Source organism: Juglans microcarpa x Juglans regia, chromosome 6D (genome assembly GCF_004785595.1).
Source record: "Juglans microcarpa x Juglans regia isolate MS1-56 chromosome 6D, Jm3101_v1.0, whole genome shotgun sequence".
Classification (NCBI taxonomy): Eukaryota; Viridiplantae; Streptophyta; class Magnoliopsida; order Fagales; family Juglandaceae; genus Juglans; species Juglans microcarpa x Juglans regia.
Window position 1 is genome coordinate 30,279,157 of NC_054604.1, and position 72,089 is coordinate 30,351,245.

Here is a 72,089-nt window from a genome sequence, read left to right on the forward strand (position 1 = left end):
CCATGTGTGTACAAGAAGAAGAGAGATTGAAACATAAAAATATTGAGAATGTTCATTTTGTTACTCAAAGGAAGGGACAATGGAAGAACGGCAAAAGTGTCGGCATTAATAAGTGGAAGAATGATGGGCACAAAAAGAAAGATTGCATAAAGTATAAATCATGGCTTGAGAAGAAATGTAATCTCAATTCTAGTGTGGTATGAGTCCAATTTTTTAGACTCTCATCATAATACATAGTGGGTTGATTTGGGTACCTCAATTCATGTTGTCAATTTTATGGAGGGGTTTCTCAGCCTAAGGAAATCGAAGGGAAGTGAACAAAGCGTCTACTCAGGAAATTGGATGCATGCGCACGTCGAGGCTGTAGGAACTTTTAGATTTATTTTACATAATGGTTATAGTTTAGATCTTGAAAACACATTTTATGTATCTTCATTTTCTAGAAACTTGGTCTCTATATCTAGATTAGTACCTTTGGGATTTGAATTTAATTTTGTGAATTCAAATGCTTATGTATTTAAAAAGTCCACATGTGTAGGCTATGGGACCTTGATTAATGGTTTGTACTTCATATAAATTAAATTTAGATTCTATTTTTTAAAATAATCTATTAACTTTGCATGATGATATTGGTACTAAAGACAATATTATTGATGAGCCATCCTTTATATTATGGTAAGGAGACATATCTCCATAGAGAGAATTAAAAGATTAGTCAATGATGGAGTCTTCCAAACTTTAAACTTCTCAGATTTTGATATTTGTTTAGATTGCATAAAGGGTAAGCAAACCAACAAAATCAATAAAGGTATCAAGAGGAGTGAGGAAATTCTTGGAATCATACACACTGATATCTGTGGACCATTTGTACCTCCTATTTGAATAGTCAAAAATATTTTATCTCATTTATTGATGGCTATTCGTGATTTATGTATAGAAAAAAACCAAGATATGTGTCCCATGGGCCATGTGAATTGTGAGACCAGTTGAAGTCTTGAAGAAGAAGACAAAAAAGAAAGAAAAAAAATCAAGGATGTTTTAGACGATTCACGCGGATGTTTTGTTGCCACAAAACTTCACTGCATGTATGAAACAAAAACTTCATGTATATACAAACTGCGCATTAGACTTTTCGAGCTTTGCAAAATTTACATTCTTTTACAATTGTTAACGTCTCTTTTTTTATACAGCGTGGAGTTAAGAATTTTTTTTTTTAATTTTAAAGTTAATATCTCTTTGTTTAGTTTAGATAATTTAATTTTTTTAAACTTTTTTTATTAATTATCCTTTTAGTCTTTTTTGGGCCTTCTTCCACTACCGGACTTTAGGTAACCGCCTAACTCGTCTTGTAGAAGAGCCGCTCTGAGTAAAACTAAGCTAGAAACAATCAGTTGCAAGAACAATAAAAAGCATCCATTAAATTACTAGTAACATGTCATAATTTGATTTGTAAAAAAAATATAAAATTAAATATTTTTATAAAAAATCACATTTGACGTCCTCCACATTGTTTATATATGTGTACATGACATGTGCGTGCGTGGGCTGTAACTATCATGAGAAGCAATGGACAAAACAATGGGATGGTTTTATGTGGAAGGGGAAGGGAAGACCTACTGCTGGGGTCACTTGCGTTATAGTAATAGAGTCGACTAGTGTTAAATAATCTTTTTTAAAAAGAGTGAAATTTATTATTATAAAATTAATTTTTTTTATGTAAATTTTATATTTTTTTTAAAGAATTATGCAATACTTATCTATTTTATAATTGTAAATATTATTTTTTTATATGTAAAAAAAATAATAATAATAATAATAATAATGTTTTGACTTGTAAAGTTAATTTATGTCAGCCGGCACCCTACGTACCACGTCAGCACTCTCTCTCTGTGCAAATAATGCTCTTATGCTTCGTTTGGATGATTAACTCATCTCAACTTATTATTATAATTTTTTTAATTTTAATATAAAATATAATAAATAATTTAACTTTTTTAAATCTCAAAATAATAATATTATTAAAAAATAATATTCTAATAATATTTTATTATCTCAACTCAACTCAACTCAACTCTTCTCAACTCATTTTAATATTTAAACGCAAACTTAATTTCCGAGAAAGTTGCAGATCAAAGGCAGCAGCTTGGAATCTAGTTCTTTCAAAGAATTATGGCGTTGCGATTATTAATATCGGAGAAATTTTCCTAAATTATACATAGTTCTCGTTAAGAAGTCAAGCAAATATTAGACAATTAAAAGCGTGCATCAATTACATCATGAGTGCTGTTAATCAATCCCATCATTTTGACTCTTCGAAGTTGCATTTAGTTTAAATTAGTTTTTTGTGTATTTTTTATTTTTAATTTTTAAAATATTAAATAAAAATACACAAATGTACTAGCTAGCTACAACACTTTTAACAATTTAAAAAAAAAAAAATCAAATACACGAATGGTAACTTTGAGATCAGGACAAATTGACGAGACTAACATACATTATTCTTACACTATCTATATATATACATATGTATATATAAAGCTACTTACAACCGATTTGGAGAACCGGCGTGTAACCATGCCCTACGTGATACAAAACGATGTCGTTTGCATTTTGAATTAGTTAACCCGTTTTCTTGCATATTTCGTATTTTCACATTTCCCTCCTTCACTTTCTCCCACTCGATCCAGACCCTTCTCCCCATTTCCATCCTCCCCATTCCCATCTTCTTCCTCCACTTTGCTTCGGTTAGCGTCAAAATGAGTAAGTCGTTTCTTCGCTTTACTTCGGTCAGCATCGAAACGAGTAAGCCAGTTCCGAATTTCACTTTCCCCCGCTCGATCCAGACCCTGCCCTCTTCTCCCCATTCACATCGTCTTGGTCTTCCCCACCAGAGCCACGAAGCCGGTTCGACTTCTCCCTCATATCGGAAATTCGTAGCCTATAGAGCAGGTCGGCACTTCTACTCCTATTCTCCTCGAATCCTCTTTTCCGAAGCCCTGTCGTCTTCAAACACCAGATCTGAAATGTGAAGCCCACAGAGCATCGAAACCCTAACCCGAAACCTAACCCTAACCCTAACCCTAACCCGAAACCCTAATCCTAACCCTAACCCTAACCCTAACCTCAAAAAATTTGTCCATCCTCTGCCCATATAGGAACTAGCCCGAATATTATTGATCTAGTGCAATTGATTGAATGGATATTTATTACCCACCCTAGGATTTAGTGTCTTGGTATCAATGCTTTGATTTTAATTGATTTGTACATTAATGTTGATCTTCAGGTGGTGAACGCTGGAAAATAGTCCTTACAATGGGGTAAGCGTGCACATGCTTGATCATGCATATAACTTCTTACTTATTTGGATGAGTTTGTTGTATTGGAAAAACTGCTAGTGGATGTGTTGCATACTAATTATAAGCATATATTGATCACTTTAGTTTTGTTTAAGAAACCATTGCATGTATAGATGCCTATGCATGTGATATGGGGGAAGAAAAATGGGTTTTTCTTCTAAGACTACTAAAGGCTTTAGTTTCCATTGTTGGTGGCGGTTTCTAGAGCTTTGATTTGATTCTTACCCAGTTCTGCAATGAGGGGTCACGTAGAATGGCTTTAGTTTTATGAAAGTGATAAAGAATCCACCTCTTACTGAATTTCATAATCTAAAACATTGAGAGTCAAAATTGATGCAATCTCTGTCTTAACTAGCTTTCGGACTCTCTTTAGTATTGTTTTCTTATTAGTCTCGTTTCATCAAATGTTACTCATTCTCTAACAAAGAATTTTTATTTTAATTACAGTTTCATACAATAATTTGAGATTTTTGAAACTGAAACATATTCCAACCTAGATCAATATTAAATGAAGTTGAGATCATAGGATATCAAGCTTATTATGAGTTTGATATAATGATAAAAGAAGTTGGGAGGTGGGGCACACAAAATGCTTTTTTGACCTCAAACTTATTGCTGAGGAAACCATGGGTAAAAGGAAGAGAAGTAAATTTTGAGGTTTTTTTTTTCCCCAAATTCTGTTGCTTCCTTTAATTTATGAGATTGACATCATAGGATATACTTTATCATGTTAATTGGGAGTTTATACTGTGTGCAGGGAGATGCAAGGTATGAATTCTTTGCATGGGCGGATATACTACAGTTGCTAGAGGAGAACATTTTATTAAGAGAGACTAAGGCTAAGAAGACGTGGGATGATGCATTACAGCGTGAGTATGCCGTTCGGAAAAGGGAAGATAAAGTGAGAGAGATGGCGACGAAACTAAAAAAGGAAAATCAAAAGTTATTTTATTTGTATTGGATTGTCACCTTTGTTATTTTGTTTGTTTGGTTTGGATAAATTCCATGTAAAAAGTCATTAGGTTCATTTTGGCTGGTTTAAGTAACCATCTACCTTTTAAGGTGGTTCGTGCATACGGTATTTGTGTATATTTTGTTTTTCTATTTTGGGCTCTGTTAAGAAATTTTGTTTTGAATCCTGTGGAGAATTATATGAAAATTAAAAGTAGTGGAATGAATTTCCATTTGTTGAGCATTGGATTATGAGTTACTAAAATTCAGAAATGTGTTGTACTGCTTTTATGTGGTGTAAATGTGAACTGTAACTGCTAGGTGTTGGAATTGATTCTCTTTCTTCCAAGGGTTGGAACGCAAACTTGTAACCATGTTGGTACTGGTACTGGTACTCAAATGCTTGGAATTGATTCAATTTTCTTGAAAGCAAAATCTACCTTGCACTTTTTCTAATTTTTCCCCCAGTATTATTTTTTCCCTGAAGTTATAATTGTATCATGTGCAAGCATTTAGTGAAAGTTGTTGTGAAGTGAATGAGGATGCCCAAAATTCCAAGACTATCGTAAGTCTAAAGTAAAAATGAATAGCCGGTCATATACATATACGTAGCCATAATTCTAAGACTGCCATAATTCAATCCTCCTCCAATCAAGACCACCCGTATATAGCTTCATGTGCTCAAGAAAAAAAAAAAACATCTAGCAGCTTTCATACACAGCAGCACAATATTCTTGTGTAAACTCTCTTGCAAATTAAGCAACTCAAGCACTTGAACCCAAAACTAATTTCATTTGCTAGGGACGCTCTCTGTCTCTCTCTTGGTAACATCAATGCAGCTGCCAAAGGCTATTGAACACTCTGCTTTTTAGCTGAAACCTAAAGGAGCCACCCACTTAAAAATAAAAAATAAAAATTTGAGTATTGTCTAAACAAAAAACACCTCCTTCTATGCATGAGTCATCCAGCTAAATTCAAACATGAAATTACACATTTACAAAGAAATATTTACAATAATTTATAGTTTTATGTTTGGTGACACACAAAAAATGTTTTTCACAATTGTTGAGCTCTCCAACCAACTGCAAAATTCTCATCATTGTCGTCATCACCATAAAAAAACCTAGCAACCTGCATTTCCAATTTCTTCTTCCTCAGCATTTCAACTTTCTCTCTATAGGCCCTGCAAGTAATGGAATGAAATCATTAAGCATAAAAAGGCTGGACCAATAGCAAATAAATTTGTGAAGAGATCTCCTGCAGATTAGAAGGCTAGCAATTATAATTTATAACCCTCACCTCCTCTTCTTCCAAAAGGTCATCCATCTCCTGCAAGTCTTCTTGGATCAACTTTTCAAATTCTATGTACTCATCTCTAAAAACAATCAAATAATCTGTTCCACTTTAAAAAAAATATATAAGAACTTTCAAATGAGATTATTCCTTGCACTTCTTAAATTCCTTGTAGGACTGGTAGGACTGTCATCAAACTAGTTAAAAAACCAGAGAATTGATTGGAATCCAAGATGACTTGGGAAGTTTGGTAAAGAGAAGTGATATAAAAAAAAATTATAATAAACAAAAAGGTAGAAACAAAGAAGCAGGCTTTGAAAAGCAAAATCATAAGGCTTGTTTAAAGTAAAGCTAAACTTGTTTACTTGAAAGCAAATTCAAGTATTGAGCACAATGAAGTCACAGTTCTTGTAATATGAACAAATGGATAAATGGAGTGAGCCTAATGTCTGCTTGTTTTAGCTTTACAAAAAGGTCACAATTTATTTGATCAAGCATACATTAGCCACACCAAGTTTGATTGAAACTCATGGGTGAACCAAAGATCATTATCTATATACTTTGCTTGGAAACCGATTAATGATATCATCAAGGAAAACACAAAAAATGGTGAGCATCAGATACAAACTACATGTGAGTCCATTTTCTATATACATTGCTCCAAAACAGAATATTAGTTAATTACTTGTTACATTAAATATGGAATCTGTGCAGTGATTTCACCCCCACCTTCTGTAAAAATTTGGCTATTCATTTCAAACTCGTTTGCCTAACAATTTCTTTCTCTTACAAAAATATTTTTCAAGTTGAACAAAGAAAGACGCGGTATTTATTGCTATCTGTACAAATATTTAGTGTAACATTAAATAAACATTCATGTAGAACCAATTTTCTAGTTCTCCTATATTCTGCACTAGATATGATCTTCTTCTCTGCAAGTGCAATCTAATCGTTGATACCCACATGTTAACCTCTCTTCTTCATTTTGGGTTTCATATGTTCTGAACTTTGTATCATAGTTATTGTTTTCTTTTGGTTTTCTTTGAGAACCATAATATCAGTAGCAACAGCAACACTGACTGCTGCTACTATTGTTGTGTTCTCCTATATTCAACACTATATATATATATATATAATTAATTAGATGATCGAAAATGGGTTAACTTTTCTTCGCATGTGATAAAAATGGGTTGTAAGTAGACTTTTTGTAGACAAAATAGTGTTTTCCAGCTCTGAAATTTGCTTGCCAAAAAGAAGTCTCATTTCGCCTTTTCAACTCGTTTTGCTGAGAACAACTTAAAGAATAACAGAAAATCAAGTCCAAAAGAAGTTCAAGGAATATTAGAAGAACCTGTTTGCGACTACTCAGATATGAAAAATCCAACCCACGTCGACGGCAGCTCAGATCTAGAATATGTGACGAATGACGACGACGACAACCGATTCGGTCCACGGCGGCGACCACAGACGGTTCTTGGTTCAGATGAAAAGAATCGAAGGTTCAGCCGAGCTCTATCAAATGTTTTCTTCTTTTTACTTTCCTTCCATTTTTCCTGTATATTTCACTCACTCGATTTTTTTTTTAATATTAAATTGGCAGCTGAAGTGGCAATACCACGTCAACCGGTTCCGCGCCGATTCCGCGCTGGCGGTAGCATTTAGTTTAAATTAGTTTTTTTGTGTATTTTTTATTTTTATTTTTTAAAATATTAAAGAAAAATACATAAATGTACTAGCTAGCTACAACACTTTTAACAATTTAAAAAAAAAAAATCAAATACACGAATGGTAACTTTGAGATAAGGACAAATTGACGAGACTAACATACATTATTCTTACACTATCTATATATATACATATATATATATATATATTAGTGACCTGACATTAAATAATTCTTAAATATTAGTTTATTTCTTAAATGTGCTCTAATAGTAGTCATTTATTATTATATATATGAGAAATGCTATAGACAAATTTTACACCATACATTTACATCTAATCAATATGTAATTTATCACTTTTGTCATTCTATATTTAATTTAAACACACATATTTAAACACTAAGATAGAAAAAAATGACAAATCAGATATTGATTAGATGAAGATAAATCGTGTAAGGGGTTTTTCTTCCTCTGTTTTAGTGGGTCTGAGAAAGGCAACTAAGGGAATAAAAAATGAAAGCCCAGCCTGGAAAATATAAACTCTTCGGCTCGGCCCATGGGTATGCCCATTGGATGCAACCTCCATAAGGGAGCCTATTGCAGAAGGATGAGACTCGACATCTCGAAAAGTGTCCAGCCATTGAGTACCTGTTAGCGTAACGAGTTGAAAGTAAGTGAGACCCTCGATCATCTGACAGGAAGACATCGACGGGCCACTAATGATACTAACATGGTAAGGCAAATCGGGGAACCACACTACATTAATGACACCACTACCAAAGCTACACGCCACATTAATGACTCTGTCACAGATGCACGTCACATTAAAAGACTAACAAAAGAAATAGTAAAAGGACACGATCTGTCCTCCAGATTCCTGGTATAAATAGCAACTCACAGGTATGAGAAAGAGTCTCTGATCCCTAAACTCTTTTATTATTTACAAATTTTAAAAAGACAATACTAATTTTGGCATCGAAAACTCTCCAACTCCAAGGTCAGTCTCTCTCAATTGTCTTCTTATCTATTTTATCTTAATTAAGACATATGAAACATGCACGATGTTAATAGTATAAAACATCTATATTAAATTTGTCTTATAATATTGCAAGATCATTTTTCTATGTGATCCTAGCATTATTAAATGTAGTGATTGCGTTTAGATGTTGAACTGAGTTGAATTAAGTTGTGATAAAAGATAAAAGTTAAATAAAATATTATTAGAATATTATTATTATTTTGAGATTTGAAAAAATTAAATTGTTTATTATATTTTGTATTGAAATTTAAAAAAATTATAATAATTAAATAATATGAATTGAGATGAATTAAAATAAATTTTAAATCCAAATTGGCATTATTAAATGACTTCTCTCACACGGAGGGATCCACCAGCACGCGTTTAGTGTTGACTAATCAATAAATCTACGAAACGACAATTTTTTTTTTTTTTTGTCTCGGGATGAATTCTACACCGCATGGGTTGAACGTCCTTTCTTCTCTGGCCATTTCGTAGCTTAAGTATTGGGTCACATGCATCGACTGGGAAATCATCTGGAATTTGTCGAGAATTTTCGGCACCCGAAATTGAATAAATAAATATACATTATTCAGCAATAAATAAATAAATAAATAAATAAATAAAGTTCGGCTATAAAAGTAAGCCTATAAGCAAGCAGTTCGTTCTACGTACAGACTACAATTCTCATTGTGTCTGTGTGTGAATTATTCTGCAAAAAGAATTAGCCAGATCTCGCTTTAGATCGGTACTAAATGATATGAGTAATCAAGCCACCCTTCATGCAGATCAGGTCCAAATGACTGATCAGACGCGACTCCTTAACCGACCAAAAACAGAAGCACCAGGGCCAGACCAGAAGATCAGTCCTGAGGTCCAAAAGGACATAGATGATCTCGATGATATTAACCAGAAACAAGAAGAGCGAATCCATAAAGTAGAAGCAAGAGCTCTTCAGCTCATCAACTTATATTTCGTGTTTCAAGGAGTCATCCTCTCTTCAATCTCCATTCCCAAACCTGTCAAATGTCATAACTGGTATGTACCCTTTATCCTCTCCTTCATCGGCGCCCTCTTCAACGTGGTTTCCCTTTTGGGCACCCTCAGCAAGTTTTTGAAGTATAGCGAAGAATTGGACCAAAATCAAGAAGACATTAGCGTGATGAAACAGCTTCGTGTAACGAGAGCTGAAGTCAATGAAATTGAGCCCGGAGGCCAAAAAGAATTTAAAGGACAAGATGGCCTGAAAACCTTCACAATTAAGAGACAAAAGCCAGACCTTTACAAACAGATGAAGCGCTGGGTTGTTTCTTATGTAGGCATCGTCTTTTTCGTAATCTTCAGTGGCGTTATACTCTACGGATGCAAAGCACTTCTCTGTAACTCTGACCAGCAATAATATGTTTTGTTTCGAAGAAGGAATGAGATACAAAATTTTTGCTTTATCGTTATAATTTTTTTAAATTTTTTTATAAAATATAATAAATAATTTAATTTTTTAAAATTTCAATTCAATTTTTTTAAATTATAAAATAATAATAATATTAAAAAAATTATTTTAAACTTTAATCTAAAGTAAAAAGTTCTCATATTACTGTCCAAAACATTATTATCTACCAAAACATGAATCATGTTTTGTACTAAATATATAGATATATATGCTATTGATGATCATTTCAAATGCAATAGATCAGATGAAGTTTATTCAATTAATCACTACACAGTATTTATATATTATATATATATATATATATATAAACACGCAGGTCCATTAATTAATGTAGCAATTAATTAAGCTTGTATTCTTTACACATTTGGTGAGTACTCGAATCTCTGGCAAGCAAAACGCAGGACCATTCACCGGCTACCATGCATGCATTAATATCTTTTCATAATTAATGTCCTTTGGACGTAGTTATAATTAATTAGAAGATCTTTAATTGCCTGTCATGTTGTCGGATTTTGTGACGCGAGTACTACTGCTCGAGATCTGAATTTTTTACTGTCAACGTGATCATTTTCTTCCAACCGAGATCTAGTGATCATCTAATTTCTCTTTTATCCGAATTAAACATCCATTAAAAAAGCGGATTTTGATGTGTATTTTTCTTTAAACCTGACCATTCAATTTAAAGATCGTTTTAATTAAAGTTTCAACTTATGTTTCTTTTTGACTGATTGTAGTTTCACCAATTGATAGTCATGACATCGTGATAATGTGATGGGCTCGCTAGCTGGAAGTACAGTACTCTCCTCAACACTACTACAAAACTAATTAATAATTAATTCTTCATAATTTAGTTCTGCGTCCTAAAGTCAGTTTTGACCGGCGCGCGACTACTCAACGATAACAAAATACATGAAACCGACCTCGATAGGGATCGATTCACGTGTTAAATCCTCGATTTCAATTCGGCCGAATTGCAACCACATGACCTTGCGCCAAGACCAGAACCCCTGTCCCACGTCAAGAAAACAACGTTGTTTATGATTTTAAGGAGCCAAACAATTCGTATACCACAAACGTGCACTACAATAAAAACCATCATTTGTAATTGATTATTTGAGACTATAATAACTATTTACAATGAAAATGAAAAGAATTTGAAGAAAACAATATGGTTGATGATCATACCATATGATCAGTTCATATATATAAGATTACAATACAAGAGTTAATTTGTGGGTATGGCACCCGTCCCTACAAAAAAGAAAATTCAGTAATGGTATGGATAGCTTTTATCAGTGCCTTGAGTGTTGATGATCAAGTTCGTAAGTTTGGTATACCTATTGTTTCCGGATATAATTGTTGTGATATAGGGGGTACGAAGACTTGAACCATGTTTTGGCTGAAGGGGATTTTGCAGAAGAGATGTGGAGTGGGCTTCTTTTTCATTTGGTATGACATCCATGCGAGGTAGTGGGTGGCAGATTTGAGTAGAGAGCTGGTTTCTTAAGGCTATAAAAAATTCACAACTAGGGTCTCTTTTTGGTATTATTCCTTGTATCTTGATTTGGTGCTTATGGAATAGGAGATGCAAAGCAATGATGGAAGATAAGGAAGAGTCGGTGCTGTCGACATGGGCGAAAATAAAATATTGGGTTGGTTGGTCGGGGGAAAGTTGAAGGGTGTGCTGGTTTGCGTGGTTCAGTTGAAGAAATTTTATCGGCTTTCCGTTTGCCGATTAAACAGGTTAAACGTAAAACTCCTAAGTTCGTTCGGAGGATGCCTCCTGATGTAGGTAGATTTAAACTCAATATTGAAGGTAACTGTATTGGCCATTTAGGAACGATGGGGGCTGGTGGAGTTATTCGAAATTCACATAGTAAATTGCAGCTGGCTTATGCGGTTAATCTTGGCAAAGGAACAAATAATAAAGCCATGCTTATGGGTCTTTTACATGGTTTACGACTTACAAAATCTTTGGTTTTTATTGTATTGACATAGAAATGGATTCGTTGTTGGTTATAAATTGGTTACGGAATAAACGTTGTGCAGTTTGGTACCTAGAAGATTTTTGGGAGGAGGTTCAATTGCTGCTGGAAAATTTGGATGTTAACGTTAATCATGTTTATTGCGAAGGAAATTCGTCGACATATTTTCTTGCTAAGTTAGGGGCAGAGGGGTGTATGACTACTTGGGAGAACGTTGTCGATCTACCAAGGTCTCTCAAAGGGTCTTTGAAACTGGAGAATTTGGATTTGCCAAATGTTCGGCTTTAGTTGGTTGGTTAGTTTTTTTTTATGTCTTTATGGATTTATTTGTTATTTTTTTAGTACTGTTTTGATGTTTTCATAGTATTCTTCCGTCAAAAGCTAATAAAGTTTTGAAAGCGCCGTCCTCCTTTAAAAAAAATAAAAGTACAATTGTTTGTGATAAGATACAATACATAGAAACTTTAAATAGAGGAATTCAAAATACAACAGAAAACTACAGGTTATTATCTTCTCATCTGATCTTATCTTTGACTTGGTCCTTTACATTATTTGTGATATCTAAATTATCAGATAAAGCTGGTGTGGTAGTTGTAGGGATGTGGAATCTATTCTTAACATCCTCCCTCAAACTAATGGGTAGAGAATTCACCATAAGTTTGGATCTTAAGTATGAGAACTGAGCTGACGAAATACCTTTGGTGAAAAGGTTTGCTACTTGATCATATGTAGAAATGAACTTAAGTGAGATGTCTCGATTAAGTACTTTTTCTCGAATAAAATGGAATTCAACTTCAATGTGCTTTGTACGAGCATGGAATATCATATTGGCACCTAAAGCAAGGGCAGAAACATTGTCACACCAAAGTACAGGAGCAAAGGGAATAGGGACCTGAACTTCTTTGAACAGCATACGTAGCCAATAGAGTTTAGTTCTTGCAATGACCAAGGATTTATATTCAACTTCTGTGGAGGATCTAGAAACAACACATTGTTTCTTGGAACTCCAAGAAATGAGAGAATTACCAATAAACACAACAAATCTAGATGTGGATCTTCTATCATCAGGGTTACTTGCCTAATTCGAATCACAAAATGCTGACAACTGGCAAGTTCCCTTAGTGTAGAGAAGGTCATGTTCAACTGAACCTTTGAGGTATCTTAAAACCCTTTTTGCAACAAAAGAATGAGGAAAAGTTGGGTTATGCATGTGCTTGCACAATTGGTTGACAAAAAAGCCAATCTCTGAGTATTGTAAGTGTGCAATACTGAAGTGCTCCAACTACATGTCTATACTCAATTGGATCTGATATAGGAATACCTTCAAATCGTGATAATTTAGATCTTGAAGAGCAAGGAGATGTGGCTGGTTTAGCAGTGGTCATGTTAACTTTATTAAGCAGGTCAAGAATGTACTTGGCTTGACGTAAGTGAAGAAAAGAAGCATTTCTTGTGGCCTGTATACCAAGAAAGAAACCAAGAGGACCAAGGTCTCGAAGTGGGAATTCCTATTGAAGGTGTTTAATGTGATTTGCATGTGTGCCAGTGATAAGTATATCATCAACATATATTAGTATGAAGATTTTGATACTGCTAGAGGTGTAAAGAAACATTGAGGTGTCCACAAGTGATGCTGTGAAACCAAGATCAAGAAGAAAATTAGAGAGCCTAGTAAACTAGGCTCTCGAAGCTTGTTTGAGCCCATATATAACTTTATGCAACCTGCACACAAAATCAGTGTGTTTGATCTATAAATCCTTGAGGTTGTTCCATAAACACCTATTCCCCAAGATAGCCATGAAGAAAGGCATTGGAGATGTCCAATTGCCTAATGCTCTAATCAAAATTTACAGCCAAACTAAAAAGAACCCTTAGGGTGGATGGCTTTATTATTAGGCTGAAAGTTTTAGTATAGTCAATGCCACATTGTTGTTGAAACCCTTTAGTCACTAACCGTCCCTTAAATCATTTTATAGACCCATCTGGTTTCTGTATAATCTTATAAACCCATTTGATGCGAATCACACTATGAATGGAAGGTTTAGGACATAAGGACCAAGTTCCATTAGACAAAAGAGCTGAAAATTCTGAAGTCATAGCTTCCTTCCAGTGTGGATTAGAAGCAGCCTTTGAATAGGAGGTAGGTTCAATTTCCTAGACAACAGCATGAAACAATTTGATGGGATAACGAATGGATGAATACAACTGAAAATCTAGGAAGGATTTTGGTCTAGAGAAACCAGTCTTAGATCATGTCAACATAGGGTGAGCAGAGCTGGAACAAGTGCAGCAGTAGATTCCGTAGAAGAAGGTACAACAACACTTGAGGAGAGTGTAGGTAAGGGATTAAAGGTTGGTGAATCAAGAGTAGTTGAATGAGAAGGAGAGCTAGGAGCCTAGGATCAACATGCATATGTTGAGGAGAATCTGTAGAGAGAGAACCATGAGATTGAGACAAGGATTCAGAAGTGACATTATAAAAGGAAATAATAGGTTGAGAAGAGGATGGAAAGAAGGTATTTACAGTAAGGTGAAATGGTGGATCATTCAAAGCATTAATCTTGGACAATGTTAGTGCAAAAGTCTCACCCTTGGCTGGAAAAGTGTTCTCATAAAAAAGATAAAATGTTGTGAGAGGTAAACCTTGTTAGTCAAAAGATCTAGGCACTTATAACCAGCATGGTGGTAGCCTAGAAATATGCATGGTTTGGATCTATATTCAAATTTATGAAGTCCATATGGGCGAAGAAGAGGATAATATTGACAACCAAATGTCCTAAGAAGCTGGTAATCTAGTGCTTTAGCATAAAGCTTAGAGAAGGTTGACTCATGATCAAGAACTGGTGTTGGTAGTCTGTTAATAAAGTGAACAACCATTAGGAAAGCATCAGACCAATATTTATTAGACAATTTAGAATGTGCAAGCAAGGTCAAGTCAGTGTCAAGGATGTGCCTAAGTTTCCTCTCAGTCAATCCATTTTGTTGAGAGGTATATGGACAAGATTTTCGATGAAGAATACCATTTAATTTTATTGAGAAATGTTTGAAAATGAAGAGAGCTATATTTCCCACCACCATCAAATTGTATTTGTTTGATAATGGTAGAGAATTGATTATCAAAAACTTTAGATTTAGTTCTAAATTGTTAAAGACAGGTGTAGGGTGAGTAGTCGTCAATGAAAATCACATGATATTTATAACCACTCACAGATTGGACAAGTGAAGTCCAAACATATGTGTGAACAAGTTGGAAAGGTTGAGTAGAGATTCTAATGGAGTGACCAAATGAAAATTGTTTACATTTACTCAATTGACAAGAAGAACAAACAAAACTTTTATTAAAATCATTAATAGGCAATGGAAAATGAAATTTTTTAATAACTTTAGAAACTACATCAAAAGAAGAATGTCCTAATCTAGATTGTCATCTCAAGAGGAGGTCTTTATTCCAAGCAAAGTAGTAAAAGCACGTTTTCCCTTTTGAGAACTCTTCTGGAACCGAAGAAGGTATATACCATTTTCACTTTTGCTCTCCAGAAATATTGTGTGTCTAAAGATCATTCACAAGAAAATAAGAATCAATCAAGACAAAGCAACAATAATTATCATGACAGAATTGTGGAATAGATAACAACTTTTCTGAAGCTTTAGGACAATGCAAGATATTTTTAAAATGAAATGAAGAATTAGAGGAGTGTAAGATTGTTGAACTAGCGTTTTCTATGTTGAGGTCATCCCCATTACTAACTGCAACTGTATCACTAGGCTAAAATGGTTGTTGTATGGTCAGATTTTCAAGCTCCTTTGTAATATGGGCATTGGCCCCACTATCCGCAAACCATTGATCATCATAAACAACATTGGTTTGAGCCACCATAGCAGCCAATTAAGGAGGTGGATGTCTATCTTGGTAGGAGTAATCCATTTGATGAAAGCAATCGAGGGCTTAGTGGTTAGTTCTTCCACATATTTGACAAGGAACTTTAGGAGTTGAACTGAAGGATGTAGGAGTCTATTTAGGAACATTTTGTCCAGAAGCAGAAGGCTTGGGATTTTAAGGCCTAAAGGAGAACTTCATAGGATAGGTGGTCTGTGTTTGGAGTTCTGTTAAAAGGGAGTGCTTGGTTTTTGGGCAATAAGTGCAATGGCAGTAGTATCTATGGCAGCAGATTGTTGGTTTAAAAGCATATCATGACTTAGTAATTCATCTTGAAAATCATTGAAAGTTAAGGGATTCTCACAAGTGGCAAATGATAAAGAAGTTATGAATGCATTGAAATAATAGTTTAAGCCACTCACTATGAAAGAAATCAAGTCTTCATCATCAATAAGCTTGCTAATAGTGACTAACTGGTCAGCCCAAGCTTTGGCAGATTGTAAGTACTCAGAACATGTCTTCGACCCTTGGTGAAGATTTTGGAGTTGCCTTTTCTAATGTGCAACTCAAGATCGTGATTGTGACGCAAAACGGTTTGCCAAAGCAGTCCATACTTACTTGGAGGTGTTGAGTCCATAGACAGCGGATAACATACTCTTAGACAAAGTGGCATTATTAGCTAAGGATACATTGATCCTTTTTGTTCCATAGGATGTAAGTAGGATTAGTGATGGTCTTATCTTGGTCATCAAGTAAGAATTTGGGAGGGCACGACTTAGAGCCATCAACAATGCCTGTGAGATTGTTAGACCGCAACATAGGAAGAAACTGAGAGAGCCAAAAAAGATAATTTTGACTATCAAGTTTTAGGGAAATGGGTTGCGAACAATTGGGTATTGAAAATGTAGGACATGTAGTGGAGTTGGAGGAAGATGCGGAAGCCATAGATAAATGATTAGCGCGAGCTAGGGGCTCTGGTACCATGACAGGAATTTGAGTGAAATAGTATGGCTGATGATCCATACCATACGGTCAGTTCATACTTATAGGAGTACAATATAAGAGTTTGTGATAAGATACAATACATAGAAACTGTAAACAAATGAATTCAAAATACAAACAGGAAACTACATGTTATTATCTTCTTATCTCTTCTGTCGTATCTTTGACATGGTCCTTTACATTATCTATGATATTTGAATTATCATATAGAGCTGGTGTGGTAGTTGTAGGGACTTGGACTCTATCTTTAACAGAAAATAGATTTATTTTAATAAGAAATAATTATTTTTTGCAAAAATGACTGATCACATGATATTGTCAGAGCCAAATTGACGACGGTGGAGACTAAGGAAAAGGATATATAATTGGTTGGAATGAACCCGTGTTTTAATCTAAATAGCCGAACTAAAAATTTTAATTTTTCTATTAGCATTAAATAGGATGTAAATGGATCGAGTTTGAGTGAGTGGTGGATGATCAAATCTTATTCAAGTACAAGGTCATTCGAGCTTATTATATTCACAAATAGCTCGTTTAATATTTGAGCAAATTCAAAATTAATGTTCATTACTTCATTTTAACAAAATATAGGAGAATATTAAAAAAATAACAAGTTACTCAAGTTTATATAATTTCAATCCAATCTTATACACAGTGGCGGACCCACCTTGTGCTTAGGGGCCAACGTGTCACGAAATCATCTAGATTTTCTATGAAATTTGATAAATTATCTTACATACTAGAATAAAATATGACCTTTTAAAAAATCACTTGATAATTTTTATTGAGAAAATAAATTCAAATATTTCATTACAAAAATAATAATAAAATTAGGAATATTATTCCATAAAATATTATCGTCAAAAATCTTAAACATCTATTAAGTTGTATTTTTAGAATTTTATTTCTGTGTATATAACAAATTATCGAGATCTAATTTTATACATAATTATGTTTTATGAAATTCTTAATCTTTTTATATTTTACATAAATAAATCGCATGGTAAAAAAATTGTTGGATCCACCTCTACTTATACAAGTTATATCTTTTAATACAAGTTGTATCTTTTAATAATGAATCTTAATTTTGCATTCACGAACAACTCATTTAATAAACAAATCAAGCTTGATTTCGAGCTTCACTGAGCCGATCTCCAACGATTTGTGAAATAGTACTCTTATTTATTTACAACCCTAGCCTTGAACTCTCGAGAAAATCAATTGCTGAAATATGCAATTTTAACTAATTATATTTACTTTTTTTTTTCTGCTATAAGTGTAGTGGTAGAGTTATTACCCTCTTACTACCCATTTACTACTTATAGTATATTTGAAATTTTTTATTTTTTTATCATTTTCGTTTAAGTATTTTTTTAATATTTTTAATCATTAAGAAAAAATTTAAAAAATATATAATTTTACTAATAGTAACTTCTTTAACCATTAAATAAAATTAAAAAATAAAAAAAATCAAATGCAAAAAGAATAATAAATAAGTAGTAGAAATGTAGTAACCCTGTCCTATTTCATAACGAATTATGATCTTCTGGCCACTTTTTTTCTCTCTCTTATATTAATTTGAAGAAGAAACACCACCTGATTTGAAGGTGATAATCATTAGTTTCTTAGCAAGTGCCAAGAGCTACTGAGAACTGAAGGATATGCGCTTATATAAATGCACAAAACAAGGTCCAGGAATCGCACTCCCCAGGAAATCACGATGCCAAAACAAATAACCACTTTATGAGTTTATATTCGTTCCAGATTGGTGGATCACTTGACATCAACAAACAATTCAGATTTTACATAAAACATGGTCAAGAATACAGAAACAAGAATGGAAACGGCATTGGCATTCCTTTATTTCCATCTTTTCCTTTTCCTCATGGGCACACGAGTTCTGGAATTCATGTAATTTGCTGACACATTCCGGCATCTAGCCAGTCGAGCAAACCACCTAAATTGAACAGCGAAATCATTCCCAGAGTGAAGGCAATCTTTGCCCATTTCTTCCGGTAAAGAGCCGACAGACAATCCACAACCATGTTCAGACGGCAAGGACTGTCTTGTAATCTGAGGTAGCTATATTGAGATTGAACACATGACAGGGATATGAACTCCACCCATGTTGAGATTAACAAACGCCGCTAGTGGTTGAACAACTGAAATATGCTAATTGTGCTGACCTCATTTGCGCCGTCGGTTTGTGATCAAATCTGGATTGCCTTTCCTCATCATGGTAACAAACTCATCATAATTAATCCTTCCATCCTGTGAAACAATTTGGGATTCGTGAAGAATCAGTCACCAAGAAATATGGACTTCTATGTTTTGTTGGGACAGAATACATAGTCAAGAAGGGAGTGTGCTGACAAATGGTGTGCTGTTATGAAACGAAATGGGTCTGGAGAGTCAGAAATCTTGTTTTTGAAAAAAGAAAAACTAACCTTCTTGTGCTTCAAAGTTTGTGAATATCCTTTCATGCATTACTTATCAAACAAGAATAATGATTAATGTAACCATTCATGTGTTTTCTGGGCTAAAATTAAAAGCAACGATTACATGCTGGGATTGAGGTATGCAACTTATTTTATGAGCAAAATAATTACATTACTAAATAAAAGATAAATACATCAAGATTGAGGTATATGACTTTGCTTCGGCAATGTTCGGCCACATCTTTATTTTCACTCATGTGCATGTACTAGTACTTGGAAAAGATCGATGAAGAAGGGAGAATGAAGAAACATACGTTGTCTGTGTCAACTTCTGCAATGATCTCTTTAATTGTTTTTTCATCTCCCATATTATACTTCTTAAAGGCATGCTCCAACTCCTCCATCGTAATGTACCTAAAATGGGAAGAAAAAAACATGAACCAAGATAAAATACCAAATAATAATAACTTTAATAATTACAGATAAGAAACATAGGGTGACTACCCGCTCTTGTCCTTGTCAAAATATTCAAAAGCTTTGTATAAGTGGTCCTCTCTTTCCATTCTATTCATGTGCATGGTAGCTGTTATAAACTCAATGTAATCAATAGTCCCATTTCCATCAACATCAGCCTGAAAAAGCACAAAAGTATGTTATATTAGTAGAGCCAGAAACCCATTCATCAAAATGAGCACCTGTGTCTATTATAATAATGAAGACAAAAGAAAAGAAAAAAACAGCTATGAAAATAGAACAAACATCAATATATATTTATATTTCCTGTTTATAGGTTTGGAAATCGTCACAATTGAGGGATACATTTGACCAACCGCTCATTTTTCTCTCAATTGGTCACGAGTCTTGCCTTTACGTTTTAAATCTCAAATTTGTGTTTTAAATTTAGCATATGATTTTTAAAGTGAGCCGAGTACTTTAAAATCCTCGAAATATTTTAAATGTCCAAAATTATTTTAAATGGGATAATTTTTAGTATTATTGAACCAAGCCTAATTTTCATGTAAGCCTCTTTATATTTTGGAATCCTGAAAATAATATAGTTTTAGAAAATCATTTTATTTAAATTTTTTTTTTTAATAGGTAAAAGTAAGTTTTATTGAAATAAGAATAGAAACAAAGTACCCAGGAGTATACAAACAGATCATGAAACCTAAATACATCTAGGTACTAGTGAGAGATACAAGCAGGTCATGGAAAGTATCCGTATTACAAATAATGGCCGAAGCCCAAGAAAATAAAGTATTGTAAAAGAATCGCTTCAGCTCCTCCAAAGAATGTTCCATGTCTTCAAAGCACCTCTTATTTCTCTCTAGCCACAAGCACCACATAATGCAATGAGGAATCATTCTCCACACAGCAGCTATACGTGAATTCCCCCTAATTCCTGTCCAGCACCCCAGAATATCTCTAACTGTTCTGGGCATAACCCAAGTCACCCATGTCCTATTAAGGATCTCATTCCTTAAACACCTTGCCACCTCACAATGTAACACAAGATGATCCACTGATTCCCCATCACACTTGCACAAGAAGCACCAATCTACTATGATAAGACCACATCTTCTCAAATTATCTGACGTGAGGATCCGCCCAAGAGATGTAGTCCATACAAAGAAAACGATCTTAGACGGTACTTTACATTGCCAAATGGCCTTCCAAGGAAAGTTATGATCATTAGAAACTCCCAAGACGGCCTTGTAGAAAGAGCACACCAAAAATTTGTTATTGCCATTCAAAATCCAGATCAGATTATCCTCCAACTCACTGCCCATCGCTATTGCATATAGCGAGTCAAAAAATTCAGCAAGCATATCCAGCTCCCAATCATGAACAGCTCTCGACAAGCTTACATCCCAATGGACAGCACCATCATAAATTACCACTAAGTCAGCCACGACAGCCTCTTTGTCACTAGAAATCTGATAAAGCGTGGGAAACACCTGCTTTAGGACCCATTCACCACACCAATCATTGTGCCAAAAGAAAACTCTATCACCTCTTCCAATTGCAAATCTAAAATACTTGGAGAATTTATCCCATCCCGCTCTAATATTTTTCCACAGTCCCACCCCATGTGTTCCCCTAGCTTCCTTAGAACCCCCCCCCCCCCTCTCTCTCCCCTCTACTCCCATATTTAGCATCTATGACTTCTCGCCAAAAACCCTCCCTTCCTTATGGTATCTCCACAACTATTTCTCCAATAGTGCTTTATTGAAAGCCCTCATGTTACACACCCCCAACCCACCACATTGAATGAGTAAGCAGAAGGTTGCAAAAGATCATACAAGAGGCCACACTTGCCGGTAATGGAAAAAGGGATAAGAAATAAGTAGGGAGATTAGAAAGAGTGCTCTTGATAAGAGTCAAACGACCACCTTTGGACAAATATATCCATTTCCACCCAGCCAATCGTCTTTCAATTCTTTCTAACACACCATCCCAGATGGTTTTTGTCTTGAAAGCAGCCCCCAACGGTAAGCCAAGATATGTCAAGGGCAGCGAGGCAACCTTGCAACCCAAAATGTTCGCCAAACCTTGGATATTATGTACACTACCCACGGGAACCATTTCAAACTTTGATAGGTTTACCTTCAAGCCTAAAACCGCTTCGAAACAAAGTAGTACAGCCCTCAAATACTGCAAATTATCAATGTTCGGCTCACAAAACAATAGTTTGTCATCAACAAATAAAAGATGAGACATGGAAACCCCACCCACAGAAAATCCAGCAAAAAAGCCTCCATTCAAAGCCGCACACAACATTCGACTTAGTGCTTCCATAACAACCACAAAAAGCAAAGGGGGGAGAGTGGGTCCCCTTGCCGGAGGCCCCTAGAGCTGTTAAAAAATCCTTCTGGTACTCCATTTACCAAAACCGAGAATCGAGCCGTAGATATGCGCCTAATCCATGTAATCTATCTATCCCCAAAACCACACCTCCCAAGTAAATAACACAAAAAGTCCCAATTAACATGGTCATAAGCCTTCTCAATGTCTAACTTGCACAAGAGTCTAGGTAAGCCCTCCTTGATTCTACAATACAAGCATTCATTAGCTATCAATACCGAATCCAAAATTTGTCTCCCCTTCACAAAAATATTTTGAGATTTAGAAATAATGCTACTCATAACTGTGTTCATGCGATTAGTGAGCACCTTTGAGATGATTTTATAAACTCCATTTATAAGACTAATAGGCTGAAAGTCCTTCACATCCACCGTACCAACTTTCTTAGGGATAAGAGCAATAAAAGACACATTAATGCTTTTTTCGGATTCCCCAAAAGTGTATAGTTCCTGAAAAACCTGCATAATATCACCACCCACTACCTCCCAACAATCATGATAAAAAGCCATCGAAAACCCATCTGGACCAGGGGCTTTATCCTTGGCCATCCCACGAATCACTTAAAAAACCTCCTCCGACTCAAATGGCCTCTCCAACCATGTAGAGCTTAGCTTGTCAATAGTCTCGAAAGGCATACCATCAAGTTTAAATGATTTTTAGTTCTTTAAGAGTATTATTTAATATTCATTATTTTATTTTATGCTAAAAACTCTATTTATTTAGATGTTTTTATTTCTCTTAATAAATATTTATGAAAAAACTCATCATTTTATTTTATGATGAAAAGAACTATTTTTTTATCAATACAACCAAGTCGTATTTTTACATTTAGTCTAATTCCATTTCCTTTCTATTTTCTGTCTTTTCTCCTATTTCTAAGTGTTTAATCTTTTCACTGTTGGATCTAGGTTAGGAACCCCAAGATGTAGGGCCTAGATTAATTGCCCTAAAACCCTAATTCCCCCCCCCCCCCATCTTTTCCTCTCTTCTCTCTCTCTCCCCTTCCCCACACCGTCACACCCCCCCTGGTGACTCTCTTCTCCCTCGCCTCACTGCACACCAGCCACCGCTGCCGTTGATGGCATAACCTCGGATGTCCACCCTCATGCCTTCGCTAGCGACTAGCCCCTCATCCATTAGCCTCACCCTCATCCCTTAGATCTCCCTCCCTCCTCCCTGAATCCCACTCCCTCTCTTCGTCACTCTCTTTCAGTAGACCACCCAAAGACGCCGCGCACCGCCACCGTGAGCAGTCCCACGAGTCTCGCCGCAACCACCCCTCATCCCTCACAGCCTTCCCTCACCCGAGGATCTCTCTCTCTCTCTCTGCCCCTCTCTGGATTTGGGCATAGCCACCTCCATACTCCACAGCACGGCACCGTGGGTCAGTTGCCCCTCCACCTCCCTCTCACACACTTTTATCCATGCCAAGCAACCTAGCCCTTTACTAGCCGACGACCCAACTCCTCTGTGCCTAGACCAAAACCCCTCTTTGTCCACCGTGCACGGCAAGCCCAGTTGCCGTCCATGGTAGCCTATCCATAACAGAAGCCCTCATAGCATGACCACCAATAAGGGATGAGCCTCCATCATACCTATACCACGAAGCCCCACAGCCGCAAGCCAAAATCCCCACGCCCAAACCTACAGTCACCACTGCTCAGCCCACCTCAAACCACTTCAGCCGTGAGCCAACCCACTTTTGCCACACACTTCCCTCGCTGCTCAGCCCCTCACGTTGTGGTATAAATTCTATCTCTATGCCTCAAAGAGTATTATGTTATGTAATTTGTATGGATGTTGCCGGTGTTGTGTTTGAATATTGGCAAATCTATAATTATATATATTGATTGTATTGGTTGTGATAGAATGAGAAGAAGTAGGGTGTGGTTAGGATTGAAATGAAGTATTAAGTGAAGTATGGAGATTTTGACTTATGGGGATTGTGTTGGTTGTTCTAGGTGGAGTTAGTTGGACTTTGGATTGAGTATATGTGTTGTATGTATTGTTAAGAAGCTTATTGGTTGAATTTTTTAATTGTGAAGGTTGGGTTTGTGTGGAGCCATGAATGAAGCTTATTAATTGTTGTATATTGTAATTTTGTTGGGTTGACATACATGTGTAGAAAATTTGTTAATATGTGTTATGATTTGAGTTGGGTGTATGGAAGGATGGAATAGAATGATATGAATGTGGTACTAAATATTGAAGTGATATTTTGCTAACTAGTTGTGGGTGTGTATGAAGCTTAGTTAAATATGATTTTAATTGTGATGGTGTATGTTGAGTTAAATATGCAAGAGTTTATGTTATGAACGGATTGCATTCGAATTGGTTTTCTTGCATTTTGTGTGTGAGATATATATGATGTATAGTTGTAACTTGTAAGATGGTGGAGATGTATGAATGCTATTAAGTTGCATAGAATTTTATAAGGATACTTTTGGAAGAATTGGACAGATTTGCACATATTAAATGTATTATGTATGGATGGTGTTTGTAAGAACAAGTGGATACTTAAATGGATTATATGTTGACTTTAGGTGATAAAGGGGTATGACGCATGTATGTTGGTGGATTGTATATGTATGTTTGGTTTGGATTGTGTAATATGTTTGTAGGTGAGGGAAGTGAATGGGAACTTAAGTTGATGTTGGATTGGATTGTTGTGTGGAGGATGGGTATTGTAATTGTAGTTGGGATCTAATGGTTAAGTGGGACTAATTTGTAAAACTTGTTGAGTGATGGTTTGAAGGTTAAAGTGAAGCTTGTGAACTCACTTTATTAGTTAGAAAATGAAGTTAGGCTTTTAGATTCCTAGTTGACTTAGGATTTATGAAAATGGTTATACTTCAAGGATTGGATTATGACATGTGTAAGTGAAATGAATTGGATATTATGAATACCTAGAGGTGTAAGTTTGTACAATTAGGAACATTATGAAGAAGTATGCAAGTAAATAGATGATGGAGGTTATTTGGACAATGACTAGTCTAAGTGGAGGAAGTTTAAGTAAAAAACCAATTGGGGGTTAAGGTCATGTGGAAGAGAGTGCACTAAGAGTTAGGAGTAGTTTTATTATGCAAGTTCTAAGTTTAAGTTTCATATGTAAATGAAAAAGGAAATGACGTAAAGTTATGTATGCATATAGGTTGTCATCAGACACGCACATGAATGAACTGCATGAAATGTAAATAGCATGGAATCCAGGTAAGTATTATGTTTATACTCTTCTAAAGTTTTCTAAAATATATGAAATGAAAGAGAAATGTTTTATTTATGGAAAGGAAATAAAATGTTTTTATGAGAAAAATGTTCTTTTATGAAATGAAAGGAAATGAAATGTTTTCTTAGAATGAAAGTGCTTTGTGAATCTATGCTAAGGTATTAATGTTTAAGTATATGTATGTAATGGCCTTCTTTGACAGCCCTTTTTATGCACCTAAAAAATAGTTGTATGCATGTGAATGGATTTTATATGTAGTATGTACTGTATTTATGTTCCATGAAATGAAATGATGAGATGTTATGCTTTATGAAATGATGTTTTATGAAATGAAATGGACTAATGAATGAAAAGAATAAAAATGAAAGGAATGAATGAAAGGAAAGGAAATGACTGAAAAGAAATGAATGTTTTAATGTATGAAGCTACGTAACGACCATGACTAAATGATGAATGATGGTACCAATGGATTGGGCAGATTGCAATGCCGGGTAAGAAGTACTAATAGTGCACTCAGTGCTGCCTCCTGACTGAGAGATTCCCAACCCGCAGCCACAGACGGAATCAGGTCCAAAAGACCGCTAACCCCAACAAACGGGGCGTAACAGTGTACCGGCCAGAGGAAAAGTGATAAGAATAATTGGATATATGAAATGCTCTAGTTTAATAAAGGAATGTACAAGGTGGGAAATGTTTCCAGGAATGAAAATCTTTTTAAAAGAAAAACCTCACCTTGTAATGTTTTTAAAGAAAAGAAAACGTTTTATATAAAGTATGTACATGAATGAGAAATGCATGAATGGAATTTATGTTAGTATATTTTTACAGTATTAAGTAATGCTTACTGAGTATTCGACTTATTTTGTTTTTATGTGTGCCCCACTCAGGAATGAAATAAGGACGACGCGTCAAGACAGACATGGCCCAAGAAAGAGGTGACAAAAGCCTAGGTCTTTTATGTAATATATTTAATCCTATTTTGTAAAAGGACTTGTATTTTAGTTTAATGAATTCCCCTGCAAAACTCTCTTAAATTTGTAAATGCAAGTTTTAAATTTTAACTGTAGAATATTTTATATCCTAGGAAGAGAAAATCAACTTGCCGCAAGAGTTGGTGGGTAAAAGATGCCCACCGTATTATGAACAGTATTTAAATATAAATACTAACCACTCTTTTTTAATCGTGACAAGGTAGATCGCCGTAAATATTTTTACGATGTCTTTCGACAAGTCATAATCCTCATAAATATTTAAGTTGGTGGTTTTGAGTGAAGATTAATTGCGACCATTAACCAACACTGATATTAAGAAAAAAATTATTCACATCTAAGCCCAAAATTTGGAGTCAAGCTTTTCAATCAAGGAGAGGCTTTCAAATCAAGGTTGATAACACAAAGAGACCCTTTGAACATGAGTTTCATTTCTTGCTTGTTCTCGCGAGGTCTTCGGCATCAACTCGATGGAGAGCCCATGTAGGCATAACCCAAGCTGATCGTTGAACTTACCCTATTCTGAGGGTTCTTGTTGCCTTCCTCTAGGTTTGTCTCATGAGTCATTTTTTCTTTTTCTTTTTCTTTAAATGATCTCTCTCTTTTCGTTTACATATGTTTTATATGACTTTAGGGCTGACAATCAAAGGATCCATGATTTAACCATTTTAGCCATTATAGCACTTGCTTCATCAATGTTGGAGTCTGAGCTATCTTTTGTTTTGTCAAAAAGTTAACTAATGATGATGTTTCAAACACTTATGTCTTGGGCAACTTAGTATATGAAGACTAATTTTTTTGGCTTCACACCTGGTGTAATACTTGGCATATTTGGCTTGATATGAGAACAACTGGCTTCTTTTTTTTTTTATAAGTAAACGGTAGTATAAATAAGAATAGGCAAAGCCCAGGTATACAAGGTGGTATACAAGAGATAAAACCTATCTAGTTGCTAAAAAAGAAAGAAGAAAATCATGTATATTTAGACCATTAAAATCTATAGCAATAGCCCAAAGAAGTAAGGAACGGAAAAATAAAATTCTAAGATCCTCTATTGTCAGCTCCTTATCTTCAAATGTCCTCTCATTACGCTCCCGCCATATACACTACATAATACAAATAGGAACCATTTTCCACACAGCTTTGATTTGTGGAGCACCACCCAACAATACCCAACTAGCCAATAACTCTACCACTGTAGCAGGCATCACCCAATTTAACCCTAATCAAATGAACACATCGCTCTATAGTGCTCTAGCTATCTCACAATGTAGCTAAAGATGATCCACTGTCTCGCCAGCTTTCTTGCATATACAACACCATTATAGAATAATTACCCAAGTTGTATCTCCAAAGCCATTTCCCAAGCAATGCCCGATTAAAAGTTCTCAAATTCTTTATCCCCAACCCACCTGAAGGAATTGGTCTGCACACCTTATCCCAACTGACTAAGTGAAACTTGAATTCATCTCCCATCTCACTCCATAAGAAATACCAATAAAGTTTTTCGATTCGCGCCGCCACACTAGCTGGAATTGGAAATAAAGATAGAAAGTAAGTTGGCAAGTTAGAGAGAGTACTCTTGATAAGAGCCACCCGTCCTCCTTTCGACAAATACAGTCTCTTCCACCCAACCAATCTTCGTTCTATTTTCTCAATAACTGTGTTCCAAATAGTCAAAGCCCGTGAAGCAGCCCCCAATGGTAACTCCAAATATGTCATAGGGAGAGAAGTGACCTTACACCCAAGAGTGTTCGCCAACTGCCGGGAGATGTTGACGTTCCCAACAGGCACTAACTCTGATTTATCGAAGTTAACTCTCAAACCTGAAACTACTTCGAAACAAAAAAGAAGCGCCTTCAATGCCCTAAGTTGGTCTTGCTCTGCATCACAGAAAATTAAAGTGTCATCTGCAAATAATAAGTGGGAGACCGAGGTAAGCCCCCTCTGTGGATCACCCACTGAAAAACCAGCCATAAAACCATGACTAACCACAGCCGATAACATCCTCCTCAAAGCCTCCATGACGAAAACGAAAAGCAGAGGGGACAAGGGATCACCCTGTCTTAAGCCTCGAGAGCTATTGAAAAAACCCTCTGGGTTACCAATGATCAAGACTGAAAATTTTGCCGTTGAGATGCACCATATGATCCACATACACTACCTTTCCCCAAAGCCACATCTCTTCAGTAAGTACAAGAGGAATTCCCAGTACTTTTTCCATATCTAATTTACAAATAATACTTGGAGTGCCAGACTTTAATCTACTATCCAGACATTCATTTGCAATTAAGACCGAGTCCAGAATCTGACGACCCCCTTACAAAAGCATTTTGTGACTTTGAGATTATTTTATCAATTGCCACCCCTAACTTGTTAGCTAGCACCTTTGCAATGATTTTGTATATCCTATTAATGAGGCTAATGGGCCTAAAGTCCTTCAACTTCACTGCTCTGGATTTCTTCGGAATCAAAGCAATAAAAGTAGCATTCAGGCTTTTCTTGAATTTCCCAGCCAAGAAAAACTCCTGAAACACCTTCTTAATGTCATCTTTTACCACCTCCCAACATGTTTGGAAAAACCCCATCGTAAAGCCATCCGGACCTGGCGCTTTATCCTTTACCATCTTTCGAACCACGTCCAATACCTCCACCTCCTCAAAAGATCTTTCCAACCAGGATGTTGTATGTGGTTCTATGGACTCAAAACCAAGTCCATCTAGTTTGGGCCTCCAGCCCTCATTTTTTGTAAATAGATGGTCATAGAAATTCACCACATGTTCCCGGATCACAGGGGCCTTTGTGCAATCACTACCATTGATATTCAGCATCTCAATAGAGTTAGTTCTCCGATGAGAGTTAGCCACTTTATGGAAGAATTTTGTGCTTCGATCCCCTTCCTTCAACCAAAGAGCTCTTAACTTCTGTCGCCAAGAGATCTCTTCTAAAGTTAAAACTTTTTCCAACTCTGATGCCAACGCTGTCTTACGTGAAACTTCCTCTGGGGTAAGAGCCCAATCCTCAATAATCTTTTCAAGATTCTGTAAATCCTCCATTAGAGTTTTCTTTTGCTCCCTAATATTTCCAAACGATTGGAAATTCCAAAACTTTAAATCTTCCTTTAACGCTTTCAGTTTGCCTGCAAGAATATAAGAGGGGGTACCATAAAACTGATAAGAAGACCACCAATGCCTTACCATATCCACGAAGCCATCGCTTTTAAGCCACATGTTTTCGAACTTGAAATAACGATGACCTCCTTAAATACCACCTCCATCTAATAATATGGGAAAATGATTCGAGCATAGGCGCGGCAGTCGCTTCTGACATACCTTTGGATAATGGCTTTCCCGATCCAACGATATTAAGAATCTATCCAGTAGGGACCAAGTTTGATTGTTAGACCATGTGAAGAGACCGCCAACTAGAGGGAGTTCAACAAGATTCAGGTCAAAAATGCATTCTGAGAATTCAGCCATGGCTGGATGTAACCAATTGCTTCCAGATCTTTCACTAGGGAACCTTACTACATTAAAATCTCCTCCTATGCAACAAGGAAGTTCCCACCCGCTATAAATAACAGTCAGTTCATCCCACAAACGACTTCTAATACTGTTAGCATTCGGTCCATAAACACCTGCAAAAGCCCACAAGAAATTATCCTCTACCATCTTAAAAGAACAAGCCACTGTAAATTCCCCTACAAACTCCTCCATCTTCTCCACGACCCTTTTATCCCACATCACCAAAATACCGCCCGATGCCCCTCCGAAGCTAGATAGGCCCAATCTGCATATAGGCAACCCCACACATTTCTCACGAGTTCTCTATTTACCGATTTCAGTTTGGTTTCTTGTAAACATACGATATCCGCCCTCCAATCCCAAAGAAGATTTTTTATGCGTAAAAGTTTTGTAGCCTCGTTCAACCCGCAAACATTCCAAGACACAATTTTTGGCTTCATAAAGACACAACCGACTCCTTCCCTTTGGACCTAAAACGACTTGAGCTACCCTCATTCAGCGACCAATTAAGCCTATTAAGCTCCCTTTGCTTCTTAGAATCAGCTTTCTTGCCTCAATGGACGTGGGAGGGCCATAAACTATTCTTCATATCCCACACATTTCAAACCACAATCTATTGGATGTCCTTTACCGTTTGGAATACCTACTAAGAGAACTCAAAGTCATTCGGTAACGAACAGTACAATGGAAAAGGCTCCCTTACTTCTACGTCTCCCTCCCCCCCAAATAGATTGTTACCTTTCCATTCTACTACAGTGCCCACTTTATCCACTGCAACAGAATTCGAGAAGTCCACATTAACCTCCAAGAGTCCCTTCGATAACCCCCCAACTGTGTCTTCCAAGAAAACCCCCATCCTTATTTCCCCTTCTTCCGATAATACCTCCAGATGATCATCGTAAGTAGAGCAAAGACCCAACTGAAGAAATGAGGATTCTAAGAAATGAATCGGCGATTTCTGGGAATCAATTTCTGGAAAACTTCAGAACATAGACGGAATCTACGTTATCTCCACCTCGCGCGAAGATAAGATTTGATCTACCACCCTCGCCGGCGTTGCCTGGGTCAAGACCGTGTCGGCGACCACCTGAGGTCCCGTCGGCGAAATTGCAGTCGCCGATGGAACGACAGCCTGCGGCGAGACCATTCGAGGTCCCATCGAGCTTGTCTGTAAGGGTCCCTCAGCCAAAGGAGGAAGATCTCCCTCGATATGGCTTCACGGTAGACCCTCCCGATCTAGAATAGGTCCCGTTGGCGTAAATGCTGTCGCCGATGGAACGACGGTCTGCGGCAAGATCATCGGCGCGAACACATGCGGCGAGACCACCTGAGGCCTCATCAGCGACATTGGTTTAGTCCCACGAACCAAAGGGCCAGCAACGGCCTTTGGTGGCTTTCTCCCAACAAAGTCCACTGCTGGGTCGAGTATGTCCTTGGGCTGAGGCCCATCAACTAGGCCCAAGGCCTGCCCCTTTCCTAAGCCCCTGTGAAGTTCCACATCCTGCCCCAAAACATTGTGTTTCATCCAACCAACTATATCATTTAGTTCTCTCAAACGCATTTCGATAACAGCTAAGGCCTCTACAAATGTTTCCTTATACGGACCAACACCAACCCTGCCATTACCGTCACTGCACTGACCCCTCTCCAAAGGTGGAACTCCACAAGACCTAGGCAAACCTGTCATCTCTGTCCCCTTCACAACACCAGGCCCCTCATGCCAACCTACTAGCACCTCCCTGAATGACGACAAACGAGCTCCATACGACGATTTTGTAGGTGCAGTCAAAACAAAGACATCTCCTATAACAACTTCCTGCAACACCACCATTAAGTTCCTCCATCCCATACCACCTCTGCCTTCAGGTATAAAAATGAAACTCCTTCTCCCACCACCACCATACTCCACCAGAACCATGTAGGTCCCTCGAGCATTGGAACAGCTTTGTGCAATATAGCCTCTGTCCCCATCCCTATGAGCAGAGTAGAAGCCCCTATCTGCAGCCTTCAGACCACCCTCCAGAGCTCTACAAAACCACCTAGCAGTCCCCACCCCCACTCATATTTTTCACCCCTTTCCGCCCTTTCTCGCTCAAAAATACATTTCGCCCATCCCTACCCACCTCAAAAAGCTTAGACTCAATCACAACACGTTTCATGAAGGGCATTAACTAGTGTAACAAAACACTATCAAACACCCAAAACCACCAATATTCTTATGCCATTAACAGAACACTATCTACGAAGAAAGGCCAACAACGTGATATTTCGCATGTGATATTTCAAGCATTCTAATGCTATTTAGAACAACCGGCTTCTAATCTCACTTTACACATACTTGGGAATACTTGTGAGTTAGGGTCTTTATATCTTTCTTTGTTCATTTGCAACTTTATGTTTGTTCTTTTTTTTTTCTCTTTTGTGTTGCCTACTATTTTCTTGCTAATTTGCTTATTCTACATAATGCTCCTATTGTATATTGACTGCTATGATGCAATAGAAGATTCTATTTTGCAGAGAAAGGTCAATGGAAATTGTCCTCAGCTGAGTGGGCAGAGTTATTGGTAAATCCATTATTGTCTAAAAGACCATTATTGTTGAAGAGGAGGTATGAGTCTTTTTGCTATTACATTCTTATACTACATGGTTTGAAAAGCTTGATTCTAGTACTGAGGGTTCTTCCAAAGAGAAGATTTTAGATATCAATAAGCATTTCTTGGTTCAAACAATACATATTACCCTTGCAAGTTGCAACTGTTATGACCTTTATGCAAAAATCTGTTTTGAGTGCTAGTATTTAAGTAAATCTTCTCTGCTTCTAGTGGCCACTTGTGCTTAACTTTTTTAAATTACATTGGTGATTTTAAACCTGCTTATTTTATATACATGTAAGAATTATTGTAGAGAGTTCCATGAACTTGTAGATTTAAAGTTTTTGACTTAAATTATACAACCATAATTATTACACTCTTTTTCAAGTTGCCATGTCTCTGTGGAGCCTATGATACATCATTTCTTTTGTTAACTATGCACACAAACCTGGGTATCAAGACAATCCATGGAGCCCCAAACTTCTTTGTGAAAAGCTAGACAGAGCACTTATGGAAAACAATAAAGCAAGCTTCAATGGTTTAGTCATAAAGCAAAACCAAAGCCAGAAAAGTAAGTGATTCATTTCAACTCAAAGGTGCTGCAAGAATAGGAGCAATGACAAATGAAATTGGATATAATCCAACTAGAACCTATAAGCAAGATGTAAAATAACCTCAGATTTAACAAAATATATGCACACTGGATTGCAAAAAATTATTACTCTCGCAGGCACTCTATTCTTATACAAAGCAAACTTTGTATCAATGGTCATCAAGAAACGAACTTTGAAGATATACTTATCCATTCAACAAAATATACTTATCCATGTTATTTAAATCAGTTCTTACCTGTGTTATGAAAAATCAGTTCTTAATCAGCTATGAGCTGAGCATGCTATACAGAGCAGTGGTCAAAAATCAAGAGTTTCGACGTCATATTAGCTAAGGCTCTACGAAAATGACAATCATCTGCCATCAAAATTTTCACAAAATTCTGTACAGACAAGGGTAAATAATTTTTTATAATAAAAGACCCGAGATATTACCGCTTCCATCAACTGCTTCACTTCAGACTCAGATAGCTTGGTACCCAGTTTAGGAAGCCCAGCTTTCAACTCTTCAAAAGTTATCGTTCCACTGCTATCTGTATCCATGGATTTGAACATTTCCTTCAAGCCAATGATTTCTTCTTCAGAAAGATTTTCTGCAATTACCTGAAGAATACAGAGAAACTGCCAAGTGATGAAAAACTGGAACACTTCCATTCAGATTGGCTGGAAATAGATGCTTGTGCCCTTGGGCATTTTTCTTCATAAATTTTGTTGGTTCTCTTGGGTTGAGAGAACAACTGGATTTTTCTATGGGGATGGTTTTAAAAAGCCTTCTTCTGTAGACTCCTCTTAATTTCTAGAAGTTGCTAGTTTTCCTCTTTTTTAAAAAAAATGAAATAGAAACATGTTACTGATGTCTATGAAGACATGATAAAGATATTTCTCAATTATTACCTCTATATAAAAATAAATAAATTAAAAAAAAATTAAAAAAAAAAAAAAAAAAAAAAAAAAAAGATGTTCTCACCTTTAGAGCAACTTTTTTGAGCTTGTTCATTGCCCTGAATTGTTTCATTCTACTTAAAACAGCAATATCAAGAGGCTTATCAGATGCATCCCATCTTCTCTCATCCACGGATGATCTACATCGCATTTGGAGTTGTTGAACATCATTTAAGCATTTATAGAATGCCAAGAAACTCAAAGCATATCTTTAAGTAAGACAGACAGAAAATAAGAAGCCAGTACACAAATGCATGAATATTTTTTTCCTTTTTAGTCTCCACGTTTTTTTCCTTATTGGCTAGGCAAATGCTTTACTAAACTTTATATCGGGCATACAGACATTGTTGCAGTCGTAGAATTTGAGAAAAGACAATATATTGTGTCAAGATAATCTGTTTATAACTGACACTTACTAAGGACTTCAACTGCTGACAGCCGTTCTTTAGGATCTTCCCGTAGCATCTTCTTCACAAGATCTTTGGCACTACTGGATATGGAAGGCCAAGGATCAGATGAGAAATCAATATGTCCTCGAAGAACAGCATCGAAGATAGCTTGTTCGTTTTCTGCGTATGAAAGAGAAGTAAGGATACACTGGTAAGCCACCGCCGATTACTAAACAAATTATTTATATCCCAGGATGGTTAAGGAATCAAAAAATCTGTCATCATGCTGAACTCCCCGAGAGAGCATAAAAACTATGGTCGTTTTGGGCGATTTTGGTTTTTACTAATTTCGGATAAAGGCCATACCTCCCCAGAAAGGTGGGACCCCGCTCAGTAGAATGTATAGAATCACCCCAGCACTCCAAATATCAGCTTCAGCTCCATAAGTTCGGCGCAACACCTCAGGAGCGACATAATAAGAACTTCCGACGAGATCTCTAAATACTTCTCCTGCATTGACACGAACGTATATAGACAGTAAAGCTCCGACCCAGCAAAAAAAGCGCTCCGACCCACATTTTCTCACCAATCAAACGCCTGGTTACCACAAAACCACATCCATATACCTGGCCTGAAAAACACTGAGAGACCGAAATCAGTGGCCTTGAGTGGAGAATCTTCATCTTTGTTCAAGAACAAGAAGTTCTCCGGCTTCAGGTCCCTATGCATCACCCCCATGGAATGGCAGTTGTGCAAAACCGTCATGATCTGGCGGCAGAGAACCGCGGCGGCGCGCTCGGAGTAATGGCCCTTGGCGATAATCCGATCGAAGAGCTCGCCGCCGGCGCAGAGCTCCATGACGAGATTGACGGAATGGCGGTCCTCGTAGGCGCCCCTGAGCTCTACGATGTTGCGGTGGCCGGTTAGGTGGTGCATGATCTGGACCTCACGGCGGACGTCCTCGATATCGTCGCGTTTGACGAGCTTGCGGGTGGCGATAGACTTGCAGGCTAACTTCTCGCCGGTCCGCTTGTGGGTGGCGAGATAGGTGACGCCAAACTGGCCGTGGCCGAGCTCACGGCCGAAGGTGTAGGTGGACCGGACGTCTTCGATTGGTCGGCCCAAGACACGGCCCTGGGGAGCCTGAGCTTGACTTTGACTTTGACTTTGACTTTCAGATGACAGGGTCTCAGAGTCGGAGGGTTTGGGCGTCGGCGGGAGGATCTTGACGCCGTTATGGGCCGGACCGTCAGACCGGGCGGTGGAGGAAGAGGTGTAGCCATTGCTGCAGTTGCCCATCTGTGGGTGTTGTGGTCAATGCGAGTCAGAGGGGAAGGAGAGCTCTTACTAAACTGTGAGACACTTAACATATCTCTCTGTGTCCGCGCGCCCGGCATGTAGACAGTTAAGGAATAAGGGTGCAACCTTTCTTTTTTTCTTTGGTTTTAATTCGTAGATTTTTGCTTGCAAGATACGGTTAATGACCACCTTAAAATGCTCTGTGTTTATTTTTTTAATCAAAAAAATAAAAATAAAATAAAATGCTGTGTTTTAAGACAAGTATTTATAATTTATTGTTTGAATTTAAAAATTTTAAAAAAAATAAATAAATATAAATATTTATTAAATATTATTTAAAAATGCATACAAACAATAATAAACATTATATATACTCTATATATTTTTCTTTTTCATCTAAGATTTTTAAGAAAAATAATATTTATAATTTTAGAGTGTATAAATCTCGTGTAGTCTTTCTAAAAAAATAGATAAATATGATACTAATATAAAAATAATATATATTTTTTAATAGTAGATTTTTTATTTTTATTTTTAAATACACATAACATATACATCTTAAAAATATATCCAGCATTACTCAAATTTAGAAGAAAATTTTATCCTTTGTTTTAAAGCAATTGACAGACTTGCAATCTCATACTACTACATAGTAAGTGACGTGATTAAAGAATACGTACACGAGATGCTGCAGTGTAGTTTAGGGGTTGATGCTTCCAAATAATAATAATATAATATATATATATATATATATATTTTGATCAGTGATATATATAGAGAGAGTTAGTCTAGACTGTTTATATAAATTTATACAGTTATGTTTAAAAAAATTTAAAATTATAATAATATCATTTTTAAAATAATATTTTTTTCTCTTTTACCGTCATTCATTAATAAGACTGCACATGCAATCTTCTATTCAAATTTCTCATATATACATACATATATATATATATATATATGCTCTAAAAGATTCAAGATTTACTTCGTTTTGTTATAAATTGACAAGTAATTTATTATTGTCCCTCAAAAGTATTAAATTAGATAACCCGCTTCAAAATATACTATGTTTTTAGAAGAAAATAAAAATTAATATATTTAGCATTCTATTGAAATTCACAAAAGAGATCAAAATATTATGAAAATTCGTTAGATTACATTATAATAAAAATAACTTTATAATTTAATGTACCACTTCAAATCATGTGAGTTTATTTTTATAAAATCTTCTTTAGCTAAAATATTTCCCTTTAAAAAATTAATTGTTTAAACAATACAGCATTTTTACAACTCAAAATCATTATTTTATAAAAGTTCATTTATTCAAAATAAAATTTTGGAAAAAAAAGTACAAAAAGTAATATTAATCGTTTCTAAATTGATTGTGTTTGAATGTTAAATTGGGTTAAGTTGAATTAAGTTAAGGTGATAAAATATTATTTTTTAATATTATTATTATTTTAAAATTTAAAAAAATTATAATAACGAGTTGAGATAAATTTAAAAATCAAACTAACATCTAAATCCACCCCATTCTTCTAACAGGGGACGAGGCTAATGGCTAGAGCACTCGCGTTAGAGGAGTCATGTGTCCTATTTAACTATTTTCTTGCCTAACACATGCAGGTTGTGCTCTACGTTGGAATGGGTGTCTCACATGCACGATGACTTCCGGAAATGTTATTTATCTATCTGCATCTCAAACAATACAGAATATTTATTGAAATATTTATGGTTTCTGGTTATATGTAGACAATACGATTTTTAAGAACCATTAATATATGACAGTTGGAAAGGTATATTTTTTAAAATATGCTAATTAAATAAAATGCATGATTGCTAAAAAATTATGCAAAACATGACGTTAGATCTATAAAATGTGGTCGTTGAAAAAGTAAATAAAAACAAATAATAATAAAATTATTATTATAAAAAGAGTAAAATTTAAAAATTATAATTATGCGTAGATAACACACTTAATAAAATATTTACATGATATAATTTAATTTAAAAAATAAATTTTAAATTTTAAATTTTACAAATAAATTATTCTAATATAAGTCCCGTGGACAATGTATAATGCACATTTGTAAAACAAAAAAAAATCATATGCTTAAGCTAAAATTTTGCATGACCAATAGTGCTACTCATAAGGTTGAGCATCGATAAAATCGGAGTCGGAGTGCCCTACATTTGACTTCGACCCCGACTTTGTCGAAGGTCGAATCCGACTTCCGATTCCGACTCTGATTCATATAGCCTCCATTCCAACTCTAACTTCAACTTCGACCTACGATTTGGACTTTTGAATTGAGTTTTTTTCTTAATCTATTTGAACTTTCAATTTGACTATTTTGGGCTCTCACTAACTAGATTTAGACTTTGTATTGAGTTTTTTTCTTAGTCTATTTGAACTTTCAATCTGACTATTTTGGACTCTCACTAACCAGATTTAGACTTCTAGATTTCACTTTTTTTTTAAAAAATAGTTCTTCAATTTCTATTTTATTAAAAATGACAAAAATTGAAAAAATAAATCATTGTACAAATTAATGTTATTATACATTAATATTATATGTTAATGTTTATACATTAGAATTACATATTATTATACCTTGATTATTATATATTACTAGTATATGTTATTATACTTTAGTTATTATATATTAATATTACATGTTATTATAAATTTATATATTCGTGTTTATACATTATACATAGTATTAAATGATATTATGCATTAGTGTTACACATTAGTAATAGTCAATTTATATTATAGTATAAATATATTATTTTTATAATAATTTACTCATACTAGTATATTATTAAATTTAAGTAGCTATATAATGTTATAATAATTTTAAATATGGACTTCATTTGATTGCATGTTTTATAAAACGGGTTAGACATATATATAGCTCACAATGGTATTTTGTTTTAACCCATTAAGTTGAGTGATCATTTGGGGTTTATTGCACCTTAGTAATATAGGATTATATCCTATTTATATTGTGGTAAAATTACGTATGTAGGCTTGGAAACTCAAGGGTCTTTATTCTGAAATTTTTATAGACCCATTGGAATTTGAGTCCTTAATGGAAGGACTCTATAAATTTTCTTTTGTAAGAGGCTGGGTCCTTCCTCCTTTCTATATGTCTATTGACTTGCCCCACTGATAGTTGATAATTTGTAAGGAGCAAGGAGGGAAAGATCTATCTGTCTGCATTCTTCAAACATAGCTTCCGCAAGTACACACCTTCACCATTTTCATATTCTGTATTAGTTCATTTAGATTCTATTTTTTAACATGTATTTTCGTATTTTTACATATAAATTATATTTATATATAATTAATATAATATATATATTTATAAAATATGTATAATATTAGGGTCAGAGTCCGAGTCAGTACACCTGACTCCAATTTTTTTGATTAAGAAAATTTATTCTGCAGAGTGGAACTGGAACAGAATCAATGCCGAATCGGAGACAGAATCAAACTTTTAGGGTGTGTGTGGATGTTGAAGTGAGTTGAGTTGAGTTGAGTTGTGATGATAAAATATTGTTAGAATATTATTTTTTAATATTATTATTATTTTAAAATTTGAAAAAGTTAAATTGTTTATTATATTTTATATTGAAATTTGAAAAAATTATAATGATGAGTTGAGATGAGTTGAGGTGAGTTTGGTAACCAAACACACCTTAGATTTTTGCTCGGCCAAGCTGGCTGCCCTGCTTGCTCGAGTACCGACCGACGCTGAAAGCTATTCACACAGACAAAGTCAAGAATCAAGATCACTGCAGTGAACAATGCTTAATGATTTTCACGGCTTTAAATCTGCTATCATTTTCTTCGAAGGGACAAAAGAGAAAGGCATACAATTTTACAAATCAATCAGTCAAAATCCCCGATGCCCATTAAAAAAAGAGATAATATCATCTAATAAACATTGCCAAAATGTACAGAAATTGATCATCATCTTGGCTCTATCGACTTCTTTTTGAGCAGTCCTATGAAAGACATCCATCCATTTACAGGCTTCTTGTCTTTTTAGTTTTTATCATAAAATAAAAAATCAGTCAAATTGACATCCTTCTCTAAAATTAAGAGAAGTTTAGATAATAAGTTGAAATGATACAAATAAAAGTTAAAAATAAAATAAAATATTATTAAAATATTATTTTTATTTTAAAATTAAAAAAATAAATTATTTATTATATTTTATATGAGAGTTTGAAAAAATTATAATGATCAAATAAAATGAGTTGAGAGACTCTCAATCCAAACAACCCATAAAAGCCTTGCCTAATTAAATATGACATTGACCTATTCTTTGTCCACCACTTTATGATGCAAAATTAGGGGATGTTTGGAAAAAATTTTCATCTCATCTCATCTCATCTCTTTTATAAGCATCATTTAAACACAAATACTTTTAAATTAATCATTATAATTTTTTCAAACTTTTAAATAAAAAAATAAAAAATAATTAACTTTTTCAAATCTAAAAACAAAAATAACATCAAAAAATTATGTTTTAACAATATTTTAATTTTGTAATATTTTTTTATTCAATTTTTTCTCTCTTTTTCTAAAATCTAAAAAATATTTAACTCAAATTATTTCACTACTATTCACAAACCATCTTATTACTATTTACAAAATTTTTATCTCCTTTCATCTGCTCCTCTCTCATATAACGTTTTGAGTGTTAATTTGATGCTTTATTCACTGTTGCTTAGGTTTGTAGCATCTTAGCACTTAGTTCTAAGATCCAAAATAAATAATAATAATAATAATAATAATAACAACAGGTAAGGACTCGTATAGCTCAATAACTAATCCAAGGGATCAAGTGAGAAAATTGTTTGAGGATATTTAAGCCACTACAAATAGTTTAAAGACGAATTTTACTCATTAACCACTATTTATTTTCACATCTCATACCTACAGTTTATTTATTTATTTTTTTATAGGATGTGAAGTGTGAGGCAGTGAATAATGTTAAGTTCTTCCAAAGATACTTCATTAAAAAAAAAAAAACTAAAGATCCAATTACAAAACAAGGTTCAAATACAAAAAAGAAAAGAAACTAAAGTTACAATGAGGTGGGTCATTCCCACTATGAAATTCTAGTAGACATTGATGAATCCAGTTACTGAAAATTTCTAAAATTTTCGATTTAGAGGATACTCATTGCGCAATTTGATGCTTGCATCGATTCTGAGTCCGATATATTTTTATTACTTTCCAGTCTTCAAAGTTACTAAGTAGCACTCTTGAATCTCGAATTATCCTTTCTATTGCCTAGTCTGAATTGTTGAGAGGATTATTCAAAGCAGAAATTACTACTTGCGAGTTACCTTCAATGCTGATACTCTTCCATTTCTTTTCTGTTGCCAATCGAATGCCTAACAAAGCTCCCAAGGCCGCACCACTATTGGGGTTACAGTTGCGAGTGAACTCAGTTGCACATGCTACTATATTCCCTAAATGATCCCTACAAACCGTTGCTACAGTACTACCATAAGGTCTAACAGATACATCAAATGAAACAACAATCTTTCCTCTGGCAGGTGGTATCCAAGGATTTACCTCAATATTGATTATCTCTCTCCATGCCCTATTGTGTTCTTGATAAAGCTTAAGAACATTTTTAATGAAGTGATCTATAGGAACAATCTGAGAACCATGGATAATTCGTAAGGGTGTAATTGTTTCGGTTTTAGATAAAATTTGGAACCGAACCGGTATGCACCAGTTTTATATTTTCAATAACCGATTCCGCACTGGTTATCTTCCTAAACTGGTACTTCCAGTTTTATCAATTTCGTTACGGTTCGATTCGGTTTTCTAGTTTTAATATACTATATACTATATTATAATATATATATATATATATATATAATAGCATATTATAGTATAAAATACTATAGTGATAATATATTGTAGTATATTATAATATATATTATAATTGCATTATAAACTAGAGTGATATATTATATTATAGACTATAGTGATATATTATAATATATAATGTAGTGATATATTATAGTATATTATAATACATAGTGATATAGTATTAGTATAACTATTAATACGCACTATATAATATTAGTATAACTATTATTACAATATATTATAGTGATATAAGATTTTAAATTTTAATATTATATTAATTAGTAATTTATCATATAATACAAAACTATTTTATATATAATTATATATTATATATAAAAATTATATACAATATATATAATTATAATATATATATGAACCGGTTTGATTCAATTTTAGAAAAAGAAAAACTGGAACCGGACTGATTTTAATCGGTTTTAAGAAAAATAAAATCGATATTGGACCAAACCCATCGATTCGGTCCAATCCGGTTTACCGATTCATTTTTTTTTACACCCCTAACAATTTGGTTTATGTGGAACCATAGACAATACATTGTTAAGATTGCAAAGATTTTGAAGTTTTGAGAATATTGGGGCTGGATTTGCAGCTTACTAATCTTTCAATATTTAAAGGCCAAGGGATTGCCGCCAAAGAATCCTTGACTAAAAGCATCTAAGAAAAAGATGAGAAACAATCTCCTCCTCAGAATTACAGATAGGACAAAGAGCTTGATCATCATTGAGGGCAAAGCACCATCTAAGCAGGGAGCGAGTAGGCAAAATCCTTAAGAGATCTTATTCAATTGTGTTGGTCGAATTATTTTTATAGGTTATTTTATTTTAATAAAAAATGTTAACATGACTTCTAAATGTGTCCACTATATCTGTCCACTCGTATATATATATTATTTTTTTCTTAATGATTAAAGAAGTAGTGATTAATAAATTTATATTTTATTTATTTTCTCTTAATGGTTAAAAATGTTTAAAAAATACTTAAAAGAAAAAAAAAAACTTATTTTGATTGATGTGCATATTTGGAACGCGTGCAACCTAGCATTGTCCCTTAATTTAAAAACAGTACATTTTAAAATTTTCTAAAAAAGTAGTTACCCTTTTCAAATAAAACATTTAGGGTGCATTTAGATATTAAGTTGAGTTAAACTGAATTAATTTTTTATGAATAATAGTGAGTTGAGATTATAGAGTAAATTTTATGGAATTCACGTAAGATGAGTTTAAATATATTTGGATGTTAAGATGTGTTTAGATATATTTATGAGAAATTGAAAAAGATTATAGATTCTATGTGTAAATAGATTTTGAATTGAAAAAAATTGTGAGTTTCACGTGTAAAGATATTTTGAATTGAGATAAATTAAATAATTTGAGAGTTAGGTATTTAAATGTTAGACTTAGTTTAAAATTATACTGAACTAAGTTGAACTCAAATGAATTTAACTAAATAGAGCCTTAAGCGGCCCTGAGTTGGAGAGTTGAAGGGCATCTTGCTTATTATACATGAATTTCTATGATCTTTTAATATATAATAGAAATATTTAATTACACAGTAATATTGATACCATAAAATGAATTAATATAATAGAATATGTCAAATTTTGTTTTATAATAACAAAGAAATTTATAATTTAATGAATCAAATTAATGATTAAATTACGATAATATATAAATTATTATGTTTAAAATTTCTGTATTGATAAAATAGTAGAAAGTTTGGAATAAAAAATCACCGACAGCAACGAATGAGCGATAAAAGTATACCTTTTTTTTCTTTGGTTGTCTTTTCTCAGTTGAAAAAAAGAGAGACGAAACAGTCCTTTTAACCTGCGAGATTCCAATCTGTTCGTCGTAAGAAAAAACTTTCTACGTATATATATATATGTATAGAAAATCCCGAACGCATTCGCTTCGAGCTTCTTCGTTTTCAGCAATTTAGCGACAGAGAAAGGAGGAGAAGAACGACCATGGTACGTCTCCGTCTCTCACATCGAAACCAAATTCGTTTGTTTAGCTAGTTTATTTGTCCATACTTTCAGATAATCAAACAGTGTTTAATTCGTTTTTTTTTTTCTTTCTTATATGTATGCGCGCGCGCACACACGCATATTTACCCTCTTTTTCTTTTTGTTGCTGGTTCATATTATGGTATTATTTGATTAAAGTCTTATCATATCTGATTGAGTTCAAAGTGTGAAACCGTGCTGGAAGCAATTGATCGAATTTTTGGTTTCGTGATGCAAGAGAAAATTGGCTGAGCAGTCTGGAGTAAAAAAGCTTAGATGTAACCGTTTGGAACGTCACCCGCTTGAGTCTTTTTATTTTGATTTTCTCCCTTTTTTGAGCTCGAGCGAGCACTTTGGAATAGATTCAAGCACGGTTAATGCTTTGAGAGTTGGAGTTTGATGAGGCTGATTGAAAAATACATTATGAAATTTGGGTAAGATATAGATATTTTGAGAATTCAACTAGGAAATGTTGATGGGAACAATCAAACGAAGATTGATTTGGTACTTATCTACTATTTTGGTATTCAGAAAAGATCATTTATTACTCTCCCTTTCTATCTCGCGATAAGATAATAACTTATGTTAAAAGAAACTACTTTGAAATCCATGGAACTCTGCAGCATGATAGGACATGTTTCTCATCTAAAAGGTAAGATTGCAAAACCAATGATATCTTTTTATCGCTTTCTTCATGCAACTGCTTGAATGATCCAATAATTGTTTAGCTTCCCAAATTTACTTTCTTTCCGTATTTAAACAGGTTGAAGGTCGACGTCAGCGCAAAAAAATTCTCATTTTGGTATATCAGAGCTTTGGACTAGTTTTTGGTGGCTTGAGCATTTCCCCACTTTATGTTTACAAGTGTACATTTTCTGGGAGTTTGGGTAATTATCAAACTGAGGATGCAATATTTGGGGTGTTTTCCTTGATTTTTTGGACTTTTACCCTTCTTTCGCTGTTGAAGTATGTCATTATCATGCTGAATGCAAATGACAATGGTGAAGGTAACGATTTCAAAATTTTCCCCCAAAGATGCTAGAAGTTGTTTTCCTTTGTTTTCTATTTCGATTTATCTATGACCATTTAGTCATTTGCAGGAGGAATTATGGCATTATATTCACTCCTTTGCCGAAATGCAAAATTCTCTTTGCTGCCTAATTATCAAGCAGCGGATGAGGAGCTCTTCACGTATCATTACCGAGGTTTCTCAAATAGAAGTATACCTTCCTCTATAATCAGACGATTCGTTGAGAGGCATAAAAGCGCAAAAACTGGCTTACTGATTGTTACCTTATTTGGTGCTTGCATGGTAATTAGTGTTGGTGTCTTAACTCCTGCAATTTCTGGTAAATGCACTTTCTTTCTCCACTTTTTTTTTTTTTGAGTTTTTCAGTTGAACTTCTACTGCTCGATTTTGCCATCACTACATGGTTATGTGCACCTTTTGTTTTCTACCTGTGCTAATAGATATCCTGTTTTGGCAGTTCTTTCATCTGTTGAGGGCCTAAAATTTCAAGCGACAAATCTGCATAATAGTGAGTATGACTCTCAGAAAAGAGAAAAATAATATACAAATGTATGCATATGTCTTCAACTTGTTTGTGATTTACCAAGGAAACTTTTTTTTATAAGTAATTTATCAATGAAATTTGAAAGTTAATATTATATGTCTTTCTGAAAAGGGTATCTAACTTGAGAAGTGTTATGATCTATGATCTTATGATAAGTTGACCTCATTCTGTACAAGGAAGATTTCAGTACAAAGTTATGAGGGAAGATCTCAGTCTAAAGTTATGAGGAAAATGAGACAGGAAATGCTATGATGAGAACTAAGAGGACTATACATGAGAGCTACAACCTTTTTGAACCCACAATGTTGTATGCCTGAGTTCACATTGGCAAAGGGAACCTAAATTTTACATAATTTATTTTCTGATCCTTTCAGCATCAATGCCTAGCAAGAGGGTAAGAGTTGGGGGGGGGGGGGGGGTATTTTCAGGAATTGTCTGCTTTTGGCATATAAAAGTGCTATTCTTTTATACATATATATCTATTTGTTAACCTTGGAAGCATGTGATGGAATTCAGTTTACTGTCTTTTTTCTGACTTTCAATTGAATTTGCCAACACAAATAATTACACAGGTATCGTGATTGTTATTGCCTGTATTTTACTGGTCGGTCTTTTTGTCTTGCAACACCGAGGCAGCCACAGGGTGGCATTTATGTTCGCTCCCATCATGATTCTATGGGTACTTGCGATTGCTACTGTTGGTGTCTACAATGTCATTAAGTGGAATCCAAGGGTATACCAGGCTCTTTCTCCATATTATATTTACAAGTTCTTTAAGGACACAGGAAAAGATGGCTGGGTTTCTCTTGGAGGAATAATACTCTGTGTTGCTGGTAAATATGGCCTTTGGAATCTCTTCTGGTTTGTTAAGCTCTGCACTTGTCAATCCATGTGGAATTTTCTTGTTGACTGCAGGAACCGAAGCAATGTTTGCAGAACTTGGCTACTTCACCGCAGCATCAATGAGGGTATGTAAAATGATTGATTGCAGAATAGGGTTCTGTTTCCATATCTAATGTTTTTGGGTAACAATATTGAAGCCACAAGAATGAAATATGGTCATTAATGCAACTTAATGCCTTAAATGGGTAATAATGCTTAGAACTTTTGAAGCTTACTTCTGATAGAGGCTTCGGGTTTTCATATTTTGGTTAAAATAAAAATTCTTGAATGCTACATTACCGGCATTAAAGGGTTAAACAACTCTCCCCATAGATTAGAAGATCTCGATCCTATTTAAATCTTTGGATGGACCTACTTGTTTGGACAATAAGTGATAACGATAAAAAAATTGAAGGTAATTATACTGCATTAAATACTTGTGTTTTGGTGTGTTATATGTTATCAATTCTTTGAAATTTTAGGACTACCAATCAATGCGAGTATGCAAACTTCATTTCAACTGCTTTTTGTTATGAGAGTATGTGTACTTTCTATTAGGACATAAAATTTTCTTGCTTGTCTACCGGTATTTTTTTCCTCATCTTTTCCTTTGCTTCCTCGCCATGGATCGCTTAAGCTGTAACGACTCAAAGAAAGTTCAAGCCACGTATGAGCCTATACTCCAAATAGACTAGTCAAAGTTTTTTTTTAATAAGTAAAAAAACTTATTGATCCTCATAATTAGGCATAGCCCAAGTACACAGGTAGTATACAAGAGAGGAATACCTAATTACAGCCTACGAACAAAAGAAGCATACAAGTCGTTAAAATTAACCCCCTCTAATACAATAGCCTTAGCCCAAAGTAACAAAGATTGGAAAAATAAGTCCCTTCCCCCCCCCCCCCCCCTCCAAAAAAAAATAAAAAATAAAAAAAATTAAGCGTTCTGTGTTTTCAAAACATCTTCCATTCCTTTCATTCCATATACACCGCGTAAGACATAGTGGCACCATCTTCCAAAAATCTGCTACTTGACGATTTTCCCGTATTCCACTCCAACAAGCCAAAAGATCCACCACCCTCTTAGGAATCACCCAAGCAATGTCCAGCCTCAAAAAGATTTCATCCCATAAAGCCTTCGCCACATTACAATGGAGAAGAAGATGGTCCGTCAATTCGCCATTCCATTTGCACATAAAGCACCAATCTATTTTTGAAAAAACCACGCTTTCTCAACTTGTCTATGGTCAGAATTTTCCTGTGAGAGGCCAGTCAACCAAAGAAAGCGACTTTTAGGGGCATAGCTTCTCCCTCCCTGGCAAGGGGGATTCCATTCACCACCCTCATTACAACCCCCCTTAAAATCTCTTACGTGCTCATTAGGCTATTCTATTGTAGGTGGTACAGCTGAAAGCCTACAATTTTTATTGGAACTTGTCTCTTATATCATTTGTAATAATCCAAGGAAAACTCAAGTCACATTTGAGCCTACACTCCTAAGAACTAGTCAAGGTTACAATTGGAGCCCATTAAAATCATGAGTAGTGCTACATCCACAAATGAATTACACAAATTAATCCCACAAACTGAGGTGGCTTCATCTGATCTGGTCGATCTACTTTACAATAAAAATAACTTTACAATCTGATAAATCATATTAAGCTTCATCAGTTTGTGTGATTGTTTTTGTGTAATAACTTTGTGGCTGGAGTATTTTTCTAAAAAATCATTATAAAGGGCAAGAGCTGCTCTCTCTCTCTCTCTCTCTCTCTCCTAAGCAATATGAGATTCCATTCACCACCCTCAGAGCATTGGCATTGGATTGGCCAAATACCTTTTCATCTTTATATTTGACTAATTTTAACAATAACTGGCCCACATTGAATTAGCCAAAGACTTTTCATCTCAAATATGAGCTACAGTAATTTCATTTTTCTTTTCAAATATGAAAAGTCCTGTAGCAAGTCTAAACCCATTGTTTATTATATTTCGGCTCATTCTCTCTCCCGCGGCTCTTTTCCTTGATATCGTGTAATGAAATTTTGTTTATTTGATTGTGAAAATGAAAATGAATATAATTATTGGAGATTATAGGAGGTTATGAAAATAGAATTAATTAATTATAAAAATATAAAAATATAAAATAATAATATTTTATTATTATAGAGAGTGTGATGACTAATCCAATGTAGACTTTAAGTTTTGAATGATTAGCTAAAAGTGAAAAAGTTACATATTTGTCAAAATTTGAAGAATAAAATAGCCAATCCAATGCCAATGCTCTTATATCCTCAATTTGGGGTAATACATAAGTGCATCGAGTCAAGGGAAAAGGAAGATAATGCTGCTCAAGCATTATAACTGTGAACATTACGGTATCCAGCAAAATTAGATCAAGCAGAGCCGACTCTCAAAGTTTTACCCTCTAGGTTATTTAGATCAAAATGGAAAGAGCTTGTTGATTTAAATCGAGGTAAACTGTTGTCGAAGCTTATAGAAGTTATCTTGAATTGGTCTACTGCTCCTTTATCTTTTGGAAAAATACACTTTAACCCCTCCAAACTATCGCTCCTTTTGCAATATAATCACCAAACTACTAAATTTGTTGCTGAGCTCCCCAATTTAAAACATAAGTTGTAATTTATCCTCTTTAAGGGTTGGATCTTAAAAGAGGGGGCAAATTGCAAAAGGAGTGAGTTTGCTCATTGGTGATCATTTTGCAAAAAAACAAATTGGTAATTTGAAAGGTAAAGTGCAATTATCCCTTATATTTCTATATTTGAAATAGATCCTGTTTCGTTACTCTTCCTTTTGTAACTCACTTGGGACATGGGCAAGGGCGAAGCTAAGGAGGGAAAGGACAAAAATCTGATTTTTAAAATTTTTCTTGGCATTTTCTTCTGCTCTTGGCCGCCTAAAAGGTACTTTAATGTTGTCTGGCCCCTGTAAGTCTAATTTTTAGCTTCACACCTGCATATGAGAATCAAATACCAACGAATGTTTCGTGGTGTTCATCTTGCCTCGCATTTTCTGATAGGGGGAGGGGAGTATGGGGTCTGGTGGTTCATTACTTTGGTAATTTTTTACTCTTTGGGAGGTATCATGCCTGGCTTTGTTGATGGGGTTTGATGCTGGGGCAGGAAAACGGCCTTTCTAACTATTTATCCTCAAAATGCATCATCTCCCTGTACTAGGCACCAACTTCACGTTCTTGCTGTGGGGCATCAAAATGATTGCCTAGCATCAAAATGATCGTCTGCCATCTTACCCCTCGGTTTCTTATAGGGGAAGGGGAGTTATGGGATCCAGTGGTTCATTACTATGGCAATGTTATACGCTTTGGGAGGTATCATGCCTGGCTTTGTTGATGGGGCTTGATTTTGGGGCAGGAAAACAATCCATGTACTAGGAATCAAAACAATAACCTAGCATCTTTCTATGAGGATCAGCTTAACTGGCAAGTATATCTCCAGAACTCTCAATTTCTGGTTTACATTTCTCTTCTATTTTTCTGTGGTGGATGCCACAGAAGATTTTGTCATAAAATGGTAAAGGATGTCAATTGAAAAATATTCCAAAATATTCCCATTTTGAATCAGTGGTTCTGATCCTCCCATCCAATGTAGATGGTCAAAAAGGAAAAGTCTCAGGGGAACTTTGATATGCTGAGCCCGGATTCTCTTTTGTCATATGTTTGGTCAAATGGGACAGGTTTCCCCTTTTCCCACAATCTGGAGTTGAGTAGTTCCTTGTATTTTAAGGTTGTGCTTGTTATTATTGTGGCTCAAGTTTTTTTAATATAAATTTATGTGATCATTATTTCATCAATTTGTTAACAACTGCTAGTAAAACTCTAAATAGTTTTTGCTTTGTGCAGGTCACATTTTCTTGTCTTATTTACCCATGTTTAATACTTCAATATATGGGCCAAGCTGCATTTCTTTCAAAGAATGTTTCCGAAGTATCTATGAGCTTTTATGCTTCCATTCCTGGTAAGTTTATTGAAGGGGTAATTATAGTTGACGTCATTCTTTTTTTTTTTTTTTGGGGGTGGGTGGGGAGAAGGGAACTCTCCCTGATGAATGCCACTTCTTACGTCATCCTGTTGGCTATAATATGCCATGATGGTGAATTCCTGATCTCTCTCTCTCTCTCTCTCTCTCTCTCTCTTTTATCATTGGCACATGACTAGTAATTAGTTAGATTCCTGGCTGGATTTGATTCAGTTGATGATCTGAGTCACTCAATTAGCTTACCATTGCTGTTATATCAAAGTTTCTTGTTGTTTTCTTTCTAGTTGAAAGTTTACTTTTTAGAAAATTTAATTTTGCATTCTTGAACTACCACCCTCTTTAATTGCGCTCTAAATTTCAAAGAACAACAATTCGTACTCTGCACAATTAAATTTAACGAAGCCCTTGATTTTTCGAACGAGTTGTCTAAAATATCTTCATTGCTAAGGTTAAATTTGCATATTTTCTTAAGAAATAAAATAAAAAAAAAGCTAATAATAATCATGTTTTGTTACTAATAAAAATAATGTATAGCAAAGAAAAAATGATAAAAAACAATAATTAAATAAATAAATAACTAAATATAGTAGATAATAAGAAATAATGAAAAGGAAAAAAAAAAAAAACCCAGCACCGGGAGGGGTGGCGGCTGGTGGGGTGGGAGGGGGGAGGACCTCCCCCTCCCAACTTCAACTCATGGGTTTTTTTTTCTTTTTGAATGTAGTCATTTGTGTAGTTCTGTTTTTCTACTTCTCATTATCTCATTGACTTCCACAGTTCTGCAGCCTAAGAGTTTGGAGAGACGGAGAGAAACTGAAAAACATGTGGGTAGACCTTGGATCCTGGTGAAGATTTGCTTGTCTTTGCAAACTGAGTCAAACTGAGCATGGCCTACTCATTTTTCCTAGCTCAGATCAAGCAATGATCTTCCAACCTATAGCTTAATGCCCATTACTCTAAGCCACCTACAAATAAACTCTACTTTGCCTCAGCTTCGTTACACCTGTAGCACCTGATGATGTAAACTGACTGACTTCAGCATTTTTAATTATTCTGCCAAGAGATAACATATATAAACAAGAAAAATGGAAAAATTGTTGAACAAGTGGACAAGTCAAATTCTTTCTTCTTCTTCTTCTTCTTCTACTTTCTTTTTTTTTTTTTTCTCCCTTTTCAGATTCTTCCATTTCACCATATTTTGTAAAACGGTTTACTAAATAATTCAATTCCATTCAGACAGTTTCCATGGTGATATCATTTGGGAAGTCATAAAAACCTCAAAAGCATTGTAAATACCCTAGAATATTGTATGCGATCCAAGTAATTGACATTACAATTTTCAATTGTCTGAACAATATTTCTTTGTCCAAATGCGATATCATGATGATAGCAATACTGTGTACATGGTTACTGGTTAAGTGAAGTGTTGATAAATGTAATTCAGTTAAATTGAGAAATTTAACTCAGCTAAAACTCCTGTTGAATCACCATTGAAGGGGAGTGACTTACATTTTAATTATTTTTTAATGCAATATTCTTGCCATGTTTGTAGATCCCTTATTTTGGCCAATGCTTGTGGTGGCAATTTTTGCTGCAATGGTCGCCAGTCAGGCTGTTATATCTGGCACAATCTCAATTGTCAAACAATGCCATGCATTAGGATGTTTCCCTCGTGTCAAGGTTGTTCATACAAGGAGGTGGATCCCTGGTCAGATATACATTCCTGAGATAAACTGGATCCTTATGATTCTCAATCTGGCTGTCACAGTTGGTTTTCGAGATGTGAATCCTATTGGAAATGCTTATGGTAAGTTTTTTTTGTCAAGATATATGTTAAGCTGCTCATTTTAATATAATTGTCCTCTCTCATGGGTGTATTTGTGTACATGTATCATTCTTGTGTGCATCACTTTCGTGTTTGACTTTGGAGTTTTTTTTTTTTTTTTGATACAGTGCTGGTTAGATATGTATATATTGAGAGAGAGAGGGAGAGAGAGAGAGAGAGAGATTGCTGGTTGATTGCCTGTATGATCTCGTGCCATGGAATAGCATCAAGTTGTAAACAGAATGTGACCATATGTCCTAAATAACCCATGTGTGGAAATATTTGAGTGAAGTTCGAGAGAATTTCAAGTTTTATTCTGCCTGAAGTTTACCTGAATGTTGCTAATGGTGAATTTGGAGTTGGATGACTTCAATGGGAGAGACATCAGAAAGGGAAGCTGCTTGTGTAACCCCTTTTTATTCCATGGTGTGTACTTTTTTTTTTTTAAAAGAAATTGATGAGTATTAGTGGAATGTGTGTTAGATGAATATTTTCTTCTTGATTGAAAGGTCATTTTGGTTGCCATTTTGTTTCCATCCAAACCTACATCATCAAGAATGGTTACATAAATCATGTTAACATTTCCAACAGTGCCTGGAGTCTTGGAATCCGCCTCTGGATTCGCTATCACCTGCTTTTATGGCCAACTTTGAGAAATAAAAGATATGGTAGTTACTAACTAGTTGGCTGGAGGTGTGTGTTGATCCATCAAAAGTTGGAATAACTAATAATCCGTTTATCATCATATCCTTTGTGTGACATGGTAAAAGGAAATTCAGTGTGATCTCTCTCTCTCTTTCACTCTCTCTCTCACTCTTTGTCACCCAATTTCTTTGGAAATAGCTAATATGGCTTTGTTAATTTCAGGGATTGCATATCTGACTGTCACATTTGTGACAACTTGCTTGATGTCACTGATCATCAACCTCGTATGGCACAAGAGTCTTGTGTTTTCCCTTATATTCATCCTGTTCTTTGGATCCATTGAGCTTATCTTCCTTTCATCTTCTTGCATGAGAATCCCTAAAGGTGGCTGGGTTCCTCTTGTGATCGCTGCGGTGTTCTTATTCATTATGTATGTCTGGCATTATGGTTCCAGGAAGAAGTATTTATATGACCAACATAACAAGGTTTCCATGAAATGGATACTGACACAGGGTCCTAGTCTTGGGGTCATTAAGGTTCCTGGAATTGGCCTCATATACACTGAATTGGCAACTGGAGTCCCAGCAATGTTTAACCATTTCTTAACAAACTTACCCGCTTTTTATCAAGTAGTTGTTTTCGTCTGTGTTAAAACTGTTCCTGTTCCCTATGTACCCCTTCAAGAACGGTATCTCATTGGCCGGATTGGGCCGAGATCTTACCGGATGTACCGCTGCATTGTCCGAAATGGCTACAAAGATTTTAATAGCAGTGAAGATGATTTTGAAAATGATCTGGTGATGAGCATAGCAGAGTTCATCCAACTGGAAGCTGAAGGTCCCCGTACTCTTGATGGCTCTGTAGATGGTCGAATGGCAGTTGTGAGGACGTCTGAAAAGTTTGGGACTAGATTGAGAAGGTCAGAATCTGCATTCTTTGGTGAAAGCTCAAGCCCTTTGACCTCTGCTACTGTGACTAGCAGCAAGTCAGCCACATTGCAGAAATTGAAGTCTATGAATAGACAGGAATCAATCCATCTCAACAATAGGCCAACGGTTCATTTTGAGTTGGTGAATACAAAATACAAGGATCTACATGTCAAGCAAGAGCTCTTGGAGCTTGTGGAAGCTAAGCATGCTGAGGTTGCATATGTTGTAGGCCACTCGCATATCAAAGCAAAATGGAATTCATCGTTCTTAAAGAAGTTTGCAGTCAATATCGTCTACTCTTTCTTGCGTAAAAACTGCCGCGCCCTTTCTGTGGGCTTGAATATCCCCCATATCTGTTTGATTGAAGTTGGTATGACCTACCATGTGTAGCAGAATCTACATGTATACCTGAAGTATTTTAAGTTACATGAGGTTTCTTTTCTGGTGCTACTGGAAATTGCAATATGTTGTCACACTTGTGGTTTTTGACTTTTGAGAGAATTGTTGCTCTGAAATCTTCACTGGGCATAATGGTAGGGGGTGAAAGGCTGCATCTGAATGATTGTTTCAATTCATTTTATTGTAGCACTAAATGCAGGCTCCTATTAATTGGTTTTGCCAAGTAGCTCAATCTTAGATCATGGACTGATCTTCCAGTTTGGAAGGCTTGCCATTTATGATTTTCCAAATTGCTTTTGTTTTTCTGTAGAATAAGTTATCATACCTTCTGAGTGTATTTTCCTTGGCATAAGAAGGCAAGAATCTAAGAGCCATTACTGGGGACGCGAACTCTAGGCCTAGTTTGGGTACTCAGTATAATATCTTACAACTATTTATTATTTTATTATTATTATTTATTATTATTTACTACTATTTAATATTTTATTATTATTTTTTTCACTACTATTTATAGAATACTCCAAGCCAAGAATTTAAAAGCTTGGCCTTTTGCTCAAAACTATTGTGCTTCAGTTAAGAGTGTTCACCTTAAGAAAGAAATATCAAAACAGTTTAAACATTGTCTTCCTCTTTCTCGTGGGATGGGAACCCAATTCTTAAACAAAGCCCTGAGCAAATATTTATGTCTGTGAAAACTCAAAGGAATGCCATGATAACCATATTAAAAACGTGCTTTTAACTCTGTTCAATGAGACCATTAAAAAGTCTTCTATATGGACGTAAGAAACGGGCTAACACCTAACAAGGTAATTACTGCTTTGCCTAACCCAAAAAAAGGCATAACACCTACTAACAAATTAATAAAAAATGCAAAAAAAAAAAAAAAAAAAAAAAAAAAAAAAAAAAAAAAAGAAAAATTGTTAACATCTCTAACTGCTTGTTTGAATAATGAGATGATATAAGATAATTTTAGATGGATTGAATAAAATATTTTTAGAATATTATTTTTTAATATTATTATTGTTTTAAGATTTAAAAAAAGTTAAATTATTTATTATATTTTATGTAAAAATTTAAGAAAATTATAATGATGAGATGAGATGTATTGAGAATATTTTTGTATTCAAACGGGATCTAAATAAATGGTCCACGTTTTATCGGTTGTCCTAAATTTGTCACATTATCCAACTCAACTCTCCAAAATTTTCGGTCAAAGATCATAATATTTTTTATTATTTCTATAAAGTTCCGAATGATATTCAGTATTTAATAAAAAAAAATACTAGTTGAATTGATAAAAGTAACTAATTGGGTTTCTAATTTTTAAATTTTTTACTGAATGATTAATGAAGTAAATATTAGTTAATTGATTTTTTTTATTTTTTAAAAATAATTAAAACTTCATAAAAAATAATTAAAAGAAAAGAGAAAAAAAAATAAAAAAATGCATTTGCACTGTACGTCTGTACACTTTCTTCGGTTAAGTATCGGTCCCCGGTAATGCTGTCCATTAATAAATTAGGTAGAATTCTTTTTTTAATAATTTATTCTCCAATATATTTTATGTGTTTTTCTTTAAATTCTAGATCCAAGAATTAGGAGATGGTCGAAATTTTACTAGTTTCTTAAAACGGCATTTCAAACTTCCCGACCTCTTTGAAAAATCGAAATCCCAGACTTGTTGAGACAAGAATTTGGAACTTGTCTTGTGGGAATTGGACTCATGTTGAGTTCCTCTTCCTCTCGCTGTTTCACCCATCACCCCTTCCTTCTTCTTCCCTCTATCTCTCGAATTAGGGTTTCCAATCGACCCGGCACTCTACGCCCATGTACCCGAACTTCCCGGAGCTTTCAATCTCATTCGCCCCTCTTTAAGAACGTAAGCGATTCCGGAATAACCTTGTTCCCGTTTTTCTTTTTAGGTGAATTTTAACGTCTGATTAGGGTTTAAATATTGGGTTCCTGACAACATTTAAGAAAAGAAAAGAGGAAAAAAAAGATGCTAATATAAGTTCTGGTTTTTACTGTCTGGAACCTGAGTTTAGAGGCGTAGTTGAATTTACTTTTACTTATTATTTCGAAACATTAAGGGTACAACATTGGAATTAAATTTGTATGGATCTTATGAATATGAATCAAATAGTTCGGCGTTAATTTTTGTCAACTTCTTTTGTGTTTGTATTGGCGTGAGTCCTGAGTTGATAAAAAAATTTCTTCTTCCTGCTTACTTTTCAGAAATTGAAAATATCATGTTTTAGGCATGAGGGTTTTGCTTCAGAAGCCCCAAAGACCGAATATGTCGAACATTATCTGCCTGAGGAATCACTGAATTCAGAAACTGACAATTCGTGTACCAGTAAAAGAGATTGGGCGTCCAATCTTCGAGAGGTAACACTTCTGGTCATTAACACTTCTGGTCATTATTCATTCCTTATCATGGGTGTCTGATGTTAATAACTCTCAGCTGCTATACTTGCTATTCTTCAATTTTTAGCCTATGTATTGTGCATTAGATGTACACCATTTCATATACATCAAAGAACAATATATGGACTGACTTATTGGATTAAGACTTTTTGTAATATTCCATATTCATTTTAAGAGGTGGTGAATGAGATCCCACATGGGAGAAGTCCTTGCCTCTTGTAATTATCCTAAGAAGTTATAGTTTTAACATTGAGGCACTGTCCACATCAACATTCAATAGTCCTTTGGAGTATATGTTCAGATGCGGCTTGGCTATTTTTGGGTCATTACAAACAATATCAGAGCGGTTCCAACCAGAAGTGTGGAACTTGGGTTGTGTCAGTTATAAGGGAATCGCCTGACGAGGACGCTAGGAATTGAGGGGTGGAAAATTTTCGTACCTCATATTGAATATAGAAGATGGTGAATGGGAACCCACATTGCATGAGAGGGAGAAACTGTTGCTGCCTTTATGATGATTCCAAGGATCTACTTATCAAAAAAATAATGATTATAAGGATCTTTGATTGTAACTGACTAGTTCTTTTGGAATGTAAACCCATATATGACTTTGAATCATTACCCTTTTCGGTTAAAAGAAATCTAAGCATTGTCTGGCTGATATCAGTGTCTTTGTCATATAGTATTCAGGAGATCTAACAATTCGAGTTACCATTTGTGGTGAGGCAGCTGACTTTTGTGCTGATGTTGCTCTTAGAACCCTAGGTGTAGAGTTTTCCCTGCAGTCTTAAGTTAATTGATTAGTAGGCCAACTGTTCCAAATGGCAATATATACTTCCCTTGTAGGATGTGTTACATGCCTAATTACCTGCATTTGGACATTGAACAGGAAAGGACAGTGGGTCTTTTTTATTACCTTAAAAAAAACAGAAAATAAAGGAGAAAATGGGTCTTACAAACCCCCAAATTAGCAAACTTAAGTTTGCTGAAGAAAATGGCCAAACAAAGTCCCCTTTGTCATTCAACTTGATGACTTAAATAATAGGTGAAGAACATTTGACTAGAGAATAACTGAAGCCTAACAATAATTCTAATAATGGAAATAACATAAAATATTTAAACCAAATTGAGATAAGATAGGCACACCTAAGCAAAGATGCCTGAGCCTTCTACTCTGATAACTACTTTTCTTGTCTTTCTTAGCTTCCCCATGTCTTCTACCATTCTTGTTTATCACTTTGTCACATCACACTTCTCTTTGCATGAGATTTGCTCCCTTGGATGTGTCTTTCATTTCCATAGACTTTGCCTGCATCTTGTTTCTTGTGGATTTCCCATTCCCTCCTTTGGTCCTGCCCCCACGCAACATAATGCTATACCCTGAGCAAATTCAACCATATAGACCAAAGGAAGCAGTTGGCTGTGCAATTGGAATTCAATCACAAAATTTCTTATTTGTGGGTTTGCATGACAGATGCTTTTTATTGTTGTCTAGAAGTGTTGGAAAAGGAAATAAAAGCTCTTTTTCTCGTAATTTACACCGTAAACTCAAGATGCTACTATAACCTCCTCCCTCTTTTGCTGCCAATTTCCAAATACTTTGCTGGGGCATTAATTTCCCCATATATGTGGAAATTTTGAATATAATTTTACTTTAGACCAGGAAATGTTGATTATACCTCAATACCAATTATTATTAATAAATGTATGACATATTTTTCAGCATACACCAAGGTGTGTACTAACTGGCTATGATTAACTTGCAGGCTGCGAATTCAGTGTCCAGAGTGATTGGGAGCAGGTGGACTGTACCCTGGACAGCAGAGACCATATTGCAGGTTATGCTTTTATGGATTGCAGCATTCTGGTTCATAGGCTCGTGGATGATTCCATTTGCAGCCCACATTGCTGGTTTCAACAAGGACTCGCTGACATTTAGAGGACAAGCCTTGTTGAGCCTCATAACTGATGTAACTGAAGGCATTGCTGGAATTGCAATTCTTTATCGTTGCCTTTCTAGGTTTTATCCTCTTCCCCCCGATTGGTTTAGGTTTAGCCTGAGAGGGAACTGGCATATTGATGTGGTTCTGGGTTGCTTCATGTTTCCCTTGGTTAATCGGCTCTCACAGCTCAACCTTAACCTACTGCCACTTTTACCTTCTACGCCTGTCACTCTCTCAAGTGTTGAGCAGTCAATTTTTGCTCGGGATCCCGTGGCGATGGCATTGTATGCAGTAGTAGTGTCAATATGTGCTCCTGTCTGGGAGGAAATAGTCTTTCGTGGTTTTCTTCTTCCTTCCTTGACCAAGTACATGCCTGTATGGTGTGCAGTACTGGTGAGCTCGGTCATCTTTGCTCTAGCACATTTTAATGTACAGAGGATGCTACCGCTTATTTTTCTTGGGGCGGTAATGGGTGTTATTTTTACACGGTCAAGGAATCTATTACCATCAATGCTCTTGCATAGCCTCTGGAATGGATTTGTGTTCTTAGATTTGATGAAATAACTGGTAAAGTTGTGCCAAATATATAGTCTAGTGATACCTCTATCCATTCTCAATGAAGCACAACTTCGGGCACATTTCGTGGGGCAGCAGAATAAGTTTATCAAAACATGCCCACAGAAAACAGTACGAGTCCACCTGCTGAATGAAAGTACCAAGCATTGGGCTGACGGACTATGCCATCATGTCTTGTCTTTGATGACATAAAGGGTATAGGTATAAAAGAGAGAATGCGAACGATACATCTTCCATAGTTGATCTTGCATTCCAGCAAAATGTGAAACTCTCTTGTAAATTTCCTGATGAGCATTATTACTCTCTCTCTCTTAATCCTGTCATGTCTTGCCTCTGTCTGTGTTTGTTTACAATTTTGTTACCTAGGACCAATGTATCTGGGGCCAACCTTTTCACCTGAAAAATGTCCCGCCTCATTTGGCTTTCGGAGACAGGACAGTAAATTCCAAGGTAGGACAGTAAGCTAGATGGTATAGCCTCTCTTGGTTTTAAACTTAAGAACCTCAACGCAGGAAAGCAATGTCAAAGTTGGAAAGTTGAACTACTAGGTCATTCCTCGTCTCTATTTTGATGGAACCACACTTCTGAAGGCCCAAAAAAATGAAATTGCAGCTCCAACTAAATCATTCCCAAATTTTGTTAAAAACAATGTCAGAAGTGGGATTTGAACCCACGCCCTCTCTCGAAGACCAGAACTTGAGTCTGGCGCCTTAGACCACTCGGCCATCCTGACTGTTGGATGAGCTTAATATCTCGCTTTTAGTTATTTTAAGTTTAACAAAACTCAAGCAGATGGTCACTGCTGGTTTTCGGATCTGGGACTTGAGCATGTTTAAAATTGCTTCGAGAAAATTTATGGTACTTCTGAAGGTTTTTTTTTTTTTGAGTAATGTTACGTATAGTTATGGAATATGTAAGTACCGTGCAGTCATTTTAAAAAATAGTAGGGTCTACTATTAAAAAATTAATTTTAATTTAGATTTTGTATTTATTATTTTTTTAAGTGATTGCACAACGCTTATACATTCGTGATAGTTTTTTTTTTGTCTAGTTGGGGAGGGAGGTTATTTCCTTACGTTAAAAGAGTCTGAATCACAGATCTTCCTAAAGAAAGAAAGAAGCAGTTGTGGCATTCATTGGCTTGGTTAGCAGCATGATTGCCAGACATGTAATTAACTTGTAAAAAATCTCTTCAAAGTTGACTACTTATTTGCATTTCATGGCCAGCTTTTGGCCTACCCATAATGTCGTTTTCGATCTAATTGAGGAATTTGCCACATACGTACCAATGGGCAACTTGTTGCCATGCATCATGAGATATATGTTAGTTTCTCTTTCTTACTCTGTCAACCTCGTTTTTTGTCTGTGAATCTGTGTTCCATCTCCACCATTAATCCATACGTACGTAATCATCAGGCGCATTCATAGGAGCACGTACGTTTTTGCATGCGCGAGGACTTGGCCGCATGCCCCCTGAAGAGTGCATGCATCTGATCAGGCCGCTCGATCGATCTTGTAGATCGCAGTAGAAAAGATTTTCAAGCTTCTGCAGCTCATATCAGTACTCAATCTGCATGCCTTCTATTTATCGTCGTATCGAGGACCCTTTTACATGTACAATTAATTTGTATTCCTCGCGAATATTTTTCTTACACCGATCTCGAAAGGTATGAATCCAAAGAAGGAAGGAAGAAAGAGATACGCTATCTAATAGACAAAGCAGTGCTTGCTACTGTTTCCTAAGATAATTAATGTGGGTGTGGACCGTGTGGTTATAAGATTATTAAGACAATAATGCATGTTCAATGTAACTCCAAATATTTGTTAAACACAAAAAGTTTTTATATATCACAAAAGAAAAATATTAAGTTGCGGTTCGGATAGTGAGTTGAGATGAAATGAGTTAAGATGAAAGTTAAATAAAATATTATTTGAATATTATTTTTTAAAATTATTATTATTTTAGAATTTAAAAATATTGAATTACTTATTATATTGTATGGGAATTTGAAAAAGTTGTAGTGATGAGATGAGATAAAATACTTTCACTGTCCAAATGAGCCTGAATATTTAAACTTTTGTGAAAAAAGAAATCAAAGTAACTTTCACTAAAATTATAAAAATAAGCTGTCACACTGATTTTAAAAATGGTTTCAACAGCTTTATGTAAGGTAATTGTAAATGCAAAATCATGCATTGCATGCGCCATGCGCGCATGCAGTGATTATCTACATTTGGATAAATACTATTTATTCATGTACAATTTTTTAATTTTTTCTTCTCTCTCTCATTTTTATATTTCTCACAAACACATTATATTTTTTATAAAATTGTAATAAAGGTAAAAAAAAATGACTATTATAAAACTTTATAGAACATGATAAAAACTAGCTAGTACAGTAATATTTATCATAATATTGTATTTTAATATAGACAAATTAAAATATACATATTAAAAAATATTAAGATATATTACTTTTAGTTTTTATTTAGCTATGTTTTTTTTTAGAATGACCAAGATATTGCGATCACGTCAGTTTAAAAATAATGTAAACAAACTCTAAAGATATGGAGCAAACTAGCCTGCAGGAACCCCAAAGTGCTTATATCTTCCAAGTTATCTCTTCAAAAAGACATGCAAGAAACAAATGAAGGTGACAACTTGGTTGAAATTCCAATGCTGCAAAAAGGGATTGAAGGTTTACTTGAAGAGGAATATATATTAAGTGAAAACAAAGAGCTAAACAAAAGTGGCTCAAAGAAGGGGACCCGAATACTAGATTTTTTCACACTGTGCTAATAAGAGAAGGAAAATCAATTCTATAAAATCAATTTCTGATGTCGAAGGTCATACAACTATAACACAAGAAGATATCAATTCCATGTTTCTCTCATATTTTCAAGGACTTTTCAGCTCTTCCCAGCCACCAGGGACAGATGCTTGCTTACACACTCTTGGTCCCATGGTGATGGATCGATGATCATGTGAATGAAAGACTCCTTCAAGAATGACTACTAAAGAGGTAGGAACAACAATTTTTCAAATGAACTCATTAAGCTCTCTAGGGCCTGATGGTTTTCCAGCAGCCTTCTACCAAAATCAATGGGAGATAGTTGGAAATGGTGCATGCAAAGTTGTTATAGAAGCCTTCAATACAACCTCTTGAAACTCTGTTATTAATGATACCCTCATAGCTTTGATTCTAAAAGTCAGAAAACCTCACACAGTCACTAAATTCAGACCTATCAGCCTCTGTAATGTGTTGTACAAAATTCTAGCTAAGGTGATGGCTAACATATTAAAGTCTATCCTTCATTTCATCATATCACCTACTCAGAATGCTTTTGTCCCATGTAAACTTATTACTGACAATGTGATTGTTGCATACGAGGCCATGCATACTATGAAGTCTCTATTGAAAGGCAAGGAATGCTTCATGGCTCTAAAGTTGGATATGAGTAAGGCCTATGACAGAATTGAGTGGCCATTCTTGGATGTTGTAATGAAGAAGATGTGATTTGCTCATAAGTGGATTGCTCTTACTAAGAGATGTGTCTCAATAGTTTCATATTCCATTATCATCAATGGAATACCCAACAGAAAATTTTACCCTTCAAGAGGGATCTGATAGGGTGACCCCCTCTCTCCCTATCTCTTTATTCTTTGCTTAGAAACTCTTAGTAACATGTTAAATCAAGTTGAAGTTGCAGGTCATCTCACTAGAGTTCCATTGGCTTGAGGGAAGATCAAAATCAACCACATTTTCTTTGCAGATGATAGTCTGCTCTTTTGCAAAGCAAATTCATTGGAATAGAGTAGACTTTGCAGCTATTGGAGACCTATGAAATAGCCTCAGGCCAAAGACTCAACAAGAAGAAAACATTGATATTTTTTGGTAGCAATACAAAAGATCGATCATCACTCACATAACTGGTATTAGGTCCACACAATCTTATGACAAATACTTGGGACTCCCAGTCCAACTGGGTAGAACTTGAGTCAGATCATTTAATAACTTGTTGGATAGAGTTAGATCAAGGCTAAGCAACTGGAAGACCAAACTTCTTTCACAAGCTGGAAAGGATATTCTTCTGAAATCTGTGAAACATGCTATTAATTCCTACTTATTGCATAGGGATTTTCAAAATCCCAAGAGCCATTTTGCAGGAGATTAATGGACTGATGCAAGGCTTTTGGTAGGGCAGAAAGATAGAGAGAGAAATATTCATTGGACTAATTGGCAACTAATGAGCAAGACCAAGTTGAAGGGAGGTTTAGGCTTTAGGAATTTAGAGGACTTTAACTTAGCCATGCTGGCCAAGCAATGTTTGAGACTGATTCAGAATCCTCATTCTCTTGTTGCAAGAGTCTTATCCCTCAAATGCTATCTAAATGAAGACTTTCGCCAAGCCCAATTGAGGAAAAGACCTTCATTTCTATGATGGAGCTTCCTAGTAGCAAAACCACTACTTGAAGATTAATTTGGAGAGTTGGTAATGGGAAATCTATCAAAATTTGGCTAGATAAATGGTTGCTCCAACCTTCCTCTTATAAGGTTCAGAGCAAGGTCAACTTATTTCATGCAGACGAGAAGGTAGCTGCATTGATTGACCATGATACTAAACAATGGAATACGACCTTGTTAGCTCTACCTTTTCGCAGGAAAAAGGTTATCTAATTAGCAAAATCCCAATAAGTCAGTGTGGCAGTGCAGATAAATTGATATGAAGAGGCACAACCAATGAAATTTTTTCAATTAGAAGTGCATACCACTTACAAGGGAAATTCGACATAATCTCAGAGGGCAAACATCAAGGAACATCAACCAGGAAGAGAATTGGAGCCAGCTTTGGAAACTCTCTATCCCAAATGCAGAGAAACTTTTCCTTTGGAAGGCTTGTCATAAGGCTTTACCAACTAAGTTGAATTTATTCAAGAAGAAGGTGTTGGAAGATCCTAAATGCCCCTATGTTCACAAGAGCAGGAAACAACAACACATATTCTATGGGAATGTGCTTCTGCAAGAGATGTTTGGGGTTTATATTCAAGACCACTATAAAAATGTGGCATCATATCTCGGAGCTTTAAAGATGCTCAACTGTCTTTGATGAGATCTCTAGACAAACAACATTTGGAAGAGTTTGCAGTTGTGGCTTGGAATCTATGGGAGAGAAGGAACGAGTTTGTTTTTCAGAAAGTATTCACATCTCCATATACTCTTGTAAGAAGATCTCTTTAAAAGTTGTAGGATATCAGACTCATTCATCAGAAGCCTACAAAGCAGATTTTTTCTTCATCTCATAACAACAATATATGGAAGGCACCTCCAATGGATGTCTACAAAATCAACTGGAATGCAACAATTGATAAAAAATAGTATAAAGTTGAGATTGGAGTCATCATTAGGGACTGGCAGGAAGATGTCATGGCTACTATGAGGATGCACAGATCATTGTTCCTAGATCTGTTAGCAAAATTTTTTGCAGCTTTCTAGGCTACTAAATTTAGTCTTGACCTTGGTTTTCAAAAATTTATTCTTGAAGGGGATGCATTCCAAATAATCAATGCCATCAAAAGTAATGAAGATAGCTGGAACAATAAAGGCATGCTCATATCTGATATCAAAGCTTTGCTCTCTAAATACACTAGCTGGTCTGTCAATCATGTTAAAAGAGATCTCAACTCAATAGCTCATGCTCTTGGTAATTAAAGATGCATTGACTATTTATGATGTTATCATTGATTTGGAGTCTACTCCTCATTGTATTGAATCTCTCTTGTAAAGATTTATATCAATAAAATTGTGATACCCCATATGATATGGATAATGGTAGATGGTGTATGGGATCCTACATTGCTTGAGAATGAGAAGTTCTTGCTCTTTATAAGGTTCTAATGAGGCTCTAATTGTATAATTGACTAGTCATTTTGGAGTATAGGTCATGTGGTTTGAGCCTTCTATTGGGGCATTACATTTCTATCTCAACTAGAAATGTGGGATTTGAACCATGTCACCTATAATAGATAGGCTCGACGAGGACGTTGTGAATTTAAGGGATGTAGATTGTGATATCTCATATGATATGGATAATCGTAGGTGGTGTACGGGATCCCACATTGATTGGGAATGAGAAGTTATTGCTTTTTATAAGGTTCCAATGGGACTCCAATTGTATAATTGACTAGTCCTTTTGGAGTATAGGCCATGTGATTTGGGCTTTCCATTGAGGTGTTATAAAAATGGTTTGTTTTCCTAAAAAAAATGTAAATATTGAAGGAAACACAGATAATATATAATTTATTGATGGTTCGAAGAAATATATATAATTTTCAAAATAAAAGACTATTTAAATGATATAAAAATGAATAAACAAATGACATTATATGTAAATAAGTAATTAAGATTCAAAAAATCATTATTGCATCCATCACTCCCATGCTCATTTTATGGGAGATATGGTTGGCAAAAAATTATTACTACCATAATGGCAAGGAATTGGTGCGCTCTATGGTAATTAACAAAGTTTATCATTCGCAAGTTGACCTTAATTATATATTGATAAAGCCATTTCTGGTTCTATCGTTTTATGCTTTCATTTCTTTGAAAGTATTGAGCTTAAATTCCTGTTTTTATATGTTGGCAGCATCCTCCTCCTGGAATGCTAAAATTTAATAAAAATGGTTCTATCTTTGAAGGTCCTGTAGGAAAGGGGTGTATAGGGGTACTCAGATCTGACTCAGGTGACATGATTTTCACATTTTCATTTCATTTGGAAAATGACACTAATACATATGTAGAACTAATGGCTCTATGACAATGTCACTCTATTGTCTATAATTAGGTGTTTCGAGAGTGATATTTGAGTTTAATGTAGCTATACTTGTCCATTGGTTTTTGAATTTAAAATGTCCTCCTTGGAAGTATTATAACATTTGAGATGACATTCTTTCTTTTCAATAAGTTCTATTATTTTCTCTTCAACATTCTCATCGGGAGAGTAACTTTGTGGCTGTTTTATCTGGCTAAAAGCATTTGCAGCCAGTGCCCCATAACACTGTTTTCCCTATATAATTTGAGACTCATTTTATGGTTTTGGTTAAAATCCCAGCTTCTAAATCCGAATCTCTATTTTAGGAAAAATATTCAGGAGATGACTAGTGGTTCCCCAAATATAGGGAATCACTATTCATCCCCTAAATCATCTTTTATCAATATTTTATTCTAATAATTAAAATAAATTTTTCTTCCAATCATCTATATTTTCTCTCATACTTATATTTATTATAGTTTTAAATAATAATTTTAAAAATAATTTAAATAATTACTAAAATATAAAAAAATTAATTTTAAAAATATTATCATACCCACAAAAAAATAATTTAAATTATTGTTTAAAATATTCACTAGAGTAATAGTTCAAAACATAAGAAAAAATATTGAGTATTTAGGTTTGTAAATAGAAGTGAGAGAAAAAAATAATAAAGAAATAATAGAGAAATAATATTTTAATAAAATAGATAAATGATATGGAATGAGATGTATGAGATTTTTTAAAGATGAATAAAATTTAGAAAATTTTTTAAGAGAATGTGATTTTTAGCTAAATTATAGAAAAATTTATGAAAACTTAGATGTGAATGCTCTAAAGAAGACATTGAAAGTATTTCTATTACATATTTTCTAGCCTTAGGTAAGTATAGGCTGGACCACGTGAGTTTATCTAGGTTTAGGCACTGATTTATAAAGCTCATTTCTTAATACATTTTTTTTTGCTGATCATTTCTGGTTGAATTGATTGCTTTAAGGCTTCGTTTGGTTCTTTAACTACTCTCAATTTATCTCAACTCATCATTACAATTTTTTCAAATTTCAATACAAAATATAATAAACAATTCAACTTTTTCAAATTTTAAAATAATAATAATATTAAAAAATAATATTCTAACAATATTTTATCATCTCAACTCAATTCAACTCACTTCAACATTCAAACACACTCTAAATATTGGTACTTGTAACTTTTTTCTACAATTATAAAAATTTTATCTTGTACATGCAGGAAAAATTTCTCTTACTATATTAAATTTTTTTTTTTAATTTTTTTATACATTAGAGGAGCGGATCGAACTCATTATCTCCATTTTAAAGATGTAGGCCTTGTGCCATCACACCACATGCACTTGGCATTACATTTTAAAATTTGGTTTCGAGACTTTTGTATCCTCAAGTTTATTTATTTTTATCTACAAGTTTTCTTTGTCATAAACAATAACTTCTAAAAAAAATTAAATTTAAAAGTTCGTAAAAATAGTAAAAGTGTATTTTGATTGATTATTTTGAAGTAACTGTTTTTTTTTTTTTGTCATGGTAACTGTTTTTTTTTTTTTTTTACTTTTTATATATACATATTTTGAAGTAACTGTTAATGCATCGTCGATGTGACCATACCCAATTCGGAGGAAATTGTTTTTTTTTTTTGGAAAGAAAACTCAACCTGTAAACCGTCCAACGGATAGGATAAACTGTCAAAATAGTGACGGCTGTTACATAGACATTGGCTTTACTCTCTCTCTCTCTCTCTCTCTCTCCATGTTGTCTTTAAAAACTCAAAACCCGAGGGGCAGTCCTGAAAAAGCGGGAACGAACTCCATCACCACCCCCAATCTCCCTCTCTCTCTCTTTCTCGTTCTCGTCTCCACTGTGCCACCGCTTCTCCCCCGCCGATAATTTTTTTGGGCGACTCTTTAGTGCCCTATCCGTTTCTTTCGCTCCTTCTAAATCGACCACCATCACAAAAAATCTATAAAATTAATCAAAAATAGTAGTGGAAGAAATACCAAGATTAACAGAGATTGACAATTTTTTGAGCTTTTGGATTCTTTTTTTCCTAACACATAGCAGGCTCTGTTTGTCACAAAGATCTCGGGTTTCCCTGTCGTTTTGTTTTTCGAGGTAGTAAATCGTTTCCTCTATTTGGTATTGAAGTCGGTTGCTGAATGGAACAGAAAAGCATATTGTGGTCGGCTTTGAGTGTTGGGGTGGGAGTCGGAGTGGGGCTGGGATTGGCCTCAGGACAGACTAAATGGTCAGGAACCGGTTCCGCCTCGAACGCCGTCACTCTGGAGAAGATGGAGCAGGAGTTGCTCCGGCAGATAGTTGACGGACGAGAAAGCAACGTCACGTTCGACCAATTCCCCTACTACCTCAGGTGATTTTCCACATCATATTTATTTCCATTTCCGTCTTTAAAACAAAATCAAGAAAAAAAGAAAAACAGAGAGAGACGTTCGAACGATAAAAGTTCTGAATTCTAGAATTTCAGGTACAACAGATGATACGATACATTTCAATTTATGTTTACTGAAAATGAATGGCTGAATAATTGAATAGAATTATGTAAAACAAACTAAATTTTTAGGCTTTAGCCGCAGATTTTATTTTTCGTTCTATTCTCTCTTTTTTCTACTTAAGGTTTTGCTGGTTGAAATTCGGGCGATTTTGGTTTCAGAAAAACCGATCAAATAAATAATATTAGAATATATTTTAGTGCTAGTTTTCGAGACCTCGAGAGTTGAAATATATATTTTTTCCGAGAAATCATTGAGGTCGACTTTTTTGGAATGTTTGGGAACGAGACGAGGCTAAAAAATTTGTGAATAATTATAAGATAATTTGTAAATAAGTTGGATTTAAATATTTATTAATTTTTAAAAAGTGATAGAGAAAAAATTAAATAAAAATATTATAAATTTAAAATATTATTAAAATATATTTCTTAATATATTTTTTGTTTAAAAATTTAAAAAAATTATGTTATTTTTTATTTGAAAGTGTAAAAAAATTATAATGATTAGTTTAAAAATATTATAATAATTAATTTGAAAGTATTTATATTCAAATAATGTTTAAGAAAATGAGATAAAAATTATTTCCTAACATTTTCGGACTCTCCTTCTGGGCTGTGTTTAACGGATAAGTTTTTTCCCTTCTATAAATGCTCGTATGTTTTCATTTTTATTCATTAAACATCTAACATCTGCGTAGCGAGATATGATTGATAAAAATTTAAATATTTTTCAAATAAAACCTATCGTTTTAGTCGGAAAAAATGTGTTAAATTTTATATGTTAATGGACGATTCTAGAGCACCTTCTAAAAAAAGAAAAATAAATACTTTAGTTATAAAATGATTATATAAAAATAAATTTATAAATTGATGTAATTTGATGTAATACGTCTGTGAGATTATTTTTAGTATAAAATAAATATAATCAATCATATAAAAATAAATTAATTTTTATATAATTTTTTATATCTGTAACTTAATATGATACATTGATAATGGAACTCTAGGGATTTTTTTGTCATGTTCATTGTTTACACCAGAATTTTATGGTACTTCACATCTGATCCGAGAATCTGACGCTCACGTGCATGTCTGATTTCTCGGTGTTCGAGTTGAATTTCTTGGTTTTCCTCCCTGCCTAATTATATTATATTATGTTTGGACTTTGGAAAATTTGGTTCGTGAACCGATATAGCAATTTTCCTGCTGCCAAAATGGGTTGGTGGCCGAGAATTATTCTATATTTAGGAGGGTTTATTGTGTTCTCTGCGAGCCTCCAGCTCTTCAAAGATCAAACTATCTGAGATTTATTTTGCCCTGTATTATTTGTTTTGGAGCCACAAAGAACTCGAGTACTGGGCTGTCACTACTCGGTCAGTGACTCAGTGGGAGCCGAGTATATTGACCGAGTATCACCATCCATAACTTATTACTTGTGCACGTTTTTTCTGAGCATCCATCATTATATGATCAAAATAAGTGTGGTGCTTCTATCCACCCAAGGGAAAATATAAAGGAATGTAGATGACACTTGCTTAATGGTGCTTCAATCGTGTCAGGGTTCTTAAAATTCAAACCACTCATTAAGCAAGTGTAATACCCCCCTTCCCAGGTAATTTGGATCTGTTCACGTCAACAACTTATATAAGATTCTAATCCGTGGCTGTTGATACCATTCACTTGATCTCGTCTTCTCAGCCTCTTTGAATCAGTTTGCGTAGACTTGAATGTTAATGATTAAATGGAATTGATGCCAACTATATATGCATCAAAGTGCATTCATTTAATCTTAAGAAATAACTTTACTATTATCATATTATCTTGTATCATTATAATAAATGTAAATGTCCATCAGTTCTAGCCAACTATGTTGCGCTTGAACTGAAGAAGTTTGCAGCGTTATTTGCTTTCTTACCTGGTCTCCACATAAATTCTTGATGCTGAAATGGACTTGCTTACAATTAGTGTCCTTTAATTGTATTACGGTAACTCAGATGTTCTTGTTTGGCCGTGCAATTACAGTGAGCAGACACGGGTCTTGCTAACAAGTGCTGCTTATGTCCATTTGAAGCATGCTGATGTTTCTAAGTACACACGAAATCTTTCTCCTGCCAGTCGGGCTATTTTGCTCTCGGGACCCGCTGGTTGGTTATCTGGACTACAATGTTTACCTGATCTGACATTGAATGTTTGATTATATTCAAAATTTTCAGACAAATGGTAATCACAATAATTTTTGTGTTGAAGAGCTTTACCAACAAATGCTTGCCAAGGCTTTGGCCCATTTCTTTGAAGCGAAGTTACTACTGTTAGATGTAACAAACTTTTCACTGAAGGTGAGTATCTGCAGTTATTGTTGTCTTTCAAATAAATTATTGTATTGATAATTGTAATGATTTGGTTTGTACAGATTCAGAACAAATATGGTAGTGCAAACAGAGAATCTGTAAGATTTCCATATTTGATTTTCATTATGTTCTTGTGTTGTGTATGAATTGAGTTTAGTATTTAAATCTTTCATGATACTCTAGCATTGGAGTTCAGGACTTTTTTCCGATATGATATGCATGCATAATGAGTTAACTATTCAGCTGCCTCCCCTTCATTTGCTTCCATGGGTGATCTTCTTTTGCAGTCCTTTAAAAGGTCCACTTCAGAGTCAACCTTGGAGCGATTGTCTGACTTATTTGGATCATTTTCAACTCGTCAGCTGAGAGAGGAATCTAAAGGTACGAAGAAAAAGATAATTTCATTTTATTTGGGTGGACCGATTTGAATATTGTCGAATACTTTCTCGTCATTTAATCTTACAGATCATGAACTTCAGAGTATGGTTCTATACAACCATTTTTGCATTAGAATAACTACGAGTTGGAGCAACATATTCTGTTCTTTCACTTACCAATTTTGTGCCTACAATTTTGAAACTTGAGGTCCAACTCATCCAATATGTGAATGCCTATGCAGCCAGCATTGGTGCAATATATGTAACCATATTACAGTGTCAGACTCCCTCTGGGAAGTTTTGGGCCTACATGTGACAAGTCATTAAAACTAATATGTGAATTGTGTTTTTTTTTTTTTTTTTTCGAAACAGGCAGAAATGCAAGATCTGATAAGCTTAGTTGCCAGGATATAGGATTTGGTTACAATAATTAGATATATTATACCTTGTATACTGATGTTTTGATGGCTAAATAAATTAATACTGATGTTTTGATGGTTAAATAAATTAATATTCTGGTTATACTGGTTATATCGTGTTCTCATCTTATGGTCTAGCTCTGACAAAGAAGTTTTGTTTCAGGTACATTACGGAGACAGAGCAGTGTGGCGGATATTGGTTCAAGGTATGGTAGGGTGGATGTTCTTAGTTGATGACAGGAGACATGCCTTGGTTCCCTCTTTATTTCTTTATCTTTGGAATTATATCTCATTCACTAATTGCAGGTCCACAGATGGTTCTTCTAATCCTCCTAAGCTTCGTAGACACGCTTCTGCTTCGGCTAATATCAGTAACCTCATTTTGCAAAACACTTCTGCAAATTCAGGTTTTCCAAAGAAAATTAATCTACTAAAGATTCCGGATTGATATGTGGTTCTACAAGCGCTGGGAATAATGTAGCATGTCTATGGAATAAACATAGTATTCAACTACTGATGCTGTGTGAAAGTCATGTCTGTGATATATATTTTACTTGGGCAATATGTTTAACTAGAAGAATTTTAAGCCTTTGTTGTGCACTTTGTTGTTGGTGTTTCTTTTTTTTAACAATTTTGTGGACCAGTCACCAAGCTTATACTGAAATGTGAAGTTTAATGCATTTGTCTTCATGCAATGAGTGCCAAGGAACCTTTCAAATTTAAATGGTGATTCAAACACGTCAGTCTCAATATGTTTGTGTTAGGGGTATAGATGCTTTAAATTCCTTACTGCTTCTCCAGGTTTCACATGAGTGATGAAGGATTGACTCCCTTTGTGATATGCTATGGATAAGATGTTAATTAATACAGCTCAAGTGCGAATGCTCTTTACCATGTTATTTTCTTTGAATCCTACCCATGTTTTTTAGTTATTTATGAACTTGATAAAGAGCAAGATTTAACACCTTGCTAAGTCCCACCTAGGG

General features: G+C 35.0%; 5 protein-coding genes and 1 non-coding gene across 7 annotated transcripts in view; 3 read left to right on the forward strand and 3 right to left on the reverse strand.

Moving 5' to 3' along the window:
• Nucleotides 1–18,242: 18,242 nt before the first annotated feature.
• On the reverse strand, nucleotides 18,243–35,605 carry LOC121234598 (calcium-dependent protein kinase 1-like). Its single transcript, XM_041130598.1, is given in 10 exon segments — nucleotides 18,243–18,678; nucleotides 18,783–18,867; nucleotides 19,349–19,448; nucleotides 19,539–19,666; nucleotides 33,276–33,443; nucleotides 33,808–33,896; nucleotides 33,899–33,922; nucleotides 34,199–34,351; nucleotides 34,538–34,681; nucleotides 34,798–35,605. Coding segments are annotated over 9 exon segments (1,563 nt in total). The 5' UTR covers nucleotides 35,471–35,605; the 3' UTR covers nucleotides 18,243–18,678; nucleotide 18,783.
• On the reverse strand, nucleotides 30,619–31,897 carry LOC121234599. Its single transcript, XM_041130599.1, has 2 exons — nucleotides 30,801–31,897; nucleotides 30,619–30,740 (listed from the first exon to the last, which is right to left on the reverse strand). The coding sequence occupies exon 1, from the start codon at nucleotides 31,554–31,556 to the stop codon at nucleotides 30,855–30,857; it is 702 nt and encodes a 233-aa protein (XP_040986533.1). The 5' UTR covers nucleotides 31,557–31,897; the 3' UTR covers nucleotides 30,619–30,740; nucleotides 30,801–30,854.
• Nucleotides 35,606–43,202: 7,597 nt separating the features above from the next.
• Nucleotides 43,203–53,955, forward strand: LOC121234522 (potassium transporter 3). 2 transcript variants are annotated; one of them, XM_041130479.1, is made up of 9 exons: nucleotides 43,203–43,362; nucleotides 44,162–44,405; nucleotides 44,499–44,747; nucleotides 44,886–44,936; nucleotides 45,545–45,805; nucleotides 45,888–45,940; nucleotides 49,732–49,846; nucleotides 51,420–51,674; nucleotides 52,560–53,955. In XM_041130479.1, the coding sequence occupies exons 1-9, from the start codon at nucleotides 43,360–43,362 to the stop codon at nucleotides 53,654–53,656; spliced, it is 2,328 nt and encodes a 775-aa protein (XP_040986413.1). In that variant the 5' UTR covers nucleotides 43,203–43,359; the 3' UTR covers nucleotides 53,657–53,955. The 2 variants fall into 2 exon arrangements, with proteins under 2 accessions (XP_040986413.1, XP_040986414.1); XM_041130480.1 differs by lacking the exon at nucleotides 43,203–43,362 and adding an exon at nucleotides 43,545–44,050 and having other exon boundaries at nucleotides 44,489–44,747.
• A 1,261-nt stretch (nucleotides 53,956–55,216) lies between these two features.
• On the forward strand, nucleotides 55,217–58,922 carry LOC121236047. Its single transcript, XM_041132541.1, has 3 exons — nucleotides 55,217–55,544; nucleotides 55,901–56,053; nucleotides 57,859–58,922. The coding sequence occupies exons 1-3, from the start codon at nucleotides 55,389–55,391 to the stop codon at nucleotides 58,597–58,599; spliced, it is 1,050 nt and encodes a 349-aa protein (XP_040988475.1). The 5' UTR covers nucleotides 55,217–55,388; the 3' UTR covers nucleotides 58,600–58,922.
• Nucleotides 58,923–59,260: 338 nt separating this feature from the next.
• Nucleotides 59,261–59,344, reverse strand: TRNAL-CAA. Its single transcript has one exon. It is a non-coding gene; the product is annotated as a tRNA-Leu (tRNA).
• Nucleotides 59,345–67,205: 7,861 nt separating this feature from the next.
• The window catches only part of LOC121268907 (putative cell division cycle ATPase), a 10,578-nt gene continuing 5,694 nt past the window's right edge, over nucleotides 67,206–72,089 (forward strand). The window contains exons 1-7 of the mRNA XM_041173175.1: nucleotides 67,206–67,821; nucleotides 69,982–70,103; nucleotides 70,207–70,295; nucleotides 70,370–70,405; nucleotides 70,595–70,688; nucleotides 71,267–71,309; nucleotides 71,410–71,510. Coding sequence (XP_041029109.1) covers nucleotides 67,610–67,821; nucleotides 69,982–70,103; nucleotides 70,207–70,295; nucleotides 70,370–70,405; nucleotides 70,595–70,688; nucleotides 71,267–71,309; nucleotides 71,410–71,510 — 697 coding nt within the window. The 5' untranslated portion in view covers nucleotides 67,206–67,609. The remainder of the gene's footprint in view (nucleotides 67,822–69,981; nucleotides 70,104–70,206; nucleotides 70,296–70,369; nucleotides 70,406–70,594; nucleotides 70,689–71,266; nucleotides 71,310–71,409; nucleotides 71,511–72,089) is intronic.

Bases quoted from the DNA above. Each gene is read 5' to 3' on its own strand.
- LOC121236047 (XM_041132541.1), top strand. From the start codon at position 55,389: ATGTTGAGTTCCTCTTCCTCTCGCTGTTTCACCCATCACCCCTTCCTT. The intron at 55,545-55,900 runs GTAAGCGATTCC...CTTACTTTTCAG, and splicing joins ATTCGCCCCTCTTTAAGAAC to AAATTGAAAATATCATGTTT. The intron at 56,054-57,858 runs GTAACACTTCTG...ATTAACTTGCAG, and splicing joins GGGCGTCCAATCTTCGAGAG to GCTGCGAATTCAGTGTCCAG.
- LOC121234522 (XM_041130479.1), top strand. The intron at 45,806-45,887 runs GTAAATATGGCC...TGTTGACTGCAG, and splicing joins AATAATACTCTGTGTTGCTG to GAACCGAAGCAATGTTTGCA. The intron at 51,675-52,559 runs GTAAGTTTTTTT...TGTTAATTTCAG, and splicing joins TCCTATTGGAAATGCTTATG to GGATTGCATATCTGACTGTC.
- LOC121234599 (XM_041130599.1), bottom strand. From the start codon at position 31,556: ATGGTTCTGGTGGAGTATGGTGGTGGTGGGAGAAGGAGTTTCATTTTT.